Here is a 72,089-nt window from a genome sequence, read left to right on the forward strand (position 1 = left end):
TTTCGATCTCGCCAAAACTTGATCCCTAGAATATAGTTAGCTTCACCTAAATCTTTCATATCAAATTGGCTAGACAACCAAACCTTTACTAATGACATTACCCCTACATCATTCCAATGAGTAGAATATCATTAACATAAAGCACTAGGAACATTACTACTTTGTCTTGATGTTTCTTGTACCCACATGGTTCATCCAGATTTTGTTCAAAACTAAATGATTTGATTGTCTGATCAAATCTGATGTTCCTTGACCTAGATGCTTGCTTAAGTCCATAAATGGACCTTTTCAACTTGCATACCATATGCTTTTGGTTCTTTGCTATGAAACCTTCCGGTTGCATTGTGTAGATTTCTTTTTCAAGATTGCCATTAAAAAATGCAATCTTGACATCCATTTACCAAATCTCATAATCATAATGAGCAGCAATAGATAAGAGAATTTTGATAGATTTAAGCATGGCTACTAGCGAAAAAGTTTCATCATAGTCAATGCCTTCTTTTTGTGTATACCCTTTCGCCACTGGTCTTACTTTAAAGGTTTCAACTTTTTCATCTATCCCTCTCTTTCTCTTGTAAACCCATTTGCAACCAACAAGTTTAATGTCATTAGACGCCTCTACAAGATCACATACATGATTGGAATACATAGAATCCAGTTCAGATTTCATAGCTTGGAGCCAATGATGTGCATCTATATCATTTATTGCTTCATCATAAGTGTAAGGATTCGATTCAGCCTCTTCTGAGATGGCTTCATAAGTTTCTCCCAAACCTATGAATCTCACAGGAGGCTGAACAATTCTCCCACTACGACGAGGCTCTTATGTACTAGACATCTCATGAGTAGTATCTTGTGGTGTATCCAATACAACCACATGATCCCTAGTTTCATCTATTGGTTGTTTAATCACAGGTTCATTCATTTCAGCTAAGACAACTCTACTTCTAGGAGTAAAATTATTCAGATAGTCATTCCAAGAATTTGACATTTGTGCTAACAAACACTTTATTATCCTTATGACTATAGAATAAACCTGCAACTGTTCCTTTTGGATACTCTACAAAGAAAACAACTTCTGTCCAACTTTTGTTCCTTTTGGATACCCTCCAATTGTCCGACTTTCCTTTTAACACATGTGCTGGACAGCCCCAAATATGGAAATGTCTCATACTAAGCTTACACCTATTCCACAATTCTATAGGTGTTTTAGGAACAGACTTCGAAGGCACTAAATTCAGAAGATACATTGCAGTACTTAAGGCATATCCCCAAAAAGAAATTGGTAGAGTCGAATAACTCATCATGGATCTAACCATATCTAAAAGAGTCCTATTACTTCTTTCTGCTACACCATTTTGTTGTGGAGTTCCAGGTGCAGTCAACTAAGATATAATCTCATTTTGAATTAGGTAATATTTGAAATCCCCAAGAAGGTATTCGCCACCTCGATCAGATCGAATGACCTTTATGCGTTTACCCAATTAATTCTCAACTTCAGCCCTAAACTCTTTGAACTTGTCAAAAGCTTCGGACTTCCGTTTCATTAGGTACACATAACCAAATCTAGAGTAATCATCAGTGAAGGTGATGAAATACTCATAACCACCTCTTACTTGGATTGACATAGGACCACATACATCGGAATGTACTAGTTCTAGCACATCTTGAGCTCTTCTATCTTTTGCATTAAAAGGTCGTTTGGTCATTTTACCTTCAAAACAAGATTCACAAACTAAAAATTTATCAAAGTCCATGGGCCCCAAGAGTCCATCGTTGATAAGTCTTTGAATTCTGTTCGAATTAATATGACCCAAACGCAAGTGCCAAAGATAAGCTTCACTAATAGAAGGAAACTTTCTCTTTAATGATTTCATATATGAATTATTATCTAATTCAAAATTGTATAATTCATGCTTATCATGAGTTAAAATATAAAGATCATCCATAATATTGCCAGAACAGATAAATATTTTATCATTCTTTATTACAACATTGTCTTTCAGGATAATACAATACCCATGTTTACCTAAGTAAGTAGCAGAAATTAAATTCCTACGAACATTAGGTACAAACAGACAGTCTTGCAATATTAAAACCCTAGACTCGAAACATAAATTGACAACACCAACAGCTACAACTGGAACTCTACTCCCATCCGATAAGGTAAGAAACAATTATCCTTCATTCAGCTTTCTGGTCTCCTAAAACCCTTGCAAAGAATTGCAGATATGATTAGTACAACCTGAATCCACACACCAAGAATCCGTGGGATTCTGTACTAAACATATTTCAAGAAGAAAAGAAGTTTTCATACCCTTGTTCTTGGCAGCCTTAAACTTTGGACAATTTCTCTTCCAATGTCCTTTTTCACCACAATGGAAACACTTTCCTTTGAGCTTCTTTCCTTTGTCGACAACCCTTAAGGCAATTTGCTTACCCTCTTGCTTAGTGAAGTCCTTCTTCTTCTTCTTCTTCTTACCCTTGCCTTTCGACTTAGGTTGAGAAGTAGAAGCTTCACCCACATTGGCTTCAACACTAGAAGTACCAAGGATGCCTTCCGCCGCCACTAACTCATTCATTAATTCAGACAAAGAATAAACCTTTTTGTTCATATTATAATTCAGCCTGAATTCCTTGAATGATTCCAGTAGTGACTGGAGTATCATATCCACTTGGGATTCTCCATCAATGTCGGCACCTAAAACCTCTAATGTATTCAGATTAGAGATCATTGTAAGAAAATGCTCTCGAACTGAAGTACCTTCAGTCATTTTGGTATTATAAATTTGCCTCATGATTTCTTGCCTTGCTGAACGGCCTTGCTCACCAAACATCTCCTTTAGACTATGCATAATGTCTGAAGCTAGTTCTACATCCTGCATTTGATGCTGTAGAACATTTGAGATAGATGCTAGGATATAGCACTTGGCTATTTCATTATATTTTTTCCAACGATCATATCGCTGTTTTTCCTCAAGAGGAGCATCTAATGAAGGAAAGCTAGGACATGGTTGAGTAAGCACATATTTGTGCTCTTCAGCTGTTAAAACAATGTCCAAATTTCTTTTCCAGTCAACATAATTGGATCCAGTTAGTTTGTTCTGATTAAGAATAGAAACAAGTGGGCTAAATGATGCCATGTTCAAATCTGAAAACAATAAACATGAATATGATAAGTAAACTGGACACTATCAATTTATCATATAAGCATATAATATGGAACCTTAATAAAACCATAAAATAATATATGCAATGATAACCCAATCCTATATTCAATATCCCTCAGCATAGAGTGAACATTAAATACTATGATTGATTGAGAACTATTCTCATTATTAGTGCTAACATGATAACTCTTATCAAACACTAATAATATGCCGTTTTAAATTTAGCCTCTAAGTAATAATAATAATAACTCAGCATAGAGGATACTATAATACTTAGTCTAGTGTATACCATTGTCTAGAATCATGTGTAGCCACATTTCATCCCTTTAACAGGCTTATTTTGTAGCACCATGATAAAACACCCTCCGCATGGAATGCACAGCTCGAAACTAAGACAAGGCGTTTGATCAAACCACTATAAACCAAGAAATCCAATCTTGTAGGACTATGAAATAAATACTCTCCACATAGAATGCTAAGCTCAAGACAAAGATAAAGTATATATTTCACACCACTATGAACAACAATAGAGGCCGTGAGATCCAACCCTTGTATCTTTCTCCCACTAGATGTTTTAGTATAAATGTTTTTAAATATAAAATACGCATAAGCTAATTACACATAACCTGGCTCTTTATACATGTGAAAACACTTAGAAAAAATTATGATATTCTTTCTTTCAATCGATCGAATGTGCCCCTCGATCGATCGAAAAAATTAAAAAATTCAAACTTGACCATTTGACTTGTTCGATTGATACTCGATCGAGGGGCGATCAATCGAAAGAACAAATTCGATTGATCAACTAGCAATCAAAAATCAATCGATTTAAAAAGCCTGATTATTGTTTCACTCGATCGATCGAAAGTGATTTTCGATCGATCGAAACTCGAATTTCCAGATTTTCTCTAAGGCAGTTTTCAACGGGTTTTTCATGAACAAACAGTCATCATATGAACATAAGAGACATAGATTGATATCTAAACTGATTTCCATTGATGTTATAGCATTAAAGTTCAGATTAACATACTTAATATCAAACTTAAACAACATCATAACATCAATTTCAGTTTTCATCAAAACATAATTTCAATCACCATGAAGAAAATCAATCAAATAACTTTCTACCATTATGAAATTATTATTCTTGATTCCAAAACTCACAAAACATGTTATGCAAATTGGAAATTGAAGACTGCTCTGATACCAATTGTAGTATAATAGGATTAAACATGGTTTGAATCTCATATAAAACATACGCAACGGAAATTTAACGGATCTACTTCATTCACAATCGATAACATGCACTATGTAAGTTTCAGAATTCAAGAAGAAGAGAGCATACCTTGGTGTGTTGAATTTCAAAACAAAGATCGGAAGCACTTGAAAATACTTTTGATCTTCACTCCAATTCCACTAATGCCCAAGATGTGTGGTCTCTCAATCAGTTCCAAAGGGAGAATGTCAAAAAGTGTCTAACACTTCTTACACCACTTCGCAATAGTGTTTATTCAATTCTCTACAGAAATTTCTGCATGTTTCTCCCTTTGTATCTAACTGATTATCTAATTAGACTAGCCTTTTGGGCATTTCCAATTGGGCTTTAGTATGTGGCTTGGAGTGGGACCAAAAGGGACCAATAAGACACTAGCTCCAATGGGCCTCGGGCTTTTCTGTCAACTCTTGACAAGTCTAAAGTTACTATTAACTATATTTAATACTACTATATAAATATAGTTGCACTCTAGGCCTTATCTATAAATTATATCCTAAGACTTTATTGTACATGCAGCCCCTTCATAAAATATTCGTAGTAATGCAAAGTCATGAATGTAGACTTCCTCTTTGTAAATTACTACATCTTATCATTAAGTACCTGGTTTAATCCTTTAAGTTATTCATCATATATTTATGAAATCCAATTTCATAAATATATACTCTAGTAACAATTTACTAAAGTAGTTTGGTCTAACATTCTGAATAACAAAACCATTAAACTTATCTCAAGAGAATATTTTATATCTCTGTTAAGAGACTATGAATTCCATTTTGAGAATATATGTTCCATCAACACTAAATGTGGTTGCTCAACATACTGAGATTTTGATAGTTTCTTTAGACCTCACTCCTGATATATTAAAGCAACACACACTTCATGATCAAATCCATTATTCTCTCAGGATTAAGAGTTCATCCAAATATAAGTTGTGAGTTTATTATTCATTTGACAGTCGTTAGGAGAATAATAAATCTCACACCGATCCAGTTCAATATGTTTTAACTCTTAAAACATATCAACATACCAACTAGAAATCTCCATTTCCATGATCAAGACAAATCATCTTAGTTGATATGTTATAGTTTTCGCAAATGAAAAGCCCAATTTCATCACCGACTACGAACTACAATTCTGAGTTTACAAAGAACTTATGATTTATATCTTCTGTGACTTTTCACATAAATCACATACTATGCATCTTATGGACTATATGATAATGTCTCAATATTCATGTTACCATTATTTCAGATAATAATAAAACAACTTTAATAAATATAACATTAAGTCATACATAATGTCATACATAATAACATACATATCATCATACAATAGGATTTAAGAGAACTAATCCTAACAGTTAGGTAGTTGGCAGATTAGTGAGCAGTCTTGGAAGGACACCCACAACAAGCCAAAAGTAGTTTAAGGCTAAAAATGGCAAATCCTATCACGACAGGCAGTATAAAAAGGTCATAGACTTGCATAGTAAAAAGGGAGGGGGCGTTAGGATTAATGCCCTTAAATCCTATTGTATGATGCAATGTATTTTATTATGTATGACATTATGTATGACTTAATGTTGTGTTTAATAATGTTGTTTTATTATTATCTAAAAATAATGGTAACATGAATATTGAGATATTATTATATAGTCCATGAGATGCATAGTATATGATTTATGTGAAAAGTCACAGAAGATATAAATCACAAGTTCTTTGTAAACTCAAAATGTAGTTCGTAGTCGGTGATGAAAATTGGACATTTCATCTGCGAAGACTATAACATATCAACTAAGATGATTTGTCTTGATCATGGAAATGGAGATTTCTAGTTGATATGTTGATATCTTTTAAGAGTTAAAACATATTGAACAGGACCGGTGTGAGATTTATTATTCTCCTAACAACTGTCAAATGAATAATAAACTCACGATTTATATTTGCATGAACTCTTAATCTTGAGAGAATAATGGACTTGATCATGAGGTGTAGGTTGCTTTGATATATCAAGAGTGAAATCTAGAGTAACGGTCAAAACCTCAATATGTTGGGTAACCACATTTAATGTTGATGGAACATATATTCTCAAGATGGAATTCATAGTCTCTTAACAGAGATACAAAATATTCCCTTGAGATAAGTTTAATGAGTTTGTTATTCAGAATGTTAGGCTTAACTACTTTAGTAAACAATTACTAAAGTATATATTTATGAAATTGAATTTCATAAATATATGATGAATAACTTAAATGATTAAACCGGGTACTCAAGGATAAGATGTAGTAATTTATAAAGTGGCAGTCCACATTCATGACTTTGTGTTACTACGAATATTTTATGAATGAGTTGCATGAATAATAAAGTCTTGGGATATAATTTATAGATAAGGCCTAGAGTGCAACTATATTTATATAGTGGTATTAAATATAGTTAATGGTAACTTTAGACTTGTCAAGAGTTGACAGAAAAGCCCAAGACCCATTGGAGCTAGTGTCTTATTGGTCCCTTTTGGTTCCACTCCAAGCCACACACTTAAGCCCAATTGAAAAAGCCCAAAAGGCCAACCCAATTAGATAATCGGTTAGACACAGAATTTTAGAAGAACACCGTTGTGAAGTGGTGTATGTAAGAATTAGATACTTTGACATTCTCTCTTTGGAACTGATTGAGAGACCACACATCTTGGGCGTTAGTAGAATTGGAGTGAAGATTGAAAGTGTTCCCAAGCGATTTTGATCTTAGTTTTTGAAATTCAAAGCTCCAAGGTACACTCTATTGTTCTTAAATTCTGAAACTTATATAGTACATGTTAACTTATACGAATGAAGTAGATCCGTTATTTTTCTGCTGCGCACATGCATATTTCCATCAGGGGGGAAGGAGAGGAAAAATGGAAGAGAAAAATAGTACACAAAAGGTATAGAAAACAAAGAGAGAAAAAAAAAAAAAAAAAAAAAAAAGGAACACAGAAAGCCAAAAGTAATGGAAAATATGAGTGATAGGAGTAAAATCATACATCAATAGGTTAGCCACTTCTCTCCCTCTCAATGACCCACTCTCTAATGAGTCAAGAATTCAAGATCAAGCCATCTAGGTTCTTTTTTCCAAACTGAGTAACTTCTATGGTAGGAGGCTCCCGCTGAGGTTACCCACGTTGGAGATTGGTTCCATTTTTTGACTTGAATATGCCAAAGAGCCAAGCTCGTTCTTTTAGTAGATTAACCTTCTCTCCTCTTATCTTATTGATAACTAACTTGACATTTTGATATTAATATATTTCTGCCGTAATCACGCTGTGCTATTTTCCTTCATGGAACTATTCATGTATTATTGTTGTTAGCAAGAAAGTGTTTTAGTTATCCTGCTGTATTGTGTTTCGTGTTATAACACTTATAACAGTTTTCCCTACTGTGAGTACATGATACGCTCAAGATTCCTACCAGGATGCATTAGAACAAGAATGGCTCACCTTGTGCACAAGCTGGCCTAAGGTGTATTTCAGTTATGCTATAGTCCTGATTCTCCTACCCCAGAATCATAGGGTCATGGTACAGCAGGAACAATCTAGCCCAAGACACAAAAAGGCCCCTATGGGGGGGCTATGAATCCAATCCGTGTAGTTGAATAAAATATGAGTTCTTTTGGGTTTTAAAGGAAATTTACCCAAAAATCCATGATAATATTGATGTGATACGAGTTGCTAATGAAATAGTGTTACGTGGCGTCAAAAAAGATTTTCAACAGCTGTATACATTGTGTGATGCAGAAATTAATTATAATACACATAAAGTAAAAAAGGGTTTGTAAATATCAGTGAAATTTAACAATTAAAATTTAATAAAATTTTTTCCTATTATGTAATTTTGAATTTCTTATCAAAACTAGATATGAATAATGGAATTAATTTTTTTTTAAATGTTCAAAATTTAATAGAGTTTTAACTGAAAATGAAATGGTCATAATTTATGTAGTCTTAACTCTTTCTGTTTTTTTAATTTTATTTTATGCTCTTTAAATTATTACTCTTTTCCTTTAATTTGAATATTCTTTTTAGTTTATTTTTTACAAGAGCTAAGATTATATACAAAATTGAGTATGAGTTTGAGCTTGGTTGACGGCTTGATTAATGAAACAAACCAAGCTCAACCGCTCAAGCTACTTGAATTTTTTAATAAGCTAGACCCAATTAAGTTGGCTTAATCTTGCCAAGTCAAGTTCAAAATTTCAATACTTTGCTCATCTGGAATACAAACCTAATCATTTGTTTTGTTTAATCAAACACATCCTTTGGGGCATCCATTCAACGTGTCATTTTTGCTGTTGGATCAAACAAATTTTTTATTAGACCTACCTTTTTTCAGCATAATTTTGACAGGTAATGCTTAATCAACACCGTTTTATTCATTTTTCTGAATAACACTGTTTTATTTGAGTAATAGAACAACATAATTATTCTTTTATGCCGACTTCTGAACTCGAGGGTCAATGGCATCCTTGAGTTGATGCTAAACATGCTGCTTGATGTCATTTCAAATATGTAGCTATTGAAAGGAACACAGAAATGGATAACAGAGAGAGAGAGAGAGAGAGAGAGAGAGAATAGATGCTACGGAAGAAATATTGAACAAAATAAATGGTCTTCCGTGTACACATTTTTGTCAATCTAGTGTGTATGTGTGTGTGTGTGTATATATATATATATATTAAAAGCCAAAACTCTAAGAAAATGTATTTAGATTTCAATTGGATTTTTAATTTTGCACCATGTGTCTCGTCTAATTTTTAATTTTAAATAAAGTGAATTATTGAGTATAAAAATCAAAAAGTCCAAATCCAATTAAATTCTAAAATAGATTTCAATTGGAATTTAATTTTGCGCCACATATCCATCTATTTTTTTTTTCATTTTTGTGGCAAGTAAATTATTAGGTGCAAAAACCAAAGTCTAAATCTAATTAAAGTATAAATTTATATATATACACACACACACACACACACACAAATGAGAAACCATTACATGTTTAAAAAATGTATGGTTTAAAAAATGTGTAAGCTAATACCATATATAATTTAAACTTTTTTTTTAAGTATAATTTGAACCATGTAATTGTAATTGTTTTTAATTTTACCCGTGTATATGCATGAAGTTAAACACTAGTTTATATAATGTAGCACGTACTCATACTAAAAGCCCAACGTGACTAACTGCCTAACAGAATGCCCTAACTAAATACCTTACAACTCAATCAACATAACAATAGCCTGTACCAACCTAAATACATTTTCAGCTATTATTACAATTTTTGTCAAACATTTAATTTTCGCAAAAAAAATATTATTGAAAATTCTCTATCCAAAATTATTTTATTATGTACCCTTTTGGAACTTGAGTTTGCTAAATATGAGTTTCAAATAGATAGCCTTCCACGTGGATTGTCTGATGTAGTATCTTTTGTCAGACATCAACTATATGCTTGGAACTCGATTTTAGCAAATTGAAGTTCCAAAAGAGGTTACATAACAAAATAACTTCAAACAAAAGATTTTTCGTAATAAGTTTTGCAAAAATTGAATATTTTGCAAGAAATGCCCTCTTTTTCACAACTAAAGTGGAATGTCATGATTCAATTTCTTTCATTTGAACCCACTTTTGCTTTTATTAGAACCAATCACAATATGCCACCTCAAAAATTTGAAAATTTTGTGAAGAATTTTGCGTCTCTATTCTTTACTAGTATTCTAAACAAATCCACAAACCAAAACTCACCAATCCTTGGGATGACTTTGACACTACCCTAATAACATTACTTCCAAAAAAACTTACACCCATATCTTAATAGACAAGATGGTAGGACTTGTTTGGCCCAACCTCCCAACTTTTGAATTTTATCCTAATTATTGTTGTCCATGCTAAGTTATACATTGCTGTAGAAACTTCAGCTAAAACATTATTTCAATTATAATTGTAAATTGTGAAATCATGCTTTGAAAACACAATTTTACAATTTTTTTTGATAAGTAAGAAGAAAATATTATTAATAAAGGTATGGTAAGAAAAATACAAAGAGTTCACGGTAGTGAACAATGAATAATAAGGAACAAAAAAGACACAAGCAGCCACTAAGCTATTCTAATAGACGAAAGAAAATCCATAAGGGTAGAACAATCCGAGAGACCCTAACACCGAGACCAATCAAAGAGGGTCTATTTGCATAAATCTAATAACTAAACCACAGTTTTCCCATTATCCTCAAAAGAATGCCGATTCCGTTCAGTTCAAATAGTCCACATAAAAAAGCCTGAAACCAAATTCCAAATATCAGAACTATGCTTCCCAAGCCAATGATATCGACAAAATAATAAGTCCACAACTGAACCTAGCATGATCCAATCAATCCCAAACAATCGAAGCATATACATCCACAAAGAATGAGCTACCAGACAAAAAAGTAATAGGCGATCCACAGATTCCGCATTACAACTGCACATACAACAATGATTTGCCAAAGGGCGACCATGAAGCATAAGGTTATTCAAAGTTAGAATCTGACCATGAGCTGTTGTTCACATAAAGAATGCCACCCTTTTAGGAACCTTAACTTTCCAAATGCCTTTCCAAGGGAAAGTAGAAGGAGCTGCATTTCGAATCTTATGATAAAAAGACCAAATATCAAACATCCCACTTCCATAAAGACCCCAACAAAGACTGTCACACCCTTCACCCCTAGGAATCCGAGTTTGGATGAAATGAAGTAGGGAGTAGGAAGCTGCTAACTCCCAATCATTGAATTCTTTATAAAATCTTAAACTCCACACTCTGTCATTATCACCCATTGGAGGGCTTAACACTTTAGAAATACAAGCTTCCTTATTGGCTGAACATAAATAACTGAGGATAAAAAGTTTTAAGAGAATCATCCCCAGTCCACTTATTATACCAAAAAAGAATACGAGAACGATCCCCCACCACAAAAGACAAATGCTTAGAAAAATTTTCCCACCTTTCACTAATACTTCGCCATAAACCACAACCATGAGCTCTTATACAAACTCTAGTGCACCAACCCCCTTTCCCCTCCCCATAATTCATGGCTATGACCCTCTGCCACAGATGAGTGATTTCATGGCCATACCTCCAAAGCCATTTCCTTAATAGGGTCTGATTAAAAGATGTCAAATTCTGAATTCCCAAACCATCCAACTCACGCGGTAAACAAACCTTTTCCCAAGCCACCAATGGATATTTGAAACACTCAACTGAAGAACCCCACAAAAAATTCCTCTGAATACATTCCATTATAGTCACCAAAGCTTTAAGGATAGTAAAAGGGGAAAAGTAATAAGTCGGAAGGCTTAAAAGGGGAAAAGTACCACCCTTTGACAAATAAAGCTGCTTCTAGCCCGAAAGCTTCTTTCCATCCTCTCAAGAATCAGATTCCAAATAGAGGTTTTTTTATACAAAGTTTCCAATGGCATACCTAAGTAAATCATAGACAAACTGCTCACCCTACATTGAAGAATATTAGCCAAAATTTGAATGTTGCTCACCTCCCTAAGAGGGACAATTTTTTTTCCTCACATTCACCTTCAAACCAGTAAAAGCTTGGAAACAAGTCAAAACTAGCCTAATGGAAAAGATCTGCTCTCTAGAGGCATCATATTTTGAATTTTTCACCTCTGACCCCTAAACCTCTCCCTCATCAAAATTCAAATACTGATCAAAGATGGACTTTTAGAGCCATTGGAGTTTGATGGGTTTCCAATTTGTGAATCTTGTTTGAAGGATACAATGACCAAAAGACCTTTTAATGCAAAAAATAGAAGAGCTCATGAGTTGCTTGAATTAGCTCATACAGATGTATGTGGTTCTATGTCAACCCAAGCAAAATGAGGTTATGAGTACTTCATCACTTTTACGGATGATTACTCAAGATATGGTTATGTGTACCTAATGAGACGGAAGTTCGAAACTTTTGAGAAGTTCAAAAAGTTTAGGGCTGAAGTTAAGAATCAATTGGGTAAACGCATAAAGGTTATTCAATCTAATCAAGGTGACGAATACCTTCTTGTAGATTTCAAGAATTACTTAACTCAAAATAGGATTGTATCCCAATTGACTGCACTTGGAACTCCCCGACAAAATGGTGTACCAGAGAGAAGGAACAGGACTCTTTTAGAAATGGTTAGGTCTATGATGAGTTACTCAACTTTATCAATTTCGTTTTGGGGATATGCATTAAAAACTGCAATGCTCATTTTAAATTTAGTTCCATCAAAATTAGTTTCCAATACACCTAAAGAATTGTGGAATGGGCGTAAGCCTAGTATGAGATAACTCCACATTTGAGGATGTCCAGTACATGTGTTGAAATGGAAGTTTGGTAAATTGGAAGTAAATACAGAAATATGCATGTTTTTAGGGTATTCAAAGGCAACTAAGGGTTATTTATTCTATAATCATAAAGACAACAAAGTGTTTGTTAGCACCAATGCCAAATTTTCGGAGGATGATTATGTAAATAATTTTAATCTTAGAAGTAAAGTTGTCTTGGCTAAAATAGATGAACCTGTAATTGAACAACCAATGGATGAAACTAGGGACGATGTGGCTGTATTAGATACACCACAAGATTCTACTCATGAGATGACTAGTACACAGGTGCCTCGTCGTAGTGAGAGAATTGTTCGGCCACCTATAAGATTTATAGGTCTAGGAGAAACTTATGAAGCTACCCTAAAAGATGCTGAATCTGATCCTTACACTTATGAAGACGCAATGAAAAATATATATGCACATCATTGGGTCCAAGCTATGAAATCTGAATTTGATTCTATGTATTCCAATCAAGTATAGGATCTTGTAAAGGCACCTAATGACATTAAACCTGTTGGTTGCAAATGGGTTTACAAGAGGAAGATAGAGATAGATAAAAAGGTTGAAACCTTTAAAGCAAGGCTAGTGGCGAAAGAGTATACACAAAAAGAAGGTATTGACCATGAGAAAACTTTTTCGCTAGTAGCCATACTTAAATCTATCAGAATTCTTTTATCCATTGTTGCTTATTATGATTATGAGATTTGACAAATAGATGTCAAGACTGCATTTGTTATTGGCAATCTTGAAGAAGAAATTTATATGATGCAACTAGAAGGTTTCATAGCAAAGAACCAAGAGCATATGGTATGCAAGTTGAAAAGGTCCATTTATGGACTTAAGCAAGAATCTAGATCATGAAACATTAGATTTGATCAAGTAATCAAATAATTTGGTTTTGAACAAAATCTTGATGAACCATGTGTATACAAAAGACATCGAGATAAAGTAGTAATGTTTCTAGTACTTTTATGTTGATAATATTCTACTCATTGGAAATGATGTAGGGGTTATGTCATTTGTAAGGGTTTGGTTGTCAAGCCAATTTGATATGAAGGACTTGGGTGAAGCTAACTTTATTCTAGGGATCAAATTTTGGCGAGATCAGGTTGTGTTCAACTTGGGAGGTGGAGCAAGTTGGAAGAGTGTTAAGCAATCTTGCATTGCTGACTCCACCATGGAAGATGAATATGTTGCTGCTTGGAAGTGGCAAAAGAAGCTGTTTGGCTTAAGAAATTTCTTTTTGATCTTGGTGCTGTGAGAACGGAGCAAATTCTTATCACATTGTTCTGTGACAATAGTAGAGCGGTTGCACAATCCAAGGATCCAAGGAATTACAGGAAAGGAAAGCACATAAAAAGAAAGTATCACATCATTCGAGACATTGTTGCTCGAGGAGTGATTTAGTAGTAGCAAAGATTGATAGTAAAAATAATCTAGCATATCTCATTACCAAAGCCTTGCTTCCAAAGAACTTTTGAGTCACATTTGGAGGGAATAGTAGTTAGATTAGTGCACAATAGTCTTTAGGGCAAGTGAGAGATTGTTAGCATATGTGCCCCTTAAATCCTATTGTAGTATGTCATGTATGACATTATCTTTTGATTAACAAAGTTGTTTTGTTATTATCTAAAATAATGGTAACATGAATATTTGGACATTATCATATAGTCCATGAGATGCATAATATGTGATTTAGTCACAGAAAATATAAATCACAAGTTCTTTATAAATTCAGAATTTTAGTTTGTAGTTAGTGATGAAATTGGGTATTTCATCTACGAAGATTATAACATATCAACTAAGATGATTTGTCTTGATCATAGAAGTGGAGACTTCTAGTTAATATGTTTTTAAGAGTTAAGACATATTAAATTGGACCACTGTGAGATTTATTATTCTCCTAACGACTGTCAAATGAATAATAAATCTCACGATTTCTATTTACATCAACTCTTAATCCTGAAAGAATAATGAACCGGATCATGAAGTGTAGGTTGCTTTGATATATTATGAGTGAGATTTAAAGTCACGATTAAAACCTTAGTATGTTAGGCAGTCACATTTAATGTTGATGGAACTTATATTCTCAAGATAGAATTCATAACTTCTTAACGGAGATATAAAATATTCTCTTGAGATAAGTTTAATAAGTTTGGTTATTCACAGTGTTAGGCCTAACCACTTTAGTAAGAAGTTACTAAAGATCTGGAATTTAGTCCCGCTTTGCATCCTTTGGTGTATTTGGAAGGAGCGTAACCGGAGGATTTTTGAGGATTTGGATAGCTCTAGTGATCAGTTGCTTGTTTTTTTTAGTGGGACTCTCTTTGATTGGTCGCGAGCATGGAGACTCACGTCTAGTGATTCCCTCCCTTCTTTTCTTTGCTCCCTTTCCTTTTTCTAATTTTCTTCTCTTTGTTTTCTTTTTCTTGTATCTCCTAGGTTGCTCTGTGTTTTTTCAGGCATAGAGTAACCCTTCGTATATATATCATTCTTACTTATCAAAAAAAATATATATATGATGAATAACTTAAAGGATTAAACCGGACACTCAAGGATTAAGATGTAATAATTTTCAAAGTGTCAGTCAACATTCATGACTTTATATTACTACGAATATTTAATGAAGGGATTGCATGTATAATAAAGTTTTGAGATATAATTTATTAATAAGGCCAAAGTGCAATTAAATCTATATAGTGGTATTAAATATAATTAATAGTAACTTTAGACTTGTCAAGAGTTGATAGATAAACCCAAGGCTTATTGGAGCTAGAGTCTTATTTGTTCCCTCTTGGTCCCACTCCAAGCTACAAACTAAAGCCCAATTTGAATGACTCAAAAGGCTAGTCCAATTAGATAATCAGTTAGATATAAGGAGAAAAATATACATAATTTTGTGTGGAATGAAATGATGTGTATGTGAGTGTAAGCCACTTTCTTATTCTCCCTTGAACACATACGTGTAAACTGATTGAGAGACCACACTTCTTGGACGGAAGTAGAATTGGAGTGAAGATTAAAAGTGTTCCCAAGTACTTCAAATCTTTGGTTTTTAATTTCACTACACCAAGGTATGCTCTCTTATTCTTAAATTTTGAAATTTACATAGTATATGTTATCAATTGCGAATGAAGTGAATCCCTTAATTTTTCGCTGCATATGTTTTGTATACGATACAAACTATGTTTTTCCAACACTAGACCCGATAGAGGAGAAAATTGGTTGAGTAGCACCTTGATGCCGATGATGAGAAGAAACAAAATTCCCAGGCCCCATTGGCCTCGCCGTCATCCTTACACTCGAATCACCAGCCATCGGAGTCTGGTTCTCGTCCCCCATCCCCCGATTGGTCACTGCCTCATCGATGAACCCAAACTTGGAAGCCTTCGTCGCACTCAGCGCTTCATCGGGGTGATCTCCCTTTAACCTGATAGGTGGTGAGACCACTGAGGTGACATGAATAGGGTCGACATTGAGGGCAGAAGCATAAAGCTTCGATTCTGGCACTGCTGCTATCACCGGCGACTCGAAATCTCCCCTCGTTCTTCCTCTCTAGTTCTCGCCTATTACCCACGTAGACGAAGCATTAGAATTTACTTATAATGTGTTGGGCTTGACCAAAATACCCTTACTTTGTGAAGACACTGGTGCCACAGGTTGGGCTTTATCAAGCCCACCCGTTTGTTTTGTGACTTCTGGCCCAGCACTGAAATCCTTAGGCCAACTGAACTCCTTAGCACCTAGACAAGTCACGATACATCTCCCACCCTCACGCTTGCACACTCTCAAAGCCAAAATAGCAGGTGTCAACTTAAAATTAAATGCCCGCGTAGGTTTGCCATTTATAATTGAAACATTTACTATAGGATCTCCATGAATCACATTCTGCCCCAATTTAGTTCCAATTTTTTCAAAAGTCCTAATCTTTTGTTGATTATCATAAACAGACATAATTTTCCCACTCTGGCCACCACTAGCAAACTGAACACCTCCAACACCATTATTGGAGGATGCGTCGGCCATAGATACCGATTTTGCACCAGAGAAAAAATTCCTTAACTCTTTCTGAAACAAAGGCCAACCAACACGATTGGAGCTTGCTGGTATCATAATACAACCTCTCCTAGTCCCTCCAAAATATACCGCAATAACCACAAAAAGACCAGCTTTGTTTGATCTCCCATAGAACTCTATCAACTTTCCATTTTCCTTGAATCTCTTACAGAGTACATCTCGACCAGGCATCCAGTCCCGTATAGCGGCGAGACAAGTAAGGATCCACTCCATGCCCCTACGTCCAACCCAAATAGAGCTCTTAACATCCCAACGTGTCTCATCATAAGAGAAAGAAAAAAGTTTTGCATCAATATGAAACGGCCTTTTATTGCCCCCATGGTTAAAGGATTGAGATGTAGGAGGGATATTTTGTGAGGTTTTCTATGGTAGGAGTATTTGGTATGGCTAAAGGTGCAGGTACAAGGTTAGGCGGTTTAGGCAAAACATGGTTAGACCCTTGAAGTGGTGGGTATGGAGAAGATAGTGATGAAGGAGGGGGATAGGGATATGGGAAAAACCCAAACTGTGGAGGAAAGCATAGAGGAAAGGGAGGAGGAATATGTAAAGGCGGCAAAAAAGGAAAAAAAAAAGATGGCAATGGTTGAGGGAGAGGGTGAGGGAGAGGGAGGGGTGGGGGAGGGAGGTGGGGAGTTGGAGGCATCAATAGTACTCAGGGTGGACACTCAGACATTTTGTTATTATAATCTAAAAATAATTATGCTCTGAGAAAATTCCAGCAAACTAAAAACCTCTTTCAATATAAATTTTCACACTTTGAAAATATAAACCAGCCAACCTGTTTAAGTGATAACCAAATATAACATTTTTTTGATAGGTAATAAGTTTTATTGATATAAAAAATGGGACACCCTAGTACTTTTACAATTATAATTGAAATCATGTTAAAACTCGATTTTAGTTGTGTGGGTAAACAAAATATGTAACTATCATCACTCTAAATTTTAATCAAGGAAAAATTTTATTGCATGCAAAGGAACTACTAGTGTTCACATATTGTCATAACTACTAGATGAAGTGATCAGAAGACCGTTAAAACTTGATTATACAGATCTCTCTCTCTCTCTCTCTCTCTCTCACACACACATCAATAATTATTTCTGCCCACGTTGAGTTATACATTGCCGTACACACTCCAACTGAAAATGATTTCAGCTGTCTCATATACATAGTGTAACTACCACCACTCTCTCTCTCTCTCTCTCTCTCTCTCTCTTTAAATATATATATATATATATATATATATATATATATATATATATATAAAAATAAAGTAGTTTTGATATATATATATATAAAGTAGTTTTGACTCCAGAATCCCTATGAACGGTGCCTTAAAATGTGGACTCCAGTAACTTGATAAGGGACAGGCATAATCCGGGGGAGAGGTAGAGGATGATTAATTTGCAATTCCTACAGTTTGGATAAATCATATGTTAAACAGTACGCTGTGCAAAAAGTTCAAAGTGTTAAGAGTAAATTACACCATCTGCCACAGGAGCCAATTATGATTGAAGCAGTGATACAGGGAATGAAAACTTACTACGAGTAGAAGGCCATCTCCTGAAAAACCAAACCTCTGTGCTCAAAATTTCTGAACTCATCAAAGCTCGCACAACCTGGACTGAGTACAATAGCATCCCCTGCGTTCATTACAAATTAAAAGGTCATTGTCTACGAGTTAGAAATCCTAAAATTTAATACTAAAAGACCACAAAAAGATTTTTCTAAACACAAAAGCTCACAGTTAACTTCATCAACTTGGTTAACTTAATCAACATCCTTGAAAAACCTAATGGTGCACTATTGGTAAAACAATGGAAGGTGAGTTTTCGAAGTTATGGGTGTGGATGGAAGCAACATTACAGCAGCATTGCTTCTTAAGAAGTCCTAGGATAAATTTCGAATGAGACTTTGAAACAAGTTCAATGCGTGGATGGAAGCAACATTACAGCAGCATTGCTTCTTAAGAAGTCCTAGGATAAATTTCAAATGAGACTTTGAAACAAGTTCAATGCTTTTAAACAGTCTCAAAGCTTGACCATAAGAACTTTGGACAATAGATCTGCACAGTAACTTCAATCACTGAAGTTACCAACTCTACCTTGAATAGCTTTAAGTTTTCATGTATAATGTTTATTGGATTTGTAAGGAACAGTCTGAGCCTCCAACTAAACAGGCCACCAAGACTAGAGTCCTACACAATTATTTTACATTATTAGCGTATATGACTACACTGGATTTGAGCTTTGGTTATCTGGTTATGTACAAATTTTAGTATAGAAGTTCAAAGGAGGCAAGAAAGCACAAGTTTCAAGCAAATAAAGGAAAACTCTATTGAGGTCATTGTAGACAACTAAGCTAGGAGAATACTTAATAAGAAATTTAACCTAATAAATACTAATAAAAATTATATGCTTCCCCTGAATCTAGCCAATGTTCCAGTCCAACATGAAAAGAAATGCTGCCATAACCACAGTCATTTTATTGTAAATTAACACCATGCTTTCAAATCTCCTAACAATAACCATACAGGAAAATATTTTAAATACACTTTGTTGAGGTACAAATTTTTGGGCCCTAATTTCTTTAACCCACTCACAAAATACCCACACGAGCACAAGAATTATTTTGAAGCCCACATAAATATCTCCCACACATTACTTAAATATTCTTCATGTTATTGGGCTCCCACAAATGTTTCCTACATATATAAGCCCCATAAATTACTTTGGGGCCTCTCACAAATATTATCCACATATTATCCAACTTGGATTTTCACAAAATTACCCATCACATTGCTACCAACATTGGGCCACAAAAATATACATACTCCAATACAAAAAGCCCAAAATCATTTAACTTGTGGGCAAGACCCAGAAAACCCAACAAAACCCTTTACTAAGCCTGTTGTTACACGGCACATTTCTAAGCCCGTTACTACACGGCACCTTTCTAAACCCGTTGTTACATGGCACGTCTAAGCTTGTTGCTACACGGCACCTCTAAGCCCGTTGTTACACGGCACCTTACTAAGCCTGTTGCTACACGGCACCTTACTAAGCCCGTTGCTACACGGCACCTCTAAGTCCGTTGCTGCACGACAATCTTACAAAGTCCGTTGCTACACGGCAATCTTACAAAGTCCGTTGCTACACGGCAATATCTTTACAAAATCTCAAACTATTTTACAAAGCCCAAATATTAATTTGGCACTATTTCTAAAAGCCCAAATATTAATTTGACAAACTATTTTACAAAGCTTAAATACTAATTTGGCACTATTTTAGCAAAGCCCAAATACTAATTTGGCAAACTATTTTACAAAGCTCAAATACTAATTTAGCACTATTTTAGCAAAGCCCAAATATTATTTGGCAACTATTTCGATTATTTCTTAAAGCCCAAATATTATTTGGCAACTATTTCATGAGGCACAATATTATTTTGGCAATTATTTCAACTATTTCCTAAAGCCCAAATATTATTTGGCAACTATTTCATAAAGCCCAATATTATTTGGCAACTATTTCATGAGGCACAATATTATTTTGGCAATTATTTCAACTATTTCCTAAAGCCCAAATATTATTTGGCAACTATTTCATAAAGCCCAATATTATTTTGGTAACTATTTCCACTATTTCATAAAGCCCAAATATTATTTTGGCAACTATTTCATAAAACCCAATATTATTTGGCAACTATTTCCACTATTTCATAAAGCCCAATATTATTTTGGCAACTATTTCTAAAAGCCCAAATACTATTTTTGGCACATATTTACAAAACTTAAATATTATCTTAACAATTATTTCACATATACCAAATCTCTTACTCATGGGAAATATTAGTATTCATCCTTCAAGGAATACTTCTCTTGCAAAGTTTATAAAAGCCCATGAATATCATCCATGACAAAATTCCTCATTTTGTAGGAATAATCAGGCCCAAGGCAGCTCAAACATAAGGCCCAACTGGACCAGCCCAGCCCAAACTCAGGTCCCAGCAGCTGAAGCTCACGTGAGCTGATCAGCCAAAATCCAGCACAAGTCAACAGCTGGAGCCCACTGTTGTCAGGTTTCAGCTTGTCCCATCGAGTCAGAACAAGACACATGTCCATCAGGGGTTGAACCCTTCCTTCACAAGCTGAAATGTCATCATCTATTATGTGACATAAAGCTGAAACAGCCTTGACATAAGGCTGAAAAGACTTGATAGGGAGCTGAAGCACTTCAGCCAGTCATCTCCTCTTTCTTCTCCAATCCATTCGGTCAAGTATCAAAGACAGCCATGACCAGACCATTAAAACTCCTGAAGCAAGCTGAAATCAGCTCATTTTTCATGTTAAAAATATGTATTTTCTGATTCATGGACCAAGCACATGAACCCCTTATGAGGAAACTTAAGGAAATGTGGCTTGGAGGGCACCAAGGGGATCCCAGCAGAGTTCCCAGTAAAGGCTCCAAGGTTGACACCTAGCTTGGGGTGATGCAACCTGCCTTTGGGAGTTCTGAATCTAGTAAGCAGCACAACCAAGGTCATTAGCTTAATGTATGCTCTAACCCCATTAGCCAAGACCAATCAGCATTAATGCTAAGTCAGAATCCCAGCTGATATTACCCAAAAACAGCAAGAGTCTTCCAAAAGGTTAAGCTTACCATTCTTAGCAACATTCTAAGAACGAATCCCTAAGGATTTTTTGAAGATCGGAGAAGATTTAGCAAAAGTTATTTGCCAATTGCCCCCTAAATCTCAACTATAAATAGAACCCTCTATTAATGCCTCAGGGGGGAACAAGGAGATACCAAGAAACACACTCACAAAGAAAAACTCTCACAAAACCCCTTCTGTTTCAGCTTCTCAAAATCCCAGCAAAGTTCTAAGTCACAAAACTCTCATTCTCAAGCATGGAAACTGAGTTCCCCCACTCCTAGCTTAAAAACACCTCTCATACCTCTAGTTAAAAACATACAGCTCCTCCCCAGCAGAAAGTTCCAGCAGCCCACTATACACCCTCACTCACTGCCCATGCTACTCACAAATGGCTCTCTCTACTCATTATATATACGACACCCAAAAGCGTGCTTTGGCACCATAATGATCTTGCTGCACTAGCTGGGATCTCTCTCTCTCCCTTCATCTCACACTAAGCCTTCCTCATTGTTTGTTATTATGGAACCCATGATATTTACTTACTCATTTACTATTGATGGTTATGATGTAACTGTTACAATAGAATTTTTCCCTCATATTGTCGTATTGGAAGATTCTTCTTCAAAGTTAACGGATGATGAGTCCTAAAATATGGATGTTTCCCTCAATCTGTGAAAAACTTTACTGCTCAGTTATTTTTTTTGCAGAAATATTTTTACGACTGGGTTATTTTCTGCAGAAATATTTTTACGGTTGGGTTATTTTCTGCAGAAGCACTCTACCGCTAGGTTATTTTTCTGCAGAAATATTTTCACGGCTGGGTTACTCTTTTTTGCAGAAGTACTTTACCGCTGGGCTATTTTCTACAGAAACACTTCATTGCTGGGCTATTTCACACAGTATGCTTTTCAACCGCACTAACGTGTCTGCTATAGGGATTGTTTATAGGCCATTCTTGTAAGTCTGAATTTAGGCCTAAGGCATAAAAATACGATAAATTATTTGAATCTTCGCCGATAGCCTTTGGGCCGTGCATCAGGCCCATCATCGAGTTTCGGTTTAGGCCCCCGACCCAACATAAATCTCATTTGTCGGAAAGGGAACTTTTCGGCCCCCGACACACTTTCTGATCAATAAAGCCTATAAATATACGTCTTCTGTTATAGCTTTTATGACTTCCAATGTTTCAACAGAGGTTGTTCACCATATGCTCATGTCTTCAAACTCCCATATGTCCAATTATTTGTACCTCATGCTTTAATCAGACAGACTAGCCCTTGACAAAGAAATAGTGCCTACAATTTTACTTTAAAAAAATGGAAATTGCTAGTTTAATTATACATTTAATTCTTCTTCAATGTGAAAACAGATGGAAAGTCCTTTAATTATTTGCTTCAGCACTAGTTAGTTGCTTGCACAATTTTGGTCTTCGAATTTAGTTTTGTATTATACTGTTCTTGAGTTGGAAAGTCCTTGAATTGGTTTGTGCCAACTTGTGCTTCAGTTGTTAGTGTAGCTAGAGGGAAGTGGGAGTGACATTTATTAGAGGTATTGCATTCTAAGCAGTGACATTGTACTCCTTGTGGAGCATTTAGAAATGAGCACAAACAACAAAGCTTCCAAGGGTGTTGAGATATCCAGTCACAAGTCAGAGATGCTTTCCTTTGATTGCTTTTCCATAGTTCTCTATACATCCAAGACACGATTCTTCCTTATCTTCTTGGATTTATTGTTACCTTTCAGTAGTTAATTGTGTTCTTTGGTACGATAGAAGTTTCCATATCCTCCCATCTCCACCTCTCCTCTTCTTTAATGAAATTTATATCAAGGAAATAGAATCTCCGTTCTTGTTTTTCTTTTTTGTTAAATGTGTTATAATCAGGACTTATCCAAAGTTACACCAAAATAAGTTCTCTTTTTGAGAATCTTGATGTACATTTAGTTGCATCTAAAGTATTTAAATATCTTTTCCTAAAGTTTTTCTTCATCCATTTATCCAACTTATATTTTCAAAAAACTAATAAACATTACAATGCACTTTATGAATTGAGGCTTATATTTGATCTAAAAGGCTGTATCCATATCTTCCCTTCAGGAACTATACTCATTTTTGCTTTGGCAACCACCTTATATTAAATCTAACCCGTCTATGAAGGACCAAGCCATCTAAACTACATAGAAAGAATCTGATCCAAGGTCACTAATTGTAAAATGATGCGCTGAAAGCAATGACAGAATAACAAAGTTTCTTGCAGCAATTTCAAGCATTGAAAAAGACATACCAAATTTTGCCATCCTCCTAGCACAGTTGACTGCATCCTCCATATTTTTAGCTCCAATACAGGGAATGCTTAGACCATTATCAGACAGGGTCTTCTGAATCATCTTTCCCGAAGATCCAAACTTGGGTACATTTATAAACAGGCATCATTAGTGTTAAGAATTTTTAAACAAAAGCATCTTTACTGAGTAATTCAGTACAAAACAAGAAGGAACAGATCACATACAGTGATCACACATCTATGATACTTCAGTGGATCAATCAATTGTTCAAATCCATTAGTTTCTTCCCAATATACTACCTGCAAAAGCATAAAAGAAAAACAACATAACATGTAAATAATAATAATTTCATTTGAAAGTCACAATGGGATGATCCTGGAAGCTCTCCAGATACATACTGTAAATTAATTTGATCCTCCTACACACGTGTTAAAAGATAGGAAGCACAGACATGGCATGACATGAAACACAGTGAAACAAAATTTCTTGAACTAAACCAAAGAGAATGATGGCCTTGGATTGCACCAAGTCTGAAACAAGTGGATTAAAAAACCATCAACTTCTTTGTTAGTTTGAATCCTAAGATTTCCAATTTAACAAAAGCGTTATAGCTAAATCTGTCTCATACTCTACACTAGCAACCTACGGTAATTCCTTAAATTCCAACACAACATCATCCCCAAAGAACACTCCTTGTGTTACATATATTTGAGAACATATTGTTGTTATTTAGAGTCCGTTTGGATAGAACTTATTTTGCTAAAACTGAAAATTGAAAACACTGTAGCAAAATAATTTTTAAATGTGTAAATAGTGCCGTGGGACCCATTTTTAATGAAAAAGTAGCTAAAAAGTGGAATTTGAGGGACCCGTGAACAATGCACTATTCACAGTGGAAAAGTCAAATGTTGCGGCTAAAAAAAAAAAAAAAAAAGAGAGAAAACGCAACATTGAAAACGCAGACTTGAGATAATCTCTATCCAAACACATTCTTAGTCACTTTGCGTATTTTTTAATTTCTTTTTTATTAATATCTTTTATGCTATACCCACCAAAAAAAGGGTAAAAAACATAAAACACAGAAAAATTATGCAAAATAAAAGAATCTTGTTGTCAAGAGTGAAGTCCAAGCTTTCCATTCACCTCTGTCACCTTCTCCTCTAAGCAGATGATCCAACCATTCATTGACGTTGTCATTGAGGTCATCAAGCTGTGTAGCATCCTCCGCGAAGCTCTTTGGTCTTTACTTGAGAACTCATCGCCGGTCCCTAAAGAGATGTGATGGGGCTACCGATGGGTTGTTGGTCGCCAATATAAGGTAAGTCGCAATGCAAAGGGAGAGAGAGAGAGAGAGAGAGGGTAAGAATTGAGAAATGATAAAACTACAATTCCATTCTTTTTTTTGTGGTCACGAACAAAGGGGGAAAACCCAGGAATACAGAGAAATTTTAGCACTAAGGGAGCTGTGGGGGTTACATACTGATGGATGGAATCCTGTCTCGTATTCTAATTTGGGGTTGTGTTTGCCTATGATCTCGTATCGTATTCGAATTCTCATTTTTGTTTTCATATTATGGATCTTGGTTACCATGGAAATTATACTATTAGAAAAAAAGAGAATCAATAAGGAAATATTGCGAATAAGAAAGAAAATGCTCAACCATCAGAGAAAAGAACCAGGGCAGAGCTATGTTCTCTTTGATCAACGGTGATGATGGCAAAAATGCATAGTTTTGCAATGAATTCATAGTTACCCTCGCTAAAAAAGGGACAGGGTGAGGACAAGGCAGCCGTGATCTGACCCTACCCTGCCCTATTGCCATCCCTAATTCCATAAACACACACGCAGCCATGTCCAAGGTGTGTCCATGTCTGACACGACATGCAGCCCATTTTGCTGTGTCCATGCCTGCTAGGTTAACAGTTACCAACCGCATTACAAGAAGCAAAAAGATGTTGGGAACCATAAAATAGCTGTCAACTGGACTTCATAAGAATTTGTTTCAGAGACTTTTTAGCCTCAAGTCACTTTCAATGTTTGACATGTTGATGGATTCAAATCTACTTCAATGGCATGTGCATAAATTAACTACACTAGAGAAAATTCATTTCATACTAAATTTCACACATGATCAGTACATTTTTATAATTTTTATTTTTATAATTAGATAGTTACAACAATAGGGTAGTGGGGATTTGAACCTTGAACATCTCCTGGAAACACTAGGAGGTGCCAATTGAACTACAGGGCTCTTTGTCACATGATGAATACTTAAGACATGTAAACAAGCAGCAAGGACATCAGGTTTCATGTGTATGCACTGTTCAAGGCAAAAAATAATTGTGTAATCATCACATCTAAAAAAAAAATTGTCAACTGGCTGCTACACTTCGGTTTGTAGATTCACAATAATGGACAAAATGCATTACCACTGCAGGGTTAAAGAGTTTTATGTGGGAAGGACTTTATTATAATGCCCCAATGTCCCAAGAAGGGAAAAAAAATGGAAAAAAGGAACACAATGACAGTAAGAAACAAGCAGAAAGTAAAACTCAATCACAAGTGCTCAAATTCCAATAAACTTACAGTAATAATAGATATCTTTCATTATAAAATTCCATGGGTTCCAAGTTTTTTCATCTCAATGTCTAGAAGCATGATAAACAGCTGTTAACACAATTCATTATTAAGAAAAATTAAAGGGAGTATAAAAAAAATAACAGACAAGGACAACAACATGTGCAAGCCTCGTTGCGGTAAAAACACATTGACAATAACCAAGTTTGCCTTTATAAAATCCTCAAAAACAAAGATTTACCACATTGCCATTAGTAGGAATTTACAACATAAAATTAAATTGAATCAAAATAAAATTTGTTTAAGGCAAATTACTGTTTCTATCACATGTGGGATGAGGGTTGAATGCACATCGACATACTTTATGTTTCAAACCCTGATTAATGGTGTCTCAGATAAGCAACACTTTTAAATCCTAAAAGTTGTCACAGTTGTCTTATATAACTAACATTTTTATGTAAATGAAATACTAAACATAACCAATCAATCATATACATGAAAGTAGAGCTTAGCACTAATTTAATATACCTTTGCAAGGCCACCAAGTAGAATTACAGACTTTTGTTGCTTCAGACCCAATAGTCCAGTGTACGTTGCTTCAACATTTGTTGCCTTACTGTCATCAACCCAAATTACCCCATTGGCATCCCTGTGTACTGCATAACGATGCTAATCTAGTATAAAATCCAGACTGTTTGATCTATGGGAAATAAAATCAAAATAAATACAAAGGAAATAATGGGTGTGCCTAAATTATTGACTTAGCAACCATGGATTAAGGAGAGTGATATAAAATTTTCAAGAATTGGTATAGATGCTAAGACATGACAACGATTTTATTACAAATTCAATGCATTATTTACACACACCACTTCACACAGGAAAAAAAATATAGTGTTCTAGAAAATTAAATTAGAATGCCCTAAACACACTTACTGAGACAACAGTTTGTACATAACAATAGATGAATATCCATTATCGCTTACCAATTTGCATCCGATGCGGTGGTGCCCTTAAATTTTCAATTGTTGAACTCATACCATTAGCATCAAGTCCAAGATCAAGTCCGAGAACACATAATGCAGCCACTGCAGCATTATAATAGTTGTGCGTTCCCATTACTTTCATTGCATCCAATTGTAGTTGTGAGACAACTCCCATGGTAGGAACTTCCAAGCTGGCAATTTTCGTCTCATTGTTGATCTGTTGCAAACAAGCAATGACCTCCAAAATAATAAGAAAGCAAAAAAAAGAAAAAAGAAAAAGAAATACCTAATCAATACAAATCATACATTAAAATCATAATTGTTTCTGAAAGCACTAGACAGGTGGCATAATGCCTTAAAAAATATGCCCCGCTACTATTTTTAGTAGCATATATATCTTTTCTAGACCACAATTGAATAATAATGCTTAGGGTTACCTAATACTATTAATAGGTTAACCCCCACGATACAACATTACCCAACTACCCTTACAATATCCCTTCAAGCTGGGGCATATATAAGCATAACTTGTAGCAAAACAAGTATAAACAAGTCCTGCACAGTTGTTTCGTGAACATATTAGCAACTTAAGCCCCTGTGGAGACTTACAAGGTAGCAATCACACCACTCTCCACTCTTTCTTGAACAAGAGTGACAATCCACCTAATATATGTTTGGTCTGTTCATGGAACACTGGGTTGGAAGTAAGATGAATTGCTGCTTGGTTGTCACAATACAAAATCATTGGAAATTACACAACAAAATTCAGTTCCTATAGAAGATGTTTAATCCACAAGTTCACACGATGTATGAACCATTCCTCTATAATCAATCTCTGCACTGGAACAAGACACAACACTCTATCTAGCCCTCACTTTTCCAAGTGATCAAGTTACGCCTATACTAGATCATCTGAGGGTGATCCCATTCCTACCCAGCCTGAATTTGAAAAACCTCTACATGCAAATCGCCATTGATTCTATATAAAATTTGAAGCCTTGGGTGAGCCTTAAGATACTTCACAAGCTGAAGCAACCTCCCAATGTGTAAGGCAAGGCGCTACCATACTCACCGCACTAACAACAAATGATATATCTAACCAAGCAAAGGAGAGGTAGTTCAATTTACAAAGAAAGGATATATTTGGTCAATGTGTAGGGCAAGGTACTACCATATTTTCTGCTTGTCTTGTTACGCAAGAACCCTAGATCACATTACTGGTAACACAGGTTTGCTTTCTGACCTTAAGCATTCTAATAATCTTCTTCATGCCATGTTGGTAGATGGCTCAACTACTTACATTTTTGGTTTGGACACTGCCAACCTTAATCCTGCTCATTTACTATTTTCTTCCTTGCATATCCCTAAACCTCCTTTTTATCCTTTTGTCTATTACTAAGCTTACCAAAACTCTTAACTTTGCTGCAATCTACTGGCCCACTTATGTATATTTCAGGGTCTCAAAACAGGAAAGAAGATTGGTGATGGACATGAAGTCAATGGACTTTATTACCTAGTCAATTTCAACTACTCTATTTTAGTGGCACTTCAATCATTGAATTCTTCCTTTCAACATTAATGTCATCTCAATCATCCTTCTCTTCAGATTTTGAAGTCATTAGTACCATCATGCAGCAAATAAGTGAATTTTTTTTTTAAATTTTTTTATTTATGAAACTGTGAAGCATTTTCTCCTAAAATCTAACCCGATGAATTATTAATTTTCCATAAAGATCCCACCAAAAACCTACATAAGATTCTCAACCCCCACAATGAGTACTTCTACGAAGGGGTGCCCTACCTCTGTATCGGCCTCCCCCTTGATCACAATCTCCATGGCCTATAGATGTAGTAGTGAAAGCAGATTGATCAGAACAGTGAGCAATGGTATTGATGTTGGAGTCAGTTTAGGAGGCTTCATGAAGACGATTAAAAACCTGACTGAGAGAAGGGACTAGCCAAATTTTGAGATTTGAAAAGATCTAACCATTACGGAGACTGAAAATAAACCAAGCAGCACACACACTCTTGCTGTCGCTGCATGGCTTTAACATCTATAAAAATAGGCTGACAGATACTAAGCTCCCCACAAACGTTTTGAACTAAGCTTAATAGTCCTCTAATGTTTTATTTGTCAATTGAATGGAGAAATAATTTTGATGAGGCTGATATTTTAGATAAAAATTGCTCACACCAAAATATATCTTTTGAGTTTGTTCCTATATCATTCCACAGAAAGACACAAATTTGAGCATCCTCAGCTTTCCAATCAAAGTGGCAGAGGATTTGACACTAAGTACTGGAACTTCTTTTTACCAAATAAAATTTCACAAAAAAAAAAAATGGTATCAAACTTCCACTATCACAATAAGTCAGTATCAAAGCCCAACGTTGATTGTGCTATGAAGGTAATGTCTAGTGCACACAAGAAGTTAGTTCAAGATGGACATGTATGACGCATGCGAATTCATTCAAGATAGATTTGAGTTTGGATTTGGCTGTGCAAACAACGATCATCTTATTGAAGGAACCTTGTTTGGATTAAGGTAGAATTATGAAAATTACTAAAAATTTGGTGGCTTCAGCCGTAGATCCTCCCCCCTTAGGGGATGAGGAGAAGACTCTTAGAAGAATATGGAGTGGGTTTCTTTTAAGAGTATAGTCCTTTTTTTGGGGATGAAAAAAAACCTGTGTATGTGTAACAGTTTGTTTATTTTTTAATTCCAAGAATTGCTTGAATTCAATTGATCGTATATCTTGTTGAGAATGTAGTGGGGCACAAAGGAGTATCCAAAGGGTTGCTAATGAATACTTTAGAGGTTTCCTAGTATGAATTGGTTACTTATGTGAGTTTTCTTCGTATTGCTTGTCAAAGAAGTAATTTCATGTTCCTTTGTCCACCAAGAAAAGTATTAAAGCCTTACATGTAGACAACACTATGAAGGGTTTGGTAGTGTAGCTTGAGGTGTGTGTGAGACTTAGAAGACAAAGTTTTGTCTAGTGTGTTAGTGACTTAGTGTGAGAGAACCTATGAGTGCATTTGATTGTCTATGGTTGTAATTCTTATCATTGATAGTGTATTTTGGCTGGCGTTACTTGTGGATATAAGCATAGAATTTTCCAAAACATGTTGAATTCTGAGTTGTGGTGCTTGCTATTGGTATCAAGCTTCCATTATACCTGCATGGTAATCACAAAGCCTCATCTCCTGCTGTTACCCAATTCCAGAACCAACAACCATAATCCTAGTCCATTTGGTCAATGATAGACTAGCAGACCTTGTTCTCTTCTAAAAGTTTTCTAACAAATATTTGGTTGTTGTCCCTTTCCACATCTTCCATTGAGCACTACCACTCACCAAGCCTACTGAGCATATCAGTCCTTTACTTCATTCAATCACCCAAAGTCTATCCCCATCATTGCCCTCTCCAATCTCATTGATCGTTGTAATCTGGGCTCTTGATTTGTGCCACTATAGTATACTTCCAGTGTACTTTGTTGGTTTTTTTCTAATAAAATTTCTTACGTTACTTATCAAAAAAAAGGTTGCCTTGAAAGTTTTCTCCTCGATTTGTAAAATTTTCTGTCCTATCAAGTCACACAAACAAACCCCCCCTTGCCCATCAAGTTTGACCTCCTACACCACTCCATAATAAAAAGGCAGAAATCTTGATCTGGTTTAGAATCCTGGAATTAAACCAGAGGCTTTGCAATAGCAAAAGGAAGGTCTTTTGTATTGAAATGAAGGTGCAGGGCTTGATGCTTGAGGGCCAAAATGGCCAAATCTTTGGCTAAAACATTTAGCAATCTACCACTATTTACAAAATATTTAGCAATCTACCACCTTTTTAAAATTCGAGTTTGACATGTAACTCAAGTTTCAAAAAATCGAGTTCCATAAAAAACTGCCCCAGTGGCACCTGCTAACCTGGATTATTTTAATTAAAAAAGGCCACGTGGAACTCGAGTTTGTGAAACTCGACCACAAACTCAAGTTCATTGTAATGTGTTACTCGAGTTTATAAAACTCGAGTACCATAAAACTGAGGTCCATATCTCTAAAACTGAGGTCCTCATCTTTAATGGCAACATTGTATTTTTATCATAAAACTTCTCCTCACCAAAGTGGCCGAATGGATTCCTTTTCTTTAGTCTATTTCTTTTCTTCTTTTCCTTCAGCTTTTCTTCTTCACTTCAGCGTGACCCACACGCATAAGGCCAAGTCTCTGACATGAAGTAAAGCTTGTTAGACAAGCTCCTTAATGAGTCTTTGACTTGTCTACTCTAATGACCACACTTGCCCCTGTGGGATGGTGTGGTTCACTAGTTTGACCAGTTTCAACTAAGACTTGGGTAAGACAACGAAATGGGAAAAGAAAAGGAGAGGTACAAAGGCATAGAAATCTAAGCTTATTTCTCACTTGTTCAAAATTTTAAAGGAACTCGAGCTTCAAGAGCTCGAGTTTCATATTACAAGGAACCCGAATTTTTAAAACTTGAATTCCACGTGGACTTTTAAATTATACAATGTCAGATCAGCTTTTGCCACTGTGTCACATTTTTTTGGATCTCGATTCTCATAAACTCGAGTTTCATGAACTTGAATTTCAAAACAGTGGTAAACTGCTATATCTTTCGCAAACAATGGTAGATTGCTAAATCTTTCAGCCAAAAATGGTATTTGGCCATTTTGGCCAGTGCTTGAGGACTTCCTCTAGTGGTGTTTGATTCAGAGACTTTGAATCCAAATTTACATTTGGGGCAGTTTTTGATTCTCTAAAGAGCCTGGTGCGGACACAAGATACAGGCCCCCAATTATACACACGTATGGGAGGAAGAGCAAAAAGAAGACGGCCCAACCTGTGGCCTTATGGATGGAGCCTATTAGTTATTGAGCTTGAGATTAAGCAAGCCCGAACATTTAATAATTAGGGTTTCTTTATGCATTGTGTTGTTAGCTATTTAAACACTTTTTCTAATTATTGTAAGACAACTTTTGAGAATTATAAAAAAACGTTTGTTTTCTTTTACACTGGTGCCAACTCTAGTTTGCTTGGTGCTGACTCCAAGTAGCCCTTAGGTGCTGACTCCTAGGGTTTATCCTATTATTTTTCTGTCTATTATAATATTGTGGTTGTCCTACGTCAGTTTTGGTATCAGAGCCAGGTTTCCCGTCCATTCAACACAACCGTAGACACCCACGTCAAAGCAAAGCCATCAAAAAAAGCAAGCCAATCATGACAGTACCTTTCAAATTTTTGCCCCATGAGATCTTGAACAAGCCCAAGCCAGCCCCAACAATCTGTGTATTCCCCCAAGCCCCACATGAGTTTCTCACCCCTAAACCAACAGAGAAGCTAGCGGCGCCTCCCAAGCCGGTGACCACCATCCGTGCCCGCCTCTGATCACAGAACCCACAGCCCCAAAAAAAAAAAAAAAAAAGAAGAAGAAGAAGAAGCAGAGACCCACGAAAGATCCTGCCGCCAACACCCACTGCCGCGAAGCCCAACAGCCACCAGCCGCTGCGAAACCCAACAGTCACCAACCACCAGCCGCCGCGAGACCCAACGCTTCACCCTTGACCACCGCTGCTGAGGACGTCGACCACCGCCGATGCCAAGATCCGAGACAGCCGCCGCCACTCCTCCACGATTCAAGCCACCGCTGTCTTCCCCACCTTCGCGCCACCACCGTCGTTGATCGCTAGCACCGCATGTCCATGTCGAGCCATTTTTTTTCACCTTCGAGATTTTGTTCTCTTTTAGTTTCTTGGCTTTCTTTAGTCTGTAGTTTAAGTTTTTTTTTTTTTTAAGGCCTGCCGTTGCACTTTTTCTCTTTTGTCTGTAGTTTCTTTTGTTAAACAGTGTATTTTATTATTTTGCACCAAAAAAAAAGCACTGTTGCTGTGACAGCCCATTGCTTGTATTGGGCTTAAGTTGTTTCCACAGGTCCACTCAGCCCAAGTCAACTCACTACTTGAGAAGCAGACCGTGGCTACCTAGAGCAATAAGTGGAGCCACTGGCTAGGGTACAATTCTGACTCTATTTTTTTGGTGGATTCAATTTTGTTTCATTAAAAAAAATATTATCTTTATGTTTTTTTATGTGCACATCCCACCATACTCCATTATCCTATCCATTTTGTGCTCAAATTAGCTGTTTTACTGTTTGTCCTCTTTCAGTACCCACTTTAAAATTCCAAAAAAAAAAAAAAAAAACCAATTTCTTTGAAATATCTGATTCTTATTATTAATTGTGGAGCTTATTGGAATTTGACTTTTATTTGGGCTATCTCTTAATATTGTGAACACTGTCACTATTTGTCTGCAATTCCTTCCTTTGATTCATCGATCTAGTCTCTACATGCACTCTTGCTTGACCTTTAATTTTACATTGAGAATTGATTACTTGAATTTTTGGGAATCTCAACTGCATTCATAAATATTGTGTTGCATGCATCTACGTAGTGGTCGCGTCATGTCAAACCCTGAACATCAATCCACTTCCGAATCTAGGCCCTCTTTAGAGCAAACCATAGGAGACCTAGCCAAGAGTGTCCGTGATTTGCTGGATAGGGTAGAGCGAATTGAAACATCTCAAAGAGAGACCACTAACCATGAAGGAGATAACATGCTTGGGCAAAATAACAATGGTCACTTTAATAGGGCTCCACACTTTGAACATGATCACTATAATCACTATGGTCCTAGGGATTATGATGATAGGATGTCTAAGGAAAGGATAGAAGCACCCACCTTTGATGGCTGCCTAGACCCATGGGTTTTCACTGATTGGTTACATCAAATGGAGAAATTCTTTGACTATTACCATTGGGCTGAGAATAGGAAAGTGAGGTATGCTAAGATGAAGTTAATTGGATTGGCCCGAGCCCAAAAATATACATGAGATTCAAAGCTTTCATGGGCTCGCTTTTTTTTATCGCCGATTCATCAAAGGGTTTAGTACCATTATGTCCCCCATCACTAACTGCTTGAAACATGGGGAGTTTATTTGGACAAAAGCTGCTACTAAGGCCTTCAAGAAGGTGAAACAAAAGATGATTGAGGCACCTGTCATGCGTCTCCCTGATTTCACCAAGCCTTTTGAAGTGGAATGTGATGCCTCAGGTATTGGCATTGGGGGAGTACTTAGTCAAGAGCACCACCCAATTGCCTATTTTAGTGAGAAGTTGAATGATGCTAAGCAAAAGTACTCCACAAATGACAAAGAATTTTATGCCATTGTACGAGCTCTGTGGCATTGGCGTCATTACTTGTTGTCTCGAGAGTTTATTATCTACTCTGATCATGAAGCTTTGCGCTATCTCAATTCCCAAAAGAAGCTAAATTTTAGGCACGGTAGTTGGGTTGAATTCCTGCAACGCTACTTTGTGGTGAAACATAGGGGGGGAGTTGAGAATAAGGCTGCTGATGCACTGAGTCGAAGAGTGTCTTTGCTATCAGTCATGAGTGTTAAGGTCACTGGGTTTGAACGACTTAAGGATGACTATCAGTCATGCCTAGATTTTGGGGAGCTCTACACTAGCCTAAGTAATGCCTCACGTCCCGTCTTGGATGATTATACCCTTCAAGATGGTTACTTGTTCAAAGCCAACAAGTTGTGTATCCCTCGATCGTCAGTGAGAGATTTCCTAGTTTGGGAGATACATGCAGGAGGCCTTGCAGGTCATTTTGGCCGAGATAAGACAACTGAGGAAGTGGAACGTCAATTCTATTGGCCTGGTCTTAAGAGGGGCATTGCCAAGATAGTTGGTCAGTGTCGTACATGTAAACTAGCCAAACATCGCAAGCAAAACACTGGTCTGTACACGCCTTTACCTGTGCCAGATCGCCCGTGGCAGAACGTGAGTATGGACTTTGTGCTAGGTTTGCCCCGCACCTTTAGGAAGCATGATTCTATCCTAGTAGTTGTTGATCGCTTCTCTAAGATGGCTCATTTCCTACCATGTTCTAAGACTTCTGATGCTTCTAAAATTGCAAAGCTTTACTTTGATGAGATTGTCAAGCTTTATGGTCTCCCCAAAACCATAGTGTCTGATAGGGATGTTCGCTTCATGAGTTATTTTTGGAAGACCTTGTGGTATTTAGTAGGCACCAAATTGAAATTTTCCACGGCATTTCATCCTCAAACTGATGGTCAAACTGAGGTGGTTAATCGTAGTCTAGGGAACCTCCTTCGGTGTCTAGTGGGTGAAGCCAATCGGAATTGGGATTCAATTCTTCCTATAGCCTAACTTGCATATAATAGCTCTGTCAATAGGTCTATAGACGTTAGTCCTTTTGAGGTTGTGCATGGATATACACCTAGGAAGCCCTTAGATCTTTTGCCCATGTCCCCACATGTTAGGATTTCTGAATCTGCTGAGGCATTTGCACGACATGTTCATGATTTGCATACTGAGATTCACAAAAAAATTCAGGTAAGTAATTCTCAATATAAAATTCATGCTGATACTCATCGACGTCATGCAGAGTTTCAGGTAGGAGATTATGTCATGATTCGGATCCGACCTGAACGGTTTCCCTCTGGGACCGTTAAGAAATTGCAGGCTCGTAGTGCCGGTCCATTCAAGGTATTGAAACGAATGGGCCCAAATGCATATGTCATTGACCTTCCTCATGATTATGGTATTAGCTCCTCCTTTAATATTGAGGATCTAGTTGCTTATAAAAGCCCTACAGCTATTCCTGATACTCCTTTTGATGAGCCTTTGCTTGATCCTATTGATGCCCCTATGCCTACCCCTTTACCCTTAAATTTGCCCTATGCACATAAAGAATCTATTGATGCTATTTTAGATGAGCAAATTGTTTCTACCAGGGATGGAGGATTTCACCGTTTCCTAGTTCGGTGGCGTGAGCGACCAGATTCTGATTGCACATGGATTACTAGAGATGAGCTACAGCGACTGGATCCTGACTTACTGGAGTACTATCAGAGCTCTTCAGCTTTCCACTCGACGGGGTCGAGTTCCTCTCACCCGGGGGGAGTTGGTGCGAACACAAGATACAGGCCCCCAATTATACACACGTATGGGAGGAAGAGCAAAAAGAAGACAGCCCAACCTGTGGCCTTATGGATGGAGTCTATTAGTTATTGGGCTTGAGATTAAGTAAGCTCGAACATTTAATAATTAGGGTTTCTTTATGCATTGTGTTGTTAGCTATTTAAACACTTTTCCTAATTATTGTAAGACAGCTTTTGAGAATTATAAAAAAACGTTTGTTTTCTTTTTCACTGGTGCCAACTCCAGTTTGCTTGGTGCTGACTCCAAGCAGCCCTTAGGTGCTGACTCCTAGGGTTTATCCTATTATTTTTCTGTCTATTATAATATTGTGGTTGTCCTACGTCAGAGCCTCTAGATCCAAATTTATGTTTGGTGTCACTTAGGAAAAAAGTGGAGTAACAGAAAATCAGGTCTTGCAATATACAGTCCAAAATCAACTAATGCTCAAGTTCCTAGCCCATAGCCCTACTTTAACTGAGGGTGGAGCCATTTGCTTTTGGAATTATGTATATACTTTCAAAACATATTGTGCTCAATATATGATCCTCAATGAGTCCTGAGCAAAAAATATATGAAGGAAAGACATCTTACTTTCACTCCAGGAAAGGCTCCTATCCAAGCAAGATTAAAATTTTCGGCATGTTCCCTAATAGCTTCATTCAAATGCTGATTTCCTAAAAGTGATCGGAATACAGCTGTTAAAAGATAAACCAACTACAACTGGCACAACAAGATAAGATACCTAGATCTTAATATAAAATACAAACTGATGATATAAAGACAGAAGTCCAGACTTAATCAGAACGGTCTTCTGACCATCCTACATAAGGCTTTTATGCTTATGGTTTCAGAATTGCCAATCTTCTTTTAGAATAAGAGCTATGCAGCAGGAGCAGAAAAGTTTCCTGCCTCAAATGTGTTTCAAAAGAATCAAAACCACAGTAAAATGTATGTATTTCTGCTTGCAGAAACATACATATTTGTTAAAACAACAACTTGAAAAACTTAAACATTCCATCTTCCATCGCAGTTGAAATTGCAATTAACCTATTGGGAAGATTCCTTAAGTGTCACTGAGATCACAGCTTATTTTACGAAACAAGTCCACTTTTGAGTATATTTTTCAGAAAGTTCATAGTTTCGTTTCTTCTTAGTTAAAAAAAAAGGTTTGTCATAGACTTTCAACAAAAGATCTCACTTCTATTTTCCAGGTCCTCATTCATGTTACATTGATCAGGTTCCTTATTTCCAACCCAGGTATACAAGAAGTATACAAGACGACTATTATCACTTATTTACCTATTGTCACTAAAAGGACCCTATGGACTGTTTCCAATTCTATAAATTGGGGAACTCTACTAAACCATCACACTTACAAGTGGAGTCCAACTCAAACCTGAAGTCTTATTTATTATAATTTCTCAATTATTTCTTATAATCTTTATTTAAAAATTCAATCTTATAAAAAATTTATAAAAAAAAATTAAAAATTAAAAAAAAAAAAGTATGAATATCATCGGAAAAAAGTCCATATAACTTTCATGGGACAAAATATGTCTACCTGAGATATGATAAAAGTACTTACCGAAACAAATAAGTCCCAGTTTGGTGTCAGTCATGTGAGAAAGTAAACTGCACTTAGTCATTGCATAATTCTTCATTGTCTTGTGCCTTTCTAAATGATCAGGGGTAAGGTTTAACACAGCAGCAACCTGCAAAGATGCCCATATATTAGCAGACGAACAAAAAGGGGGAGGGGGGATATAATTGAATCTTGGACTGTTAAAATTTCAAACCAACTCACTGAAGGGCAGAAGTAGTTGTTGGGAATTTCTATTTGATAACTGCTAACCTCCACAACAGCAACCTGAAAGAGAAATGAACCATTAAAGTTGACCTTGACTTCAAAGGACAATGAAATTCGCAGATAATTAATACTTGTAGAATGACATTTAAACATATCTGAGTGGAAGGAGAAATGATTCTTACAATCAGACTTACCTGAAACCTGGGCTTCATAGAAGGTGATAAGCACAGAAAAGCAGCCTCCGAGAGTGGATTGCCAAGGTTTCCCCCAACAAACGCCTCAATGCCAAAATGATTAAGCATCTGACTTCAAATGATCACAAAAATATAATTAATAAAGAATATAGCAAATTCACATTGCAACAAGATGAATTTAGAAATGGAAAGGAATCAAAGTTACTCAGGAAATAATTATTAGTAATTCTCTTACACCATGTTTGGGAGTTTATAAAAGAATGGAATGGGTAGATCATAAAGGAATGAATATGGAGTATTTTTATAGTATGTTTTAAGAGTTTATAAAACAAGGAATGGAAGAGTAAGAAGTATATAATTTCAGTATATAATTCACCTTTTATTTGTCTTTTTATTTATTTTTTCAAAATGTAGATAATTCAGTATTTGATCTCCATTTCATTAAATAAATCAGAATTCCTCTTATTTTTTGAAAGGAGTGCTTAGGAGGGAATGGAATAGGCATTCCCTTATAACTATTCCATTCCTTTCTAAAGTCTCTCCACTACCCTACACATATAACACCAATCAACAATAGGGAAACCTCTCCTCCTCAAATTATCACCATTGAGAATCCTCCCCCAAGCCACAGTCCAAACAAAGAAAGAAACCCATCTAGGTACCTAGATTCCCTAGATACCTTTCCAAGGAAATATGACCAAAGAGGAACCTCTTAGTGTATTATAAAACAAGCGAATATCAAATACCCCTTTCTTCTTTGGCACCCACCACATAAGATCCCCCCCCATCACTAGCAAGAGAATTAGACACCAGAATATGAAGAAAGTCCACTACTATCTCCAATTCCCAATTGTTAAAGTCACAAAAAAATCTAATATCCCATATCCTCCTCTCCCCCACCCCTTGCCTAATCAAAGAAGAATCGACCGAAGCCTCCTTATTAATAGCAATGTCATATAGAATCGGGTAAGCCTCTTTCAAAGATTGATCACCACAACAACAATCATACCAAAACTTCAACCGATTCCCCATCCAAACCTTAAACCAGGTAAAATGACTAAAAACTTCCCAATCCTTATGAATACTCCTCCATAAACCACAACCATAAGAACCCCTACCCAATTTTGACAGCAATATACCCATATTTTCCTTCTACCAACCGCCTCCAAAGTCATGTCTCCTCATTCCCAAACCACCACAACCATTTCCCCAATAAAGCTTTGTTGAAGGTGGTAATCTTCCTTATCCCTAGCCCACCATTAGACATAGGGGTACAAACCTTGCCCATCTCACTAAGTGAATTTTTTAGAATCATCCTCCATACCACCCCACAAGAAGTTTCGTTGCATCTTCTCAATCCTATTTGCCACACTAGTAGGAATAGTAAAGAGCAAGAGGTAGTAGGTAGGCAAGCTTGAAAGCGTACTTTTAAGCAAAGTCAACCTACCACCTTTAGAAAGATACAACTTCTTCCAACCTGCCAATCTCTGGTCAAAATTTTCCAATATAGGGTTCCAAATAGAAACAAACTTATGATAAGCACCCAATGACATACCAAGGTAGGACAGGATAAATTTCCCATGGGTAAATTTCCCACCTATCAAAACTATTTTGAGACTCGGAAATAAGCTGATGTAAAACCCCTTTTAGCTGGTTTGCCACTAAATTGATGGGTCGAAAGTCTTTGATATTGGAAGCATTTTTTTTAGGCATTAAAGCAATAAAGGTGGAGCTTAATACAATCATGCTTTTTGTGGATCAAGATAAGGCTCATTTGCAACATTGGTTCTATAAAGTTGTGATTTCCAACTATATTGTGTTGGCTTTAATTCCGTGCCAAATTTGATTGTAATTTCTTCAATTATTTTCCCTGTATGTATGTGGGTTTATTTGTAAGAGATGAGTGTGAGAGATCAGTGAAAATTCAAACTTCAAGAGTTGAATCTGTGGATTTTGCGACTAGCTCACGACTAGCTCGTGAGAAGCAACCCACGAAAAGGCCACGCGTGAAGCACATTACTGGAAGACGAAGAGTCGTGCCAAGTTGTCTTTTTCGCGACTGTCTCGCGAGAAGGGCCAACCCATGAAGGACTCGCGAAAGACTCTGTTTGGCAAAAAGTTATGTTTTGTTTTACCTTTTCTTTATCTACACTATATATATCCTCATTACCTACAAATTGTAAGGAATGTTTTTCAGAGAAAAAACCTTAGAAAATACATTTGAGAGTCAGAGATTGTTATACCCACAATCATCTGCACATTTCCTTGTGGTTTTCCTCAACTCTTACCTCTCCATCTCTAGATCTTTGAAAGGTTGTTGGCCCAAACACTTACCACACCCATATTAAGTGTAAAGTGAGATTTTGGTGCTGCTGGGAAGCATTGGAATGAGCCATTCATTGGATGCAATCGGGTTGAATTGCGGGATCCGAAAAGCTAGAGAAGACAAGGCTTCGAGAAGTTAGTTGGTAATAGAAGCTTGGAGGGCTCAAGTACATGGGGTAGACTAGGATTGGAGAGTCTTGTTGTTCGTGTACTCCAACTTTATTCTCTAGTGGATCGATTTCGACTTGGAGGGTCGCGAAGAGGTTTTTCGCCGAGTTCTTCACTTTCCTTTTCTATAATACGTCTCGATGTTATCTTGTGTTTGCGCATCTCTTCCCTACTCTTTAAGCTTTCTTTTTACTATTAATGATAGATGAATATGGCTTAGGGTAGAGTTATCGGTTCATTGCGCTCATTTACTCTTGTTCCACATTTAGTCTAACTAAGAATAAAAGCAATCTAACCGTAATTTTTAATGGAGGGTCTGAACAAACTCTTGTGTTTTAATACAAATACGAGCTTTCAATTGGTATCAGAGCGGGTATACTTATCGGATTTCATTACCCTGGTGCAATCCTAGACCCTGTGTGAGATGGATAGATCTCAATCCCTTAATGCACCTCCCTCCTTTGATGGGAGTTATTATGTTTTTTGGAAAGTACGTATGTGTGCTTTTCTTTGTGCTACTGATGAGACAGTGTGGGATTCTGTTGAGAATGGATATGTAAGACCCACTACTGCCAAATCCGAATGGGATAAGGCTACTCTTGCTTTGGCAAACGCCAATAGCAAAGCTATTAATGTTATTTTCTGTGGTGTTTCTACTAATGAGTTTTACAAGATTTCGCATGTGAAGACCGCCAAAGAGGCGTGGACCATTCTTGAGACAACCTACGAAGGTACCAAGAAGATCAAGGACACCAAGCTTCAAATGCTCACTACTCGATTCGAGGAAGTAAAAATGAGCGACGATGAGTCGTTCAATTCCTTTTATGGGAGACTCAACGAGATAATAATTGCCAAGCTCAATCTTGGAGAAAAGATTGAAGACACCAAAGTGGTGAGGAAGATTTTGAGATCCTTACCCGAAAGCTTCCGGGCTAAGGTCACAGCCATAGAGGAGAGATGGATGAGATAAAGATCCAAGAACTCATTGGATCTCTCCAAACCTATGAGCTTAGATTGCCTTCTCACAAGTCCAGCAGATCACTTGCTCTCCAAACTATAAATGAGAAAATGGGTGATTCCTCTGATGAAGACGATGTGGAGAAGGAGGTCTTGCAAAGAACTTCCAAAAAATTCTCAAGATAATGAACAATGGGAAGTCGTTTGGCAAAGGAAAGTTCTCATCCTCCAAAAATGATAAGAGGGAGTTCAAGAAGAAGGATGGGAAAGACTCATCATCAACTCAAGGAATCGTGTGTTATGAATACAACAGTCATGGACACCTAAGGAAGGAATGTCCAAACTACTTAAGAGGAAAGGGTAAAGTGCTTGCTACTACCCTTAGTGACTTGGAGAGCTCAAACTCTGATGTGGAAGGAGAATGTGACAGTGATGGAAACTATTCAGCCTTCATGGCAATTACCACTATTGATATTAGAGATGAGTTGAGTGACTTGGTTGATAAGCCCAGTGTACATTCCGAAGGTGAAGAAGTTGATGATTCGAAAGATGAAAATGCGTACCTCAATGAAGGTGAGAAGAACCTTCGAGAAGTGTATAATGCATTGCTTGAAGATTGTAGCAAATATACCCAAGTTGCAAAGAATGCAATTAAAAAGATGAAGAAAATTGAAAAAGAACATAAATTCACCCTTGTGCAACTCAAGAACGAAAAATGTGAAGTTGAAAGGTTGAAGGAAGAATTGTTGAATGCCTACTCTAAAATCAAGTTCCTTGAACTTGAGATCATTCATGCAAATGTCAAAGTGGAGCGCATTTTCACCGAGAAACTTGACAGCGTGCTCTCTTCTCAAAAACCTTCAAATGACAAAACCGGTCTAAGCTATACCGGTGAAGGAAACTCAAGCAGCGAACCCAAGAAGGAAGTAAGGTTCGTGTTGGCCAAAAATGTAGAAAAGCCCAAAGTGGAGAAGTCCAAGGTTAAGACCCCTGTTGTTGCAAAGAGAACCGTTGGTGTAAAACCAATGCAAAAGGAAAGTCATTACCCAAAAGTCAATGGAGACCTCAAGTGAAGCATTTTTGTCATCATTGTGGCATGCGAGGGCACACAAGAACAAATTGCTTCAAGCTTCAAGCTCTTAAGAGGATTGACTCTCTACGTGGCCAAGATAACTCAAGAAGAATGTCGAAGGGAAACCAAGCTAAAGGAGAAAATGAGGACAACTCATTGGAGATGTTGAAAAACATTTCATCAGGCCTTGCTAGCTTCACCCCGAGGTTTGAGAGCTATGTCGGTCGTACCCCTCCATCTAAGGATCTTACCCAAAACACTCGTACAGTGTGGGTAAAGAAGGGTACTCATGCATGATCACTCACTATGCCCATACATTAATACTTCCAACGTATTAAGGTTATAGTTTCATGCATCATGTCATATGGGATCTTCCTATGTCATTGCTTCTGTTTTAGCATGTTTCTTTTGTAGGTCTTTGTTTGTTTACCTTGTCTTTGTTGATCTTACTTTATTGCTTTAATTTTTGTTTGTGTTGAAAAATTCAAAAACCCATAAAAAGTGAAAAATCTCAAAAAGTTTGATTGCTTGTGTTGTGTATATCACATGTTGAGTTTGGCTTAGTACCTCTATATATATATATATTTTTTTTTATTAGTAATAAAGATTCATTGATATTAAAAAAAAAAAGTCACCCAAGTACACAGGGAGTGTACAAGGGGGAACAAATCAAAGACGAACTCCATATTAATGGCGTAGTGCATTTATGAGCTTAGCTTGTTATGTATGCACATTTTTTTAAGTGTGAGCAAAATTTAGAAATCTACTTTTGATTGTTGTAAATAAATCTTCAAGCTTGTCATGAATGATTAGTCAATAATCTTATTTGATCTTGATACATGCATAAACTTGTGCCTATATATCTCCTTACATTTTTTTTTAAAATAGCTCTACAAATGTCAATCCCCAAAAAGAGAGTTGAAAATGTCTTGCTTCGAAAACTAGTTTGACTAGGAAAATGTGGAGCAAATATGTGTTAAAATATATAGTGCCAAAGCCAAAGGTATCATCAAAGATATATCAAAAAGTTCATGGCATCGTTTAACAAAAATTTGAGTCGTATTGATCAAAAGCATGAAAATGAAAGCCAAATGAAAAGCTTTCAGTCAAATGTAAACACATTGGTGAGGGGTCATATATGTTTATTTCTACAACTGAGATAGATCACTTGACTTCATACTAGTTGTGTATGACTTGATTGAATTGATCATTGAAGCTTCATACTAAACTATGGACTAATTCATACTTGATCCACACAAAACACACAAGTTTAATGTTCAGTGAATGACTATTTCATTAGTGTGGTTGTACATGTTCAAATGTGATATGTGTATACTTAATTGCTTGATAATCAAACTCAAAAAGATCTTTGAGCATTTTATATGTTTTTAAAAGTGTTTTTGTATAGCATTTTTGTGTTATTATGAGTTTTTTCCAAAAGCCAATTTTGTTTTGTTGAAAAACTCCTTTAGAGGCATTTTCGTGAGTAAATCGCGAGTAAGATCTTACCTGCGAAAATGAGGAAGCAATTTTCAATTTCTTCATAATTTTACATAAAGAGTTTCGTGACTCTCTTATGACTCCTTCGCGAGAAGTAGCTTCCCGTGAAACTTGTCTTATACTTTAGAGGCCATTTCGCGAGTAACTTCGCAAGTACCTTACCTGCAAAATGAGCAGATTTTCAATTTTTAAAGGGCAAACAGTGACAGTTTTTCAAATCATTTTTCTTGCCACCTCCATGCCTCTCTCAACCCAAAACACTTTTTCACTCAAAAATCTCAACCAAATCTCAAGGATTTTCATCCCTAAGACTCATCTAAGGCAGTGTAGTCAAAGGCATTCTGGGCGCTCGCCTAGGCACCCAGGAGAGGCGAGGCGCCAGAAAAGTGCCTCAAAGGCACTAAGGCGAGGCGCTCGCCTCTGGTGCCTAGGCACTCACCCAGATTTATTTTGTTAGGCGAGAGGCGAGCGCCTGACTTCAGTTTGCAATATAATGTCTGTAATGGCAAGTTTTGTAAATTTGAAGAGGTGTATGGTTGATTTTATAACTGTTACCTCAGTGGGGGATGAGCTGTCCCCCACTATATCAAATAACTTAATATAAAAAAAGAATAAAACAAAAGATAAAGCAAAGGACTCAATAAAAAATTTCAGGAATCACTCTCTTCATCATCTTTCAGAGCAAAGCAGTGGAATTGTCTTCTTCTAGGGTTTGGAAGGGAGTGGGCCAGTGGCTGCCGGCAGTCAACCAACATTAGGTAACATTTTCCTATTCTTTTAGTTTTTTTTTTTTTTTTTTACACTTTTTTCCTGAGTTCTCTCTCACTGCGACACTGCTTGGTAATTTTGTCCACACTTTCAGTTGACAAAAAACTCTTTCCTCTCTATTTCTTCTCTACTTTTTTCCCCCTTTTCTCCTCTGTTGGACTCTCTCCTCTCTGTTTTTTCCCCCTTTTCTCTTCTCTGTTGGACTCTGTCTCCAGCAACTTTCTCCTCTGTTTTTTTCCCTTCCCTTCTCTCTTGGACTCTATCTCCAGCAACTCTTCCTTCTCTGTTTTTTTTTTTCCTTTACCCTTCTCTAGTCTGACTGTCTTACAGCAACTCTCCCCTATCTTTTTCTTTATTTTCTTTTCCTGTATTTTTCCCTTTTTTCAAACTCATTACTTCACTCAATTTTTAGAGCTTAAACCATAGTAAATGATACATAGCTAGCTTAATATAGAATCCTATTAAATGTATTGTATTGGGTTTTATTTTTTTATATGTAGAATGGCTTCAAATAATGGGAGGAGAAAAGATCCAGGATGGAAATATAATTATTTAGCTAATGTTAAAGACAAAAATGCAGTGACTTGCCTTTTTTATAATAAAGTCACAAAGGGAGGGATACATAGAGCAAAGCAGCATGAAGTAGGGAATTTTATAAACAGTACAAAGTGTTTAAAATGTCTTGATCATGTTAGAGAAGAGCTTGCGCGGTATATGGCAGAGAAGCAGAGTGACAAGGAGAACTATGACAAGATGCCTGATTTTGATGATATAGATAATATGATTGAAATTGAGGATGTAGATGATGATGAGGTAGAGGAAGTAGAAGTTATCCAAAAAGGAAAAAAATCATGCTCTAGTAAGAGAGGGGTTGGCAGTAACACCCAAGTGAAAACTGTGAAATTAATGCCAAAGTCAAAGAAGTTGAAAGGTCCCATGGATTCTTTTGTAACATTAAAGCCAAAAAAAGTGGTTGCACTTAGGAAACATGGTAAGATGAAGCAAACTACCATCAATGATAAACTTGACAAAGAGAAAAGAGCACAATCTTGTCAGTATATTGGCCGGCTATTTTATCTAGCCAGTATACCATTCAATGTTGCTCGCTTAGATGAATTTAAATGGGCAGTATGGTCCAAATATGAAGCCTCCTAGTTACCAAGAGTTAAGAGTTCCAATTCTAAAAAAGGAGGTGGCTTACACAAATGAGTTATTGAGTGATCACAAGGAATCTTGGAAGAAATATGGCTGTTCTATTATGTCTGATGGGTTGACTAGTAGAACTAGTAGGACCTTGATCAACTTTTTAGTGAATTGCCCATCTGGAACCATGTTTGTGAAGTCCATTGATGCATCATCTTTTGTGAAAACTAGGGAAAAAACTTTTGAATTACTTGATGCATTTGTAGAACAGATTGGGGAGGCTAATGTAGTCCAAGTAGTATCAGATAATGGATCTAATTATGTGTGGCTGGGAAGTTGTTGGAAGCAAAAAGGCCAAATTTGTATTGGACTCCATGTGCTGCACACTGCATTGACCTTATATTGGAGGACATTGGGAAAATTTCAAGAATTGTAAAAACTTTGGAAAGGGCCATTCAATTGACTGAATATATCTACAACCATGGGGGTGTGTTAAATATGATGAGAGAATACACAAAGCAAAGAGAGCTGGTTAGGGCTGGGAAAACTAGGTTTTGCACTTCATATCTTACAATAAAATCCATTTATAAGCACAAGCATAACCTAAGGGCCATGTTTACTTCTAAGGAGTGGGTTCGTAGTAGATGGGCAAAGGAAGCAAATGCTAAATGAGTAGTAGAAACGATTTTGATGCCTTCTTTTTGGAATACTATAGTTTACATTCTTAAAGTTATGGGCCCTCTTGTTCGAGTTCTTCGCCTTGTTGATAATGAGAGAAAACCAGCTATGGGTTACATATATGAGGCAATGGATAGGGCCAAAGAAGCTATTATAAAAGCTTTTAATGAGAATGAAGATATTTTTAAAATCATTGATGAGAGATGGGAGTGTCAATTACATCGGCCTTTGCATGCAGCAGGTCATTTCTTGAATCCAGAGTACTTCTATTTTGATCCCGACATAGCAACAAATCATGAAATTACAGCAGGATTGTATGCTTGTATACAAAGACTAGTTCCTAGTACTGAAATTTAGGACAAGATCATGGCTGAGCTACCCATGTATAAGAAAGCTGAAGGACTCTTTGGCATTCAATTGGCTTTAAGATCAAGAAAGACAAGGGCTCCAGGTAAGAAAGCATTTATATCTAACTTATAATGACTAGAACAGTGGCACTTTTTACAAATAAAAAATCTGACTTCTATGATATATCATATATCATTACTCATACTTATTTTTTTAACATAGCTGAATGGTGGAGTTTGTATGGGAGCTCAACTCCGAATTTGCAACAGTTAGCTCTAAGAATCTTGAGCTTGACTTGTAGTGCATGTGGTTGTGAGCGCAATTGGAGTGTGTTTGAGCAAGTGAGTTTTGAAGTATAATAAGTAGATTTTATCCTTTGATGAGCTGCTTTATTTCATAGAAAATTCCAATGGTTTAATTGTTCACTATAGCCTAATACCTAGTTTTCATAAATGCTTGTAGATTCACACAAAAAAGAAGGAATAGACTTGCACAAAAACGACTAAATGATCTGGTCTTTGTGAAGTATAATCAAAAGATGAAGGCACGATATGATAAGCGTGATGTTATTGATCCCATCTCCTTAGATGATATAGATGAAAGTAATGAATGGTTGTTGGGGGAAATGGGTGCTGAACCATCTATGAATGTTGAAGATGAGTTGGTTTTTGATGATGATGATGATGGTTTGACATGGGGTGTACCGGCAAGAGCTGCTGGTGTTGGAGAACCAAGGAAGAATACTAGATTCCAAACAAAATCAAGGGCAAGCTCAAAGGCCTCAACATCACAACCAAATATTGAAGAGGAAGATGCTGATTTTGATGAGACCCAGGAAGAGAATGTTGATGGTTATAAATCTGGTTCAAGTGGCTTTGAAAGTGATGGAAACTTGAGTGGAGAGTCTGATGATGACCTTCAGATTAAAACTAACAACCACATTCAGCCTATTAAATAGGCTAATAGGCAGAATGTTCAATCTAATAGGCAGAATGTTCAATCTTCAAATGTTTTGTTAGGAGTTTTCTTCTTCCTAATATGAAGTTATGAACAATATTTTGGTTTAATATTCAAATTTAGTTGATATTTGGATGGAGACTAATTTTTAAATGGTGATTTATGGTTAATATTTAGACTTAGTTGATATTTGATAATTATCTAGACTTAGTTGACTGTTGATATTTGGATGGAGACTAATTTTTTAGTTGGGATTCAAACTCACAAAATAGTTTTATAGACCAGGCTGACCAGCTCCTATCCATTAGGAATGGTGGCAGATTTGTTTATATAATATTCTTATACATCAAATAAATTAGATTGGAACCCTATATGTAAAATAAAAATATTTAGAATTTGGCGCCTTGCTTCACTCGGGCTAGCGCCTTTTTGACGCCTCGCCGCCTCGGGCGATACAAGGCCTTGGCGCCTTAAGGGCGCCTTTTGCCTTTGACTACCTTGATTAAAGGTATGTTTTAACATTTTTTATTCTTGAATCCTTAGATTAAGTCTTAAATTCTAGGATTTCTAGGGTTGGGTCAGTTTTTGAAAGGGGTTGGGAAAAACTTATTTCTTGTAAAAAATTTTAATTTTCTTGATTGAGTTGTGTCCCATTGTGTTTGTTTGTGTTTGTGTTGGCCCCAAGTGGCATTTTTAACATGTATTTGGGCAAGTCCACATGTTCATGCATTGTTTCATGTGTAAGTGGTTTGTGTGCACTCTAAGTGTTTTACAAAATGCCCAAATGGCATTTTCTCATTGTTTTGGACTCCGATAAGTACCAATTTTTGGGGATTACTATGTTTTTACATGTTTAATTTGTTTTAAACATTAGTTGTGTGTTTTACACACTTTGCCCCATGAGTGCTTTGTCATGCATTGCTCATGCATCTCACATGCACACTACAAGCACATTTGACGCACACACTCGATCACTTGACATGTTTTGCTTTTCACTCATGCTAGATATATCTTGTTAGACCTTTAACACTTAAAACATGATCTTGTGACTTTGTTTGCTTGTCTTTATGATTCTTTTTGGACTTTTTGTTCGATTAGACTAACTTGTATCTAATCAAGTTTGTTCCCTATTTGTGTTTGTTGTTGTTTGTTTGTGTTGGTGTTTGTTTTTGCAGATGTCTCCTACTAAGAATGCCTCCAAGAAGCCTTCAAAGCATCCCCGCACCTCCTCGGACTCATCTAGAAATGACGACGCCATCATGGCCTTCCTTGATCACTACAAACGGGCTCCAATCGTCTTAGAGAGGTTTGTGGAATTAGAGTCTTTGAAGGACACTTTCATTTCGAAAGTGTTCAAAGACAGAACATGGACCAAGTTGCTAAATCCAATGGGTGATGTATTTGAAGACATCATTCAAGAATTCTTCGCCAATGCCTTTGTGAAAGGTGATCACATTAATTGCTGGTTAAGGGGGAGAGAGTTTTCCGTCTTTAGGGAATCAATTCAAGAGATCTTGGAGATTCAACCGACGACTCTGAACACATCTCCACAATATGATGAGCCTCTCGTGGAAATTCTTGGAGGACAACTCAAGAAAAATGCATTGCACACCATTGAGTTCACCCCGAAAATGCGAGCCTTGGCCTACATCATGATCTTCAACCTCTACCGATGAAGAACTTGACGACCTTGTCAAGACCAAGGACTGTGTTCTTATATGATCTCTTCACTCACAAAGAAATCAACATCTATGGTCACATTTATCACCTCTTCGTCAAGAGCATCACGAAGAGGAATGCAAGGCTAACTCTACCATTTCCAAGCCTTGTCCTGTCTCTTATTTTAAGAGCAAGGGTGAAGATTCCAAGTGGACTTCTGGTGATGCAAAGGGAAGATCCTATTAGCGAGCAGACCATCATCCAAAGCAAAGCACACATCCTGGGTCCAAGCGTCGGTGTTTCTTAAATTCCGAGAGATGACACTGCAGAAGAATGAGGAAACACTGTTGAGGAAATTGAGCATTACACCTTAGTCCCGGAGGATACTGCACAACTGTCTTCCCAAGCACAAGCAAGAGCACCCGATCGCATTGATCATCTAATTGGGAGGGATGAAGAATTGCATTTGATGCTAGATTCACACATACTCCACGACTCAGTTCACCTACATTTAAGGCCAGATCACTGCCCTTTCATCTCAAATTGATGACTTGATGCAGAAATTGAAGCCGGAGTCGGAGTCCGAGCCTGATGCATTCTAGTACCTTTGGCCGTTTCGGTAAAAAAGAGGGAGTGGATTGTATAGCTTGAAGGGGAGTACAGCTTGAGGGGGAGTAGTAACATTAGTAAAACATTGGTTTATTTTGGTGGTTTCTAGTTTACTTTATGTATTTATAGCTTTTGATGTTTACCGTGCTTTTATTTAAAGCTTTCAAGTACTTAAGTTTAAAAGATAGTTTTCTTTAGTACTACTTTGTATTTTGGTTTTTATAGCCGTTTCTTGATGCTTATTGCTTTCTATTGCTTATAGCCATAGTTTCTTTAAAGCATCATGTGTTTGTTGGACATGCAATTGATTTTAGCATTGCTCTTAATTGCACTGTGTGTCCGGATAATCATTTTCTTGATAAATGATCATTGTGGTCATTTCCTAATGACTGTTTATGTTTGATCAAGTTATGCTTAATGTCATATATCTTTTTGGTATTTTGATCGCACTTTACTTGTTCCTTATATGTGCCTTGTGTTCTACTTGTCTTGAGCTTAATGAAGTTTTGTTGATATGTGCAAGTGTTTTAGGTTACAGGTGTATATGGTGCAAGTGCTTCACAGCTTCTAGAGTTAGGTGTGAGTGAGTTTTACCTATGTTCCGAAACTCACGTTTAAATCTAGAGTTTGTTTAGGGGTTTTGTCACGGAATAGCCAAAGAAGGAGATTGTAAAGTTGTGATTTCCAACAATATTGTGTTAGCTTAATTCTGTGCCAAATTTGATTGTAATTTCTTCAATCATTTTCCCTGTATGTATGTGAGTTTATTTGTAAGGGATGAGTGTGAGAGATTGGTGAAGAATCAAGCTTTAAGAGTTGAATCTGGGATTTTTTTTTTAAATAACACTAATTTCAAACAATTTTGTTAGTTAGCACGTTTTCAAAACTATTTAGGAAACTAACATCTCGAGTGCAATAAACTTGATTTCGATGTTCTAAATCAAGTACAATGAACTCGATTTCAACGAACTTGAGCATATTGGACTCAATTTTGTTCAAATTTCAGAAGTTTAGAATTCAACTTTAGTTCTTACCCTTCAACAAACTCCAACAAAACTCAACTCCAGCAAAACCCAGGTCTGATCCGATCCGAGCAAAACCCAAGTGAGCTTCAGTGGGGAACGAGAGATATGGAACAAGACAAAGAGAGAGAGAACCACCGATCTAATCCGATCAACTCCAACAAAACCTTCCTCGCAGTTTCGATCGGATCCCAGCAACTCTAACAAAACCCAAGTCCGATCCGATCTAAGCAAAACCCCAGGTGGGTCTTGGGTTTGCTTGGGTTTGTTGATTTCATTGTTTCTCTTTGGTTGTTCTGTTTGTTTGTTGGAGAAGAAGAGTTTTTGGAAATGGGCTGTTTGATTTTTTGAGAAGATTTTTGGAAATGGGTTTGTGTTTGCTTCTTCGATGTTCTTCATTGTTTAGTACCGAAATCAAGTTTGTAAGGCTCGATTTCAATTTGACAAAAACGAGTTTGTTGGACTCAAGTTTAGCATTCCAAAATCGAGTTTATTACAATCGATAACACGTCTTGGTGTTATCTTGTGTTTGCATCTCTCTTCCCTACTCTTTAAGCTTTCTTTTTACTGTTGATGATGGATGAATATGGCTTAGGGTAGAGTTATCGGTTCATTACGCACATTTACTCTTGTTCCGCACTTAGTCTAAGTTAAAATAAAAGTAATCTAACTGTAATTTTTAATTGGAGGTCTAAACAAGCTCTTGTGTTTTAACACAAATACGAGCTTTTAGATTCTAACAATTAATTTTATCATTCTAGACTAATTTAATGATGTGGTGGAACATAAAACATTTTTCTTCACAATGCCACCAAAGGTGCTTAAAGAATTGGTGCAAGTATCACTTGTGACATTCTTCTCAGCTATCCTTCACCATCTCAGAACTCAATGATGAGTTTTTCCCAATTAGGGGAGAATGATGTGGGAAGCGTAAAGACATTTTATTTTAATTTGGTTTTGCATAATTTTAGAAGTCAATTGTATTTTATTATTGGTTGATTGGATTTCATTTTAGCTCTTATTAGTTAATTAAATTATTAATATTTTATTTGATTTCCTAGGCCAATGGCCTTGTTGCTTAACTGGCACCTCTTGGTGCTTCCAACGAAGATGTCCAGAGCTGAATTCCCCCCCACCCCCCAACTTTTGATTTATTTAAAAGTAAATTTAATTTCCAAGAGTCAAGGATATTTATGTACTTCAATAATAGAGATTTCCTGTATTATAGAAGTCAAAGATAAGTGAATATCAATAATGATCCAAAATAGGGTTAAAAATTTGTAGAGGAGAATAGTGTGCCTAGGAAGAGCACAAGCGATAGTGGGAAATCAACATGGCATTTGATTTTAGAGAATTCTGTGGTGCTTCTCAAATAAAGAATAGGAGCTTTAGAGTGAATTGCATTTTCGAGAGACAAGAAATGGGGTTAGGGTTTAACAGATACAAGAAATTTGGTGGTGGTTAACACATTTTCTATTTCGAGAGCAACATACAACACTTCTCGTTCTTCAAAATATGTTTTTTTTTTTTTTTAATTTTTAAGTGGTCACCAATTCACATAGTTTTGGAATGGTTTCAAATCCAACACTAGATTTTAAGGTTTCAATCAAAACCCTGAACTTTCTAAATTGCTTCAATTCATTTTTCTTTTTAAATGTAATATAATTTTATTGGCGAAAAAATACCTTACACATTCAGGACCCATAAGTGATATAGCCAAAGGAATTACCAAAAAAAGGATCTCTTTAATTAAAGTTAACTTCACAGTAATTCACTATTAACTAAAAGTAAAGAAAAATCAAGTAAACTATACTTAAGAGTTAAGACTCATCTAGGCACTAGCTGTCACATGAATGCCAACTGATATTTTAGTGCAAAGAAATTATAAAACTATGGCTTCTTCATTAAACTATGCTTATTTATGAGGATAGAAAGTTTCATTTGAGCTACAATGCTCTAGGGACAAAAATTTAGCATCTTAATCATTTGTCACTTTATTTCAATTTTTCATCTTGTGCTCCCACAAAGGAAATTATACCCTTATAAGCAGCAAAAACAGATTCTTTTTTGATAAGTATAGAAATAAGATTTGGATAGCATGTACCACCCTAAAATGATCAGCTAGACAACGAATAAGACAGCTGACAAAGTGAATCAGATGGATTAATATGAGGGGACTTGTTCAAAGCAGCAAAAACAGATTCTAATTTCTTCTGCTATAGTTCACAATAAAAAACTATTTAACAAAGAAGTTATAATGTCTAAATACATATACATGCATGCATACATACATACATACATTCAGGCATACATACAAACAAAGAGAGAGGGACTTGTAAAACCTGTCCAGCAAAAGTAACTACAGTTGATTTTCCATTAGTTCCAGTCACTGCTAAAATCTTGATATCTTTTGGAAGAATTTCTGCAGCAAAATCCAACTCAGACATTATCTGCTGTCCCTGCATTTTTTTTTTTAATCAAAACGGGTCACAAAAAAAATATTTAGAAAAACAAATATTCATGACAGAGAATTTAGCATTGTTGGTAAGGACTCCATAATTAAATTAAAATATTTAAACCATCAGTATAATTGCTTATTTTCTTATATGATCTGCATTGTAATGCATAACTTTTTGAATTGGTGGATAACAGCATCATGTAGAACAACTTCAATTAAGGACATGAAATATTTAAGAGGGTTCAAATTTCATAAGTTGAAAGCAGGTGGAAACAAGTATATAAAAAGCATGTCATTATATAATATTTAAAGCAATTTTTTATTTGGACCTGGTGTGGGAGGGAGACAGTGCATTTTCCATTTTCTTGTTCAAATATAGGAATATGGTTTATTTCCTCTATTTTTAACGTCAATCATATAAATTAATTGACTTACTGACTCCAACAATGTGGATAGACCATAATTTTCTGGTGGAACTCCAGGGGAAACAACCACCAAATCGACATCCTTAAGTAGCTGTACATCAGGGTTTCCAAGAATTGTTCTCAAACCACTATACTCTTCAAAAAGAGGATCTTGCTGCAACCAATAAGCAATTGGACCGTTACAATCATTAAAATTGGTAGATAGGAAAAGAGACAGAGGAGACCTATTTTAAGCAATGTTTAAATTTAAGAGAATCATGAAAAAAGTTACGAAAAAGGATATGCAAATTTACCTCTAACCGACCCAAATTCTTATTTTCATCAATTGCTAGAACTGAAGCACCTCTGGCAAGAGCAAGCCTAGCTGCAGCTCTTCCAGATTTTCCCAGACCAATAATCTACAATTTAATGAAACAATTCAATCACCTCCAATGTGCACATATCCAACAACACCAGTTAGCACATTCCAGATAACTTGACATAAATTCAATAGTGACTCAAAAGCCTTTCTGCAACTTATCTTATTTTAGCTTGTGAAAAAGTGTGCATTGTCCAGTTTCTATTTTAGCTTTAGATAATAAAAAAATTAAATAAAAAAAAGAAGAAGGAGAAGAAGAAGAAGACAGTTTCCAATTCCATAAGGTTGCTTTTGCAATAATCTTACCATATAAAATGGTTTCTTTTATTTTTATCAATAATTCATAATTCAATGTCAGAAACAGCAAAACAAATATAATAAATTCATCAACTCAACAAGATGGGTTTTTGACCAATTTCTCTATAAAACCATAAGACATCACAAATTCCAAATTCTTCTCACTCCCTTCATCCAAATTACGAAGGCAATAAAAATAGTAGAATGTGACTGCGCAGCTCAGCAATGAACAAAGTCCCTTCTCACATTGTATATATACACAAAGGGGAAAGACAATGGATGACCTGATGGCATTGATTTAGTAACTATTTTCATAAACTTTTTATGAGGAAAAAAAAAAACTAATAATTTTTCACAGTTTTTTATATTTATCTGTGAAAGTGATATTAAGTTTTCTTAAAATGGTTCATTATCAAATACCCTAAGAGCACACCCGTATATAAAATGTAAGTTCCTCTAATTATTACTACATAGAGAAAACTCAATTGTGGAGCAAGAGATAGCATAATAATCAATTTGTTGGTGAAATAATAAGCTAAAGCAAAATTTTAAAAATGCGGAGCATGAATTAAAGGCTATAGAGAAACTCTTACAGCAACGGATTGGCCTTGAAGGTCCCTTCTGGGAGCGCAAGATTTGATAATCTTTGATAGTCTGTTCTTTGCAGGACGATTACGTCTAAGTCTTAAAGTTTCATATCCATGGCTTAGGCTTAGAGATCGCAGGAGCATAGTGGATTCGTGGCGTCTACACTCTACAGTCTACTCTACATTTACTTACCGTTGGTGTCTAAGTATACTCTAGAAGTGGAAGAATTCCATTGACATGGTGCTGACGTATGACCATTGATTGGTTGCTTTTCTACTGGGTACTGGCCAGTTTTTTTACTTAGGGATGGGAGTCGAGACTAGGGTGTCAAATGAGGAGATTTAAGGCGGGCATAATTGAGTTGGACAAATAAAAATTATTTATTTATTTATTGTCTATTTAATTAATTACATCTCACTCAAACTCAATCCAACCAAATTATTATGAGTAAATCCAACCCACCTAATTACTCAATAATAAAAAATTATCGAAATGCCTCTAAAGCTAAAAATGACCAAAGTAGTACTCTTAAAATCCTTTAAAATTACCAAACCGTCCAATCCAGTGCAGATTTGATAACCTTGATATTTCGATCAATTTTTAGGTTTTGGGGGGTTCTTTAGTCATTTTTAGGGTTAGGGGTATTTTGGTCATTTTCTAGTTTTAGGGGGGACTTTGATCATTTTTTAGGTTTAGGGTGTTTTTTTTACCGTCTTATAGGTTTAGGGGCATTTTGTCATTTTATAGGTTTCAGGGTATTTTGGTTATTTTTTTAAGTTTCAGGGATATTTTGGTCATTTTTAGGTTTCGGAGAATTTCGGTCATTTTTTAGGTTTAGGGGGTATTTTGATTAATTTTTAAGTGTCGAGGGTATTTCAATATTTTTTTTAGTTTTAGGGGGTATTTTGGTCAATTTTTAGGTTTACGGGGTAATTTGGTCATTTTTTAGGTTTAGGAGGTATTTTGGTCATTTTTTTTGGTTTAGGGAGTATTTTGGTCAATTTTTAGGTTTCGGAGGTATTTTAGTCATTTTTTTTAGGTTTAGGTGGCATTTTGGTCAATTTTAAGGTTTTGGGGGTATTTCGATTAATTTTTAGGTTTTTGGGAGTATTTTAGTAATTTTTTGGTTTAGGGGGTATTTTGGTCAATTTTTTGGTTTCAAGGGTATTTTGGTCATTTTATAGGTTTATGGGGGTATTTTGGCCAATTTTTAGGTTTAAATGGGTATTTCGGTCATTTTTTAGGTTTCATGAGTATTTTGGTAATTTTTATGTTTTGGGGGTATTTTGGTCATTTTTTTAAGTTTAGGGGTATTTTGGTCAATTTTTAGGTTTTGGGGGTATTTTAGTAAATTTTTAGGTTTCATGAGTATTTTTTTAATTTCAGGTATATGGGGTATTTCAGTCATTTTTTAGATTTAGGGGGTATTTTAGTCATTTTTTGTGGTTTTGGGGTATTTTAAAATTTGGTGATTTGTAGAAATGATACTTGGATCATAATTGGGTCTAACTGGGTACTTAGTTAAAACCCAATAAACATTAATATTAATTGGGTTAGAACCCATTTAACCCAATTAATAATTGGGTATGTTTGGGTCTTATTTAAGTGGGTGGGTTTGGGTTGATTTTTCCACCCTTAGTCGTGACAACAACAACTACTACTACAACCACCACCACCACCACGAAGAAGAAGAAGAAGAAGAAGAAGAATAATAATAATAATAATAACTAGTCACTAACCAGTGCTTTGCACAGGAACCTACTTATTTGTAAGGTAGACTAAACTAATTTTATAACATCTTAAATTGATTAAGAGATTATCAAAAAATTTGTCAGACAATTTCAGATACTGCAAAAAAATGTCTCAAAAATTCAAATATTAAAACTTTTGAAAGGCCAGAAAATATTAAAGAATCTGATGATTCACCGTGTAGAAATTATTGAAACAAAACAATATATATATATATATATATATATATATATATATATATATATGACTAAATAATAGAGAAATGGAAAAGAAAGATGAATTATATTCAAAAAAATAATTTCAACTATTGTAAACTTTTTTATCTTGTAAAAAACGGCTAAAGAGAGTTTGGTGATTCGTGTACAAAAATTACTTTTTAAAAAATACACGAAAAACCATAAAATAATTGTTTTTTTTTAACAAAGTAGACAAGAAGAAAATAACATAAAAATAGCTTATACCTCTACTCAACTTTAAAAAAAAATATTCGGGTTTGCGTTGCTTTTATAGTGTTCATAATTAACTTTGTAGATGTTGAGATAAGTTATTAACGTTTGAATTTGAGTTTAAATCAAACTTGTTAGAAAGATATAGTTTTTTACTGCTTCTTAGGTTTGGATTAAACAAAAATAATTTTATTTTAAAAAAATGATGAGTTTGAGTTTAAGTTGGACTTGTTAGAGAAATGAAGTTTCACTCCTTGTTAAGTTTAGACTAAACAAAAATAATTATATAATACTATTTAAATATTATGCTAACGTGAACAATTGTGAGAGTTTCAGAGGTGAGACACTTCAAACCCCAACCAAGCAACCCAATACCTACAAATGGGGGGAGACACTTTTCACCCTCTAGAGAGAAACACCTTTTTTTTACGCTTTGAGAGGCATACGTTTTGAGACTTACAAATTGTTGATCCTTGCTGATCCTCTCTGAGATTTGCTACAAGAATTATGGTTTTTAGGTTTCAAAGAGAAATGAATAAGTTTCTTTGATCCCTAAAACGTCCTCTCAAGTAAAAGAGTGCTCATGCAAGAGGTTGTTTTCTACCCCTTTTGTTTTTATGTTTCTCTAATCATGATGGTGCATGCTTTCTTGTTTTAAATATTCATATTCTGATTTTTTTTTTTTTAAATTCAGATTACCAAAATATGCTCTCGATTCTTTTATTGTTACTATAATCTATTTCTTAATTTTAGAGATTTGCATGTACTAAACTAATTTTTCTTCAAAATAAAACGGATCTGCATCTTCTTTAGATGTAGATCTAAATTTTTCTTAAAATAAAAATGGATTTTGTATCTTTTTAGATACAGATCCGATTTTTTAATGCATGCAGATTTTTGAAATAAAGAAAGAGATCATGAATTGTTGTTGTTTTGCTTGATTCCATGAAGCATGAAATATTTTGTGAATAAGATCCTCTACATAAAAAAAAAACATGACTTTTCAAATATGAAAACAGATCTGATTTTTTCTGTTATATAAAAAACCATTTTTTTTGTCATCACCAAAACATATTTGATCTTTTACAAAACTCAAAACCATTTTTCTTTTATCTCTTAAAAAACAGATCTGAATTTTTTTAACAAACCAAAAGACTTGGTGTTTTATTAAATAAAAACATATCTGAATTTTCTGTTCAAAAATCATTTTTTTACACATACAAAAACAGATCTCATTTTTTTATAAATCAAAATCAATTTTTTTTCCTAATCATTAAAACAGATTTGAATTTTTAAACAAAAGAGGATACATTCATAAATGGTTTTGTGTTGTTTAGTTTATTTCACATGTTCAACATATCATTCATGATATGCATAAAATGGTACATTGGTCACAAGAGTTTAGAAGACCAAACTCTGTCTAGGCGGAATGGGTGCCTAACATCTTCCCATGCAATAACCTAGCCTTCAGATTTAGGTCTTTGGCTAAGTAGTTCTAGCTTTATCTTTACTTTTTATTTTGGGTAGATTGTAACTAGGACAAAAAGCCATGTATCTTTGGTAAATTGCAACTAGGATCCAAAGCCATGTAAAGTTCAAATTTTCAAATTTGTATTTTTTATTCAATCAATGAAATGAAGCAATTCAGTCATGTATCTAATGACACTCAATTTTGCACCCATGATTTGATTAAGGAAGATGACTAGAATGACCATCCATGTACAAAAAAAAAAATCATTCTTGCATCACATGCATAATTTTGTTCTTGCATTACATATATCGTTTTGTCTTTGCATTACATGCATTATGTGTTGGAAAATACATGGAAAATACGTGTTTGCATCTCATACAAAAAATGCGTAGCGAAAAATTAACGGATCTACTTCATTCGCAATTGATAACATGTACTATGTAAGTTTCAGAATTTAAAAACAAGAAAGCGTACCTTGGTGAGGTAAAATTCAAAACCAAAGATTAGAAGTACTTGGGAACACTTTTAATATTTACTCCAATTCCACTTAATGCCTAAAAAGTGTGGTCTCTCAATCAGTTTTCAAGGAGAGAATAGGAGAGTGTCCAACACTCACATACACACCATTTCATACCTTGTATGTCCTTAATGAAAACACTTATGAAAAGGACTTATGAAATTCTATATGTTTCTCTCCTTATATATATAACTGATTAACTAATTGGGCTAGCCTTTTGGGCCATTCCAATTGAACTCTTATGTGCGGCTTGGAGTGGGATCAAAAGGAACCAATAAGACACTAGCTCCAATAGGCCTTGGGCTTTTCTGTCAGCTCTTGACAAATCCAAAATTACCATTAACTATATTTAATACCACTATATAAATATAGTTGCACTCTAGGCCTTATCTATAAATTATATCCAAAGACTTTATAGTAAATGTAACCCCTTCATAAATTATTTATAGTAATACAAAGTCATGGACGTAGACTGCCACTTTGAAAATTACTACATCTTAATCCTTGAGTACCTGGTTTAATCTTTTAAATTTTTCATCATATGTTTATGAAATTCAATTCCATAAATATATATACTTTAGTAACTCCTTACTAAAGTGGTTGGACCCAACTCTTTGAATAACCAAACTCATTAAACTTATCTCAAGAGAATATTTTGTGTCTCCATTAAGAGATTATGAATTCCATCTTGAGAATATATGTTCCATCAACACTAAATATGGTTGTCCCATATACCGAGGTTTTGATCGTGACTTTTAGATCTCACTCCTAATATATCAAAGTAACCTACACCTCATGATCAAGTCCATTATTCTCTTAGGATTAAGAATTCATGTAAATAGAAGTCGTGAGTTTATTATTCATTTGACAATCATTAGGAGAATAATAAATCTCATAGCGGTCCAGTTTAATATGTCTTAACTCTTAAAACATATCAACATACCAACTAGAAATCTCCATTTCCATGATTTAGACAAATCATCTTAGTTGATATGTTATAGTCTTCGCAGATGAAACGCCTAATTTCATTATCGATTACGAACTACATTTTGAGTTTACAAGGAACTTGTGATTTACATCTTCTGTGACTAAATCATATAAATCACATACAATGCATCTCATGGACTAAGATAATGTCTCATTAGTTCATTTATAAATAGTCTCATATAATTAAACAAATTAATTATTTATAACATGCCAATAAATTGAATTTTAGGGCATAAACCCCAACATTATGTCATTCATTACATATCATGAAAATGATCTTGAGATTCTAACGGTCGCAATGGTGTTTCCGATTTTCAAATCGAATCATCGGATCGAAAGATATCGCATGATCAAGTTTACATGTTTCATATGCATTGTGTCTAGAAGGAATCGACCACACACAATTAATTTAAATTAATTCTAATTGGTTGAACCATTAAAATTAATTAAATAATTTTGTGATTAGTTGATAATTAGTATTTAAGATAGGGATGCATGCATAAGAATAAAATGGATGATTGGATAACAATAAAATTATGGATAATCTGAACTTTATCAAGATTTATTTTAAGGGATTTATTCACAATATAGTTGTTCAAGATAATTGTTCAAGATAATTGCTCTTAAATAGCTTGAATTATCCAAAAAGAGATGAAAAATCATAGATGGAGGATGAAAACGCATCTAGGTACAAGGATCGGCCAAAAAACCCTAGAAGAGGAGTCCAAATGGCACTCGAACCTGAAAGAGTATTTGGAGTCCCAAGGGCAATTTGACACTTTTGGAGCGCTGAATGACACTCTAAAAGGGCCAAATTTTCTCCTTATGGGCTTTGGCCCAACAATCTTTAGGTGACAATAAGGTACACCATTTTCGACCTTTCGCAAAAGGATGTGTTCAGATTCAAACCCTAATCATTCATACTTATTTTTTAGAGTCCTCTGACCTTTATAAATAGAGGCTGAACCTCATAATTAAGCATTTTTTGGCCATGCTCTGAGAGACATACGTTTTAGGTTCTCAAATCACCCATATTTTCTGACAAACGTTTTAGACTGCTTAAATTAGGGATTTTAGGTTTCAAAGAGAATTGAACAAATTACATTGAACCCTAAAACATCATCTCAAGAATAAAGAGTGCTCATGCAAGAGGTTGTTTCTTAACCATTTTTTCTTATTATATGATGATGCATGTTATATCTCTTTCTTTTTCAAATAGTCATAATATGAATTGTTGATTGTTGTTTTTTTTTATGTGATTGTTATAATCTCTTTCTTGAATGTCAATAATTTGCATGTAAATAATTGTTTTTACTAAAATAAAACAGATCTGCATCTTTTCTCAATATAAAAACAGATCTGCATCTTTCTTAAGTGTAGATTTGAATTTTTCTCAAACAAAAAGAGATCTGCATCTTTATGAGATGTAGATCTAAATTTTTCTTTAATCAAAACTGATTTGTATCTTTCTTAAGATACAAATTTGATTTTTTTAATACATGCAAATTGTTGAAATAAAGAAAGAGATCATGTACTACTATGTTTGTGTTTGTTTTAATTCATGATTGCATAAACTCATATTATGAGTGAAATTCTCTTCTTAAAAAAACTTTTCCATTCTTTTCTTCAAAACATATAAAAAAACAAATTTGATTTTTGTGTCATTAAAAACCATTTTTTTATCATCACAAAACTAATCTGAATTTTTATCTCCAAAAACCACCCTTTTTTATATACTACAAAACAGATCTGGCATTTTGACAAATCAAAATCATTTTTTATTAACTAAAACAAATCTGATTCTTTTCAAAAGAAGAGACTTCATTCATAAATAAAGTTGTGATTTTATGTTTATCTTTCACATGTTCAACATATCATTCATGTCATGCATAAAATGGTACATTAGTCACAATAGTCTAGAAGACCAAACTCTATCTCGGTGGAATGGGTGCCTAACAACTTCCCATTCCGTAACCTAGCCTCTGGATTTAGATTTTTGGTTAAGTAGATCTAACTTTATCTTTGTTTTTGGTTTGGGTAGATTGTAACTAGGACAAAAGCCATGTATATTTAGCAGATTGTAACTAGGACCCAAGCCATGTAAAGTTCAAATTCTCAAATTTGTATTTTTTTATTCAATCAATGAAGCGAAGCAATTTAGTCATGTATTTTGTATTTAGTTTTTCTTATTTTTTGTACATAAAAAATAAGTGGCGACTCCACACCACTTACCTAAAAAAGAGAGATGCCCTAAAAGGTACCCAAATCTCTTTTTTTGAGGGACGCTTTTTTCAAGGTCTCTTACAGTGGTGACTCTGTTAGGGATGTCGAGGGTTAAGCTTCATATTAGACTTAAGTGACCAAATATGTACAATTGTTTTGCATGGTCTTGCAGGACATAGTTGTTGTTTGTTTATTTATGTTTGATGGGATGTTGTGTGATATTTTGTTGTATATATTGTTTGTTAAAATCTTTCCCTAACTGTCATTGTGTATGCCATTCAAACAATATGTATGCACCCCTTTTTAACAATTTTGTGGTGGTAGTAACCATGGATCACCGGTTTTCATTAGATTTGGGTACCCAATGGTAAACTCACCAACTCATAGCCCAAAGTCACTGGATCATTTCCTGTTGACTGTAAAGGACAAACCATGCCGTTTGGACCAACGCAATGTGATAGTCCAAACACGTATTGACCCCCTGTGATGGATTAACCAATTAATTAGCCAAGTGAATTAAATAGGTTCAATTACACGCAATGAGCGTGGTAGCACAAACAAATCACCAAACAACTAAATATACAGCAGAAATTAAAAGACACGGTGATTTGTTTATGAATGGGAAAAACCTATACAGCAAAAACCCCACCGGGTGATTTTAAGATCACCACTCCCGAGAATCTACTATTATCAAAACAAGCGGTTACAAGTAAAGGAATTCCAGTACCTTATACCAACCTACAGTTAACCCCTTACCCTAATACCCAATTAGACTTGTTCTGTAGTGAAAATCTCTCCTTTTTAATGCACGGCTCCCAATACATGACTAACCAATAGATGCGCGAATCCCAGTACTTGACTTGATCACTAACTTGAGAAGGATGTTGGCTGCAAAGTTCTTCAGTTCATCACACAATGAAGATCATGAAGTTGCTTGGTCACAAAACCCTGTGGTGTACAAACATAGCAGCTTCTTCAAGATGAACTAGGGCAAATATTGTCTCCCGTCACAATTTGCATGAATAAGACTTTTCTCAATACTTGCGCAACCCTAGACAACCCTTAAAATAATCCTTATATATGTTTAGGGTTGTGAGAAAAGAAAGCCCAAACACATACTCACAGATTGGATGAAAAACAGTCTTGAAAAACTGAGTTTCATAAACCTTGACAGATACCCTAGCTGTCGAGCCTCGGGCTAAATAACTCTTTTAAACCTTGATTGATACTAGCTGTCGAGATTTAATGAACAACACTTCTTCACTTGATTCTTAGACAGATTTGCATGGCTTTAACACTTAAACTTGAAACCTTATTTCTTGAAGTATTAAACACATCCTAGATCTACCCAAAATGATTAGCCAATACATAAAATATTGATATATGTTCCTAATATCAAATCACATATGTCCTAACATAATGTTCATTACATTACAAGTTGGGAGGTGTAACGTCCTAGTTATGAGAAACAATGAAACAACAAACCCACCCTACAATGCAATGACTTAGAACCTATCCTTAAGTTGGTCTCCTGAAACTTGCATTGCATGTTGTGTGTGTTTGTTTTGGTTGATTGATGGATGTAGATGAGGTCTTAGCTTTGATTAACTCGACCAAGCCTGTCATTAGGGGAGAATTTTGTTAAGATCTGAAGGAAGGCTACAAAGAGAACCTAAGTCTGACACTCAAGCTAGTAGCTCCAATTCCAAGCTTGTCACTCCTATCATGGTACTGAAGCCTATGAGCATAGAGGACTTTCCACTGCTACAACATCATAATCCTATATCCAACCTACAAGACACTTCAAACCCCAACCAAATCACCCAACATCCATAAATGGAGGGAGACACTTCAAACCCCAATCAAATGACCAAACACCCACAAATGGGGGGAGATACTTCAAATCCTAACCAAATCACCCAACATCCACAAATAGGGGGAGATACTTAAACCCCAATCAAATTACCAAGCACCAACAAATGGGGGGAGACACTTCAAACCCCAATCAAACAACCCAATACCCACAAATGGGGGGAGACACTTCAAACCCCCACATTTTGTGATCGACAAGTCTACAGACATAGAGATTGAAGAAGAAGCTACATATTATATGGATATAGATCCTACAACACTGATGTTTAGGGAAGAAGAAGCTTATTAGGAGTCACTTGCCATTGTGGAAGCCACGACCGAGTTGAAGAATTGGGCATGGGAGGGAGTCGCCCACCCCATAGAGGACTCTGTGAGGAAGATCAAGACCATTAAGTCAGTCACCTTTGCCAAAAGGATCAAGACCGCTGAGCCAGTCACCCCTGCTAAGAACATTATTTTCATTCTTATTGAGTCTACTTCTGATAGTATTTCTATTCCTGTTAAGTCTGTTTATGATAGTTTTCCAGTTAAGTCTACTTTAGTTGAGCCTGTGAAGTCTCTTGAGTTTGTTGAGAACTCTTTTCTATTTCATATGATTTCTGATTCTGCTTATTTTTTGGCTTTGAATGTTTTTATTTCTGAAATTGGTAAAGAAACTCTTAATAATAGGGAATTAAAACATGGATACCTAGAGCCTATAAAAGAAGAAACCCAACCCATTAACCTGGGAACTGAAGATAAGCCCAGAATAATCCAAGTGGGCAATACCCTAACCACTTCAGAGAAAGATGCATTAGTGGCACTACTGATAGAGTTCAAGGAGGTCTTTGCCTAGTCATATGAAGATATGCCTAGGATTGATACAAATATAGTATAACACCATATTCCAACAGATCCAACCATGAAGTCAGTCAAGCAGAAGTTGAAAAGAATGGAGCTAGAGTGGAGTCTCAAGATCAAGGAAGAAGTGGAAAAACAGTATAATACTGGATTCCTAAGAGTGGTCAACTATCCAAAATGGTTAGCTAATGTGGTTCTGGTACCAAAGAAAGATGGGAAGGTTAGGATATGTGTAGATTTTTGAGATCTTAACAAGGCTAGCCCGAAAGATAATTTTCCTTTGCCTTACATTGATGTCTTGGTGGAAAACATAGCAGGTCATGCTCTGTTATCGTCTATGGATGGATTTTCAGGATACAATCAGATCAAGATAGCCACCACTTTGTTGCATGATTTGATCCACAATGAAGTAGAAGTTTATATTGATGACATGATAGTGAAATCCAAAGACCATGAAGAGCACATACCAGCTTTGAGGAAGTTCTATGAAAGGATTCGGTTCTACAAGTTACGATTGAATCCTAAGAAATGCACTTTCGAAGTTACAACCGGAAAACTGCTAGGGTTTATGGTAAGCCAAAGAGGAATAGAAGTTGATCCTGAAAAAATCAAGGCCATTGTAGAGATGAAACCTCCAAGAACTGAAAAGGAGATATGAGGATTTCTAGGGAGAATACAGTACATCAGCAGGTTCATAACCCAACTCACCATGACGTGTGAACCAATCTTCAGACTACTTAAGAAGGAAGTCCCTATAGTGTGGAATGAACAATGTCAAGAAGCCTTTGAGAAGATCAAGAGTTATCTGATGAAACCACCAATACTTGTCCCACCAGCGCCTGAAAAACCATTGTTGTTGTATCTCACCTCTACAGATACAACAATGGGGGCTCTACTTGCTCAATACCTAAAGGAGACTAGAAAGGAGAATGCAATTTACTACATCGGCAAGAAGATGTTACCTTATGAAGAAAAGTGCTCACCCTTAGAGAAGACAAGTGTAGCGCTTGTTTGGGTAACTCGCAAACTCAAACATTATATGCTTGCTTACAAGATTCTGTTGATTGCAAGGATAGATCTTTTGAAGTACTTAATAGAAAAACCCGTGCAAGATGGGAAGACTACTAAATGGGTCTTGCTTTTGTCAGAATTTGATATTAAGTATTTGACTAAAAAATCTGTGAAGGGGAGAGAAATTGGCAATCACTTAGCCCATTGTTTACTAGAAGAAGCTAAAGAAATCCAAGGATACTTTCCAGATGAAGATATCATGGGATTGAAGTAGAATCATGGAAGATGTATTTTGATGGAGCAACAAATCAAAATGCAAGCGGAATTGGGGTTCTTTTAATTTCACCAAAAGGGACACATATTCCATTTTCTAGCAGACTTAACTTTCCTGCCACCAACAATGTCATAGAATATGAAGCTTGTATTATGGGCCTACAAGCAGTCTTAGGCCTAGGAGTGAAGAAGTTGGAGGTATATGGAGATTCAGCTCTAATAATCTCTCAAATTCAGAATAAATGGAAGATCAAAGAAGAAAGACTTGTGCCTTATCATGAATGTCTTCAGAAATGTGCATCAAAATTCAGAAAGATCCAATATTAGTTTGTGCCAAGGATGCAGAACCAAATTGCAGATGCTTTAGCAACCATGGCATCAATGATGGATGGGCCGAAAGAAGATGAAGCTAGATCGATAATGTTGGAACAGAAAGAAGAACCAACCTATTGCATGACAATAGAAGAAGATGAGGGAAAGAATGAGGAAGGTGAATGGTATTCAAATATCCTACAGTACCTCAAGGATGGGACATACCCACCATCTACAAACAAGAATGATCAATTGACCATCCGAAGGTTATCCACTAATTATATTATTTGTGGTGAAATACTTTATAGAAGATCATATGATGGAATTCACCTTCTTTGTGTAACTGCTAAGGAGGCACAACAAATAATTGAGAAGGTTCATAAATCAAGTTATGGGCCACATATGAATGCACACATGCTATCAAGGAAGATAATGAGACAAGGCTATTACTGGACTACTATGGAAGCCGATTGTGCGGCTCATGTTCGAAAATTTCATCATGCTAAGTCCATGGAGATTTGAAGCACATGCTGCCTAGGCCACTACATACTATGACATCACCTTGGTCATTCTCTACATGAAGGATAGACATTATAGGGAAGATTCACCCGATTGCATCCAATGGCCACGAATTCATACTTGTGGCTATAGACTATTTCACCAAATGGGTAGAAGCTACCTCATATAGAGTTTTGAATTCAAAGAAAGTTGCTCAATTCATTTAGCCTAACATCATCTGCAGATATGGGGCACCACATGAGATTATCTCTAACAATAGGGTACATTTTAAAGGAGAAACCGAGAAGTTAAGCGACAATTAAACATACAACACCACAAATCTTCACCTTATCGTCCTCAGACTAATGAAGCAATTGAGGTTGCTAATAAAATTATAGGGCGAATCTTGAAGAAGAGCACAAAGAATTATAAGGATTGGCACCTATAGTTTCCCTATGCACTCTGGGGGTATAGAACATCAATTCGGTCTTCCATAGGAGCCACTCCTTATTCACTAGTGTATAGGATGGAAGCGGTCCTTCCCATTGAAATGGGTGTTCAAATCACTAAGGACAGTACTGGAAAGTGAAATCCTTGAGGCAGATTGGCTGCAAAGCAGATATTACCAGTTATGCATGTTGGATGAGAAATGACTCAAAGCCTTGTATCACATTCAAGGATACCAAAGGAGACTTAGGAAAGCTTTTGATAAGAAAGTAAGAACAAGAGATTTAAAGTTAGGAGATCTAGTGTTGAAAGAAATCCGAGCCCCGGTTCAAGATGCAAACGGGAAGTTCAAGTAGAATTGGGCAGGCCTATACATTATCAAGCAGATATACTCTAGGGGAGCAGTAAGGTTGATGGACATAAATGTAAATCCTTTCACTAATCCAACCAACATGGATCAATTGAAGAAGTACCATGTCTAAAGTGGTAGTTGCAAACCAAAAAAAACAAAGAAAGCTCGCTAGGCTGAAAACTCGAAAGGGCGGTCTAGGTAAAAATTAGAGCAACAAAAAAAAAAGCAAAAAAAGAAAAAAGAAAAAAGAAAGGTAGGTTAAAGACTCGAAAGGGTGACCTATGCAAAAGGAGAATTAAAAAAAGAGAGTGAGAGAGCCTGCTAGGTTGAAAACCCGAAAGGGCCGCCTAGGCAAAAATTAAGGCAAATAAAAAATCAATGAACTACGTGATGACCTGATCCTTCTATCCAAGGGGGTACGTAGGCAACCATGCATTGGTTTGGCCACAATTTCCCAAAACCCACCATTTGCCCATTAACCAAAATTACCAAAAATTCAACCATTCCATTAAACCATGTCATTACTCAAAAACCTAGACCCTAAGTAAAAAAAAAAAAAAAACAAAAGACCAAACCTCAAAAGCCTACACCATAAACAGAATCCCTACCTAGCAAACCTTAAATAATTCATAAAAATAAGAGTTTTTACATCAACTTCTAAATTAATAGGCTCAAAGCCAAGAAATAAGAAAGTCACTTTGTCTTTAGACTTTTCTTTTTCTTTTGATCATTAAATTCTTTGGTGTTAGGTGTTTCATCCCTATCTCTTCTTTTGAACTCATAGTTGTCTTCATCGAGCCTTTCCCGGTTGTCTCTGAGAAATTGTTCTCTCATAGCAACCCTCTCCGCTTCCTTGTCAACAATCTTGTATATCAACCAATTAGAGTATTCACTAGTCAACCTGTGAAAGTGAACATTGACAAAAGACTGGTCCACCCGGTTAGCCATCTTTAATCCCAATAGCATGTTCTTTACAGAAGTAGGATTTGTGTCCATAAGAGAGAAAGATCTTCTTCTTTTTCCATTAGGCATTCTTTGTTCATATTTAAATTGCCTCAAGAGTCTATCTGCCTTGTAGAAAGTTGCTCTCCACAACCCAATGAGGAAGATGTGATTTAATCCTGAAGCCGTAGTAGAGGGGGTGGGCATTTCCACCAATAACAGTCCCATTAAATTGAGGAACTAGATTTCTTACCCAAGAATTTCACCCAATCCCTCTCAGTTTGGCACTTAGTTTTGATTACTGCCCTACTAAGAAAACTGCTAGGTCCATAATTACCGGTTGTAGGCTTGGCAATCATGTCCAATCGCTCCTTCAGCCATATTTGCAAGGCCAAAGGACTCCCTCAGAAGTTCTAAGTTTCTCCACCATGAAATACAACATCCGGTCCGAGAAGGGTTTCTACCAAGATCAAAGAAACAAGGTTATCACCATCCTTGATTTGGCTCACAACACTTATGGCTTGAGCATCCACAAAACCATGCATCCTAAAGCAAAGTAGAAATTCTCCCACGAAGCATAAGGCCAAACCGAATTTTTTTTGCATATTGTCGGCCACCCCATAAGTGCGTTTGTCAATCAGCTGAGAGATAATTGCATGAAGATTCACCATATGGCCTTCAATCATACTATTAGTAATGGAAGTAGGAAGACCGATAGTATCAAACAAATATTTCTTATGCCTGAGATCACAAGAAACCACTACAGATTTTCTGCTTGGATCATAGACCAGGATAGTGGAAAGTTCTTCAATTGTCGGATAGAGTTTAGCAGTGTTAAACAAATACACATGATCTTTCAGATCCCAGAATTTCACAGCAGCACGAAGGAAGTCCCACTTGATCTTGACATTCCTCAAAGCGTTAATCCTCTCTAGTTTGAAGGCTGTAAAATTGGTTTTAGTGCTGAAATCAGAGCTATGAACCCATCTGTTGATATCATGAATTGTTGGATGAGAAAAATTTTGATTGCTAGCCATGGATGACTTTTGCTTGTGATTATTGTGTTTTACTAACCTTTATGCAGAGAATTGTCAAAGGAGGATTTATTTATATGAGCCACATCAATTCCCAATAAGGTTTGAAATAGGTTTCATAGAGTTTGTAGCTGACTAAGAGAGTGTTTCATGATCACAAATGAAGTAAACATTTTTCAAAAAAACGTGCAAACACGAAATATGCATTGAAAGAACGTGAGGAGTTGGCTCACCATGGCGTGAGCGTCATGATGTGCTCCATCCAATTCGGCACTCTAAAAGTGCCGAATGGCACTCCTCATTCACCAAGTGGTGCCCAGCCCCATGGTCCTACACTTATGCAATTCCATGCAGTTTTACGTTCTCAGGTAATTTTTGAAGACCATGTGACACGTAAAAAGATTTTTTTTAATCCAAATGGGACATTCTAACGTATCTAACACATTTGTTTTCAAAAAATCATCACCTGCATCATGGATTTATGTTCCAAACTCATTCGCTCATGCCTCATGTATTTTAAAAAAAAAGAAAGAAAAAAAAAAGACCATCATCATTTTTCTCAAGGAAAAAATCATCATTATCAAGATTTCCAAAAAATCATGCACTCCTTTTAAACTAAGGGCATTCGGCTCCACCTCATTTAAGTAAGTGCAGATTCTAGCAGAGCCGAGTAAGATAAGTTTAAATTGGTACCTACAAGATCTCATCAAGAAAAATAAAAACACAAGTCATACATCATTGGGACTCCGAGTTCGCCAGCGTGAGGATCTTCTTGATCCACCTCTAGAGGAGCCACCTTTAGTATTTCCTTCTTGACTCGAGAAAAAGCGAGGATTGTATTGACGATTTTCAAGTTCGATGTTCCTGATCCTTTCCTCTAAAGCTCTCCTAGTAATGTCAGCAGTTTCCATTTGATGTGCCTGAAAGGTCAGCAGAATTAAGTGTTAATTTCACCATCAAGCACAGTTCAAGCAAGAGATACTCAGAAAGCAACATGGCATACCCAGTTCGAATCATTGAGCACATATTGAGAAGATTGAGTGCGAGCTAGTGACTGCAAGCCTCCAATCATCCGCATGCTTTCTTACACAAGATCCATATCAACCTGAAGCCTAAATGTGCTAGATCATGAACCATTTGATAAGTTAAAAAGAAAATAAGGAAAAAGAATTGAAAATTCAAGAACATACCAGATCGGGCCAAGGAACATACAGCACGTACTCTGGCCTATTCAAAGGCATGGAACTATACATTCCATCAAGATTCATCACATCGTATTGCCATGCCGAAAAATGATGATAAGTCTCTGCAAAGGAACTAGAAGAACTACCAGCATGATGAGGAGAAGGAATTTC

The 72,089-nt window shown here is 35.9% G+C and overlaps 1 protein-coding gene and 1 non-coding gene across 5 annotated transcripts; both read right to left on the reverse strand.

Annotated features, from left to right (window-relative positions):
* Positions 1–10,476: 10,476 nt before the first annotated feature.
* Positions 10,477–56,117, reverse strand: LOC142609797 (uncharacterized). 4 transcript variants are annotated; one of them, XM_075781518.1, is made up of 14 exons: positions 55,766–56,117; positions 54,811–54,915; positions 54,528–54,671; positions 53,977–54,093; positions 38,429–38,536; positions 38,232–38,294; positions 38,013–38,139; positions 37,019–37,101; positions 27,400–27,616; positions 26,942–27,069; positions 24,060–24,134; positions 23,835–23,955; positions 18,440–18,539; positions 10,477–10,744 (listed from the first exon to the last, which is right to left on the reverse strand). In XM_075781518.1, coding segments are annotated over exons 1-14 (1,527 nt in total). In that variant the 5' UTR covers positions 55,904–56,117; the 3' UTR covers positions 10,477–10,743. The 4 variants fall into 4 exon arrangements, with proteins under 4 accessions (XP_075637633.1, XP_075637634.1, XP_075637632.1 ...); XM_075781519.1 differs by lacking the exon at positions 10,477–10,744 and adding an exon at positions 16,731–17,113; XM_075781517.1 differs by lacking the exon at positions 10,477–10,744 and adding an exon at positions 17,868–18,309.
* On the reverse strand, positions 53,731–53,828 carry LOC142611474 (small nucleolar RNA snoR99). The gene has a single exon (XR_012840057.1). It is a non-coding gene; the product is annotated as a small nucleolar RNA snoR99 (small nucleolar RNA).
* Positions 56,118–72,089: the final 15,972 nt, after the last annotated feature.

This window comes from Castanea sativa, chromosome 9 (assembly GCF_040712315.1).
Source record: "Castanea sativa cultivar Marrone di Chiusa Pesio chromosome 9, ASM4071231v1".
NCBI classification, from domain to species: domain Eukaryota; kingdom Viridiplantae; phylum Streptophyta; class Magnoliopsida; order Fagales; family Fagaceae; genus Castanea; species Castanea sativa.

Excerpts from the sequence above, each read along its gene's own strand:
- LOC142609797 (XM_075781518.1), bottom strand. The coding sequence starts at position 55,903 with ATGCTCCTGCGATCTCTAAGCCTAAGCCATGGATATGAAACTTTAAGA. Across the intron at positions 38,537-53,976 it reads TAGTTACTTTTGCTGGACAG|ATGCTTAATCATTTTGGCAT; the intron begins GTTTTACAAGTC and ends ATTTGAAGTCAG. Across the intron at positions 18,540-23,834 it reads TAGGAGGATGGCAAAATTTG|GGGATGCTATTGTACTCAGT; the intron begins GTATGTCTTTTT and ends TAATGAACGCAG.